This window comes from Rhinolophus ferrumequinum, chromosome 7 (genome assembly GCF_004115265.2).
Source record: "Rhinolophus ferrumequinum isolate MPI-CBG mRhiFer1 chromosome 7, mRhiFer1_v1.p, whole genome shotgun sequence".
Classification (NCBI taxonomy): Eukaryota; Metazoa; Chordata; class Mammalia; order Chiroptera; family Rhinolophidae; genus Rhinolophus; species Rhinolophus ferrumequinum.
The window spans coordinates 93,403,659-93,473,220 of NC_046290.1; the positions used below are offsets into that span (position 1 = coordinate 93,403,659).

Sequence of the window (69,562 nt, forward strand, 5' to 3'; positions counted from 1 at the left end):
TGATCTCTGTCAGGGAATTCTAACATCTCTGTCATCTCAGTGTTGTCATCTATTGATTGTCTTCTTTTATTCAGTTTGAAATCTTCCTGGTTCTTAGTATGATGAATGGTTTTCAGTTGAATCTGGGGCATTTTTGTATTATGCTCCAAGAGTATGGATCTTATTTAAACCTTCTGCTTTATTTTGACACTGCAGGAGAAGGATGAGGGGCTTCCTCATATTGCCAGGTAGAAGCAGAAGTCCAGGTTCTCCATTTGGCCTTGATTGACACCTGGGGCAGGGCAGGAAGGTGGCTCCTTGTTATTACTGGAGTTCCAGCTGCCCAGATGGTTTCTACTGATGGCACGGTGAGAGTAGGCTTCTCTGACCCCAACCCAGTGTGGACTGAGTGTGGTGCCTTTTTAATACCTGGTGGATGTAGAAGGCTAGACTCCCCATGTAGTCTCCAATGGCACTGGGGGACGTGGGGGCTGTGATACCACCTTGGTGGGGGTGTTGAGGTGCTTGGTTACAGTCTCTTGAGGGAAGTGTATGCTCTCCACCTGGCCTTTGCAGTGTGGGTGGGATAGGGCCATAGTTTTTTTCTCTAGTGTTTGGCTAGAGTACACTGGTTATTGTCTAAAAGTTTTCTGTCTTTTTAGGCTGCCCTTTTCCGGGTCCCTTGACTAGAGAAAGCATGTTTTTGTTTGAACTTTTTATGTCTGTGCCTATTAGCGTCTTCCAGTTGCCTGCTTCTTCAGTTTCATGTCTGGGATATATGAGAGAAAAAGAAAACCCAGCGCACTCGCCATGTGCCACAAGGAGCCCAAAGGCGGCCAGCAGGATGGTGACAATTGAGGATGTCACATATCCTTGGGTCCAAAGATCCCTAGCTAATCTGCCTTCTCTCCACCTTTCAATCTTCTCTTGTTTGTTTTTATTGATAAAGTCCTGAGGTTTTCGTTGTACCTGGCAGAAGGAATAGGGAAACACAAGTCTGCTCCTTTTTCTTGGAAGTGGAAGTCCCTCACTTACTGTCTTTCACTTGGCTTTTCATAACCCATTTGGTCCCTGTGACTACTTGAGTTTGAAACCCTTGGCACTTTGGCCCTGTGTCCCCTACTGGTAACCAAAATGAGAAATAGGAAAAGGAAAAGGAAAAAAACCTACGGGAAACTCAGTTGGGATTGGTCGGGGCTGGAGGTGCTGCAGGAGAAAGAGGAATGTGAGACCACAGTCCCCAGCCCCTGTGGGGTCCTGTGTTCTCACCTCACAAACCTCCCTCCCAGAGAATGGAGGGTAACAGACTCTGTTGACTTCTAAGTTTATTTAAACCTTGGGGACCTTATCATATCTTCATCCAAACAGTACACAGTTAAACAAAGCAGCTTTTGAGGCTCAAGGAGAGAGAAGTTGATTTAAGATAGGGCTCTATCAGAGATTACTCAGCTCTTTGTGCCTCTTGCCTTACCACTGATAGAGGCCTTGTTCCCCTGTCATGGCAGCCCTGTGTGCCCGTGGCACTGTGTGCCCTGACTAAGCTCCAGCCCAAAGGAGAGTCTTGCTGCTGGAAAGGCTCAGATAATTTTGTGGGCTGATAGACAGCCTTGTGGGTGCCTTCCTTCCCAGCCCAGTGGCTGCTCAATGCACCATGACCACGGTGGCCACTATGGCAATAAAGGAGGACATGCACAGCTTTCTCTCACCGAGTGCCCACTGGCAGCAAAATAGCACCAATCCTGAATCCAATACAGTACCTTCCTTCCTTAGGGACCAGGTAGGCTGATGTGACCCCATTTCTCCAATTGCTGTGTGGTCATCAGCAATTTGTCCATACCTCGATAGATGTTTATTTGGGGTTTGAATTTACTTTACTTGCATATCATGTTTCTGCCACTACCACTATTCATGAACTTCTTAATGCTTCATATGCTGTTCTGGTGAATCTTGCAATATTGATTTTGATCTAGAAGCTGCCTTACACTAAGTATGGGGTGATGTCCTGGGAGTCTGTTCTTATCATGAACCACACCATCCAGAAGCATCTGGCCTTGCAGGATGATGGAATGGCCTTTTGAAGACAGCCCTGGCTCCACCTGGGAGACAGCAGTGTGGGAGTTTGGACTGCCAGCTTGCAGATGCCCTTACACTTCTTGCTGTTTCCCCTATAGGCAGAACCCATGCATTCACAGACTTTCTCCTTCCCTGGTCTGCTAAAGAGGATTCAATAATTGCCCTGGATTGCCCTCCTACCCCCTTTCACTAATCAGAATGTGGAAGAATTGCTTGCTGCGGAAAAGGCCAGGCAGCTTATATAATGAAGTGTTGAGATGGGCAGGGTAGGAACAGGGCTCTTTAGACTGGGTGTGGGAAATGGGTTTTGGGGGCAGCTTCTAGATGATCTGCTTAGTACCAGTGTGGGGTGTGAAGTGAGAAGAGAGGAGAGGAAAGGAAGTTCTCATCTGTGTTGCAGTAGACCACATATTTCGGTATCTTGGACATCTCTCAAAAGACAAGTGTGGGGTAGGGCGTTCCTATGCACTTCTAGATCATGTTCTGTGAATGTGACTCCAAGCCTGGGCTGCATTAGATCTCCAGGATCTCAGTGTTATTTGTGGATCCAGGAACTAATAAATGTTCTCAGAAGACCACCACCATCCCAGACAGGATCATCAATGGCTGGGAGGCCCAGGAATGACAATAAAGTCACCTGTGTGGGAAGAGAGCATTGGCCCAGCTGAGGGGCTGCAAACACTGAACTGTGGAGTGAAGGAAGGAAGGCAGAAGCTGGGGTCGGCTGCAGAAACCAAGATGGCAGCCCACCATCTTGCTGGTAGACTGTAAAATTGCCCTCTTCCATTTGAACATATTTTTAAAATTATGAGGTATTTCAAACACACAGGAAAGTATAAAGAATAACATAAAGGGCCGACCCAGTGGCTCAGGCGGTTGGAGCTCCATGCTCCTGGCTCCGAGGGCTGCTGGTTCGATTCCCACATGGGCCAGCGGGCTCTCAACCACAAGGTTGCCAGTTTGATTCCTCGAATCCCGCAAGGGATGGTGGGCTCCGCCCCCTGCAACTAAGATTGAACATTGCACCTTGAGCTGAGCTGCTGCTGAGCTCCCGGATGGCTCAGCTGGTTGGAGCGCAGGCTCTCAACCACAAGGTTGCCAGTTTGATTCCTTGACTCCCACAAGGGATGGTGGGCAGCGCCCCCTTCAACAAGCAATGGCAACTGGACCTGGAGCTGAGCTGCGCCCTCCACAACTAAGACTGAAAGGACAACAACTTGACTTGGGAAAAAGTCCTGGAAAGTACACACTGTTCCCCAATAAAGTCCTGTTCCCCTTCCCCAATAAAATCTTTAAAAAAAAAAGAATAACATAAAAATGCCCATAGGCCCTTCCCACTCAGACTTAGCAAGTCTTATTCTGCTGAAGGCCCTTTGTCCCCCTTCCCTTTCCGATTACTTCTCTTCCTCTGGGTACTACTCTGAAGTTGACATATCTTCCTGTTTCAGTTTTTACAATTGTATTAATTAGGTATACATGCGTTCACAATACATAGAACTATCTTGTGCATTAAACACTTTTATGTAGATGGTCTTATGTTGTATACACCATCCTATAATTTGCTTTTTTTATTGGCCTTATTTTTTCAAAATTTACTCAACGTTTATACAAGAAGCTCTAGTTCATTCATTGTAACTGTTGTGTAGTGTCCCTTGAGTGAGTACGCTACAGTTCATATCCAATCTCTAGATGAGCATTTGGATTGTTTCCAATGGTTTTGCTATTACAAAGAAGATGTGACACATATCCTTGTGAATGCCTCCAGGTGCATATGTATGAGAGTTTCTCTAGAAGTGGAGCTGCTGGATCACAGGGTAGACAGACATTCCACCTTACCAGATATTGCCAAATGACTCTATAAAATTCTCGTACTAATTGACACCCCCTCCAACCTGTTGGAGAGTTTGTATTGCTACACATCTCTGCCAACACTTGGAAGCATCATCTTTTTTATTGTTTTTGTCATTCTGTGGGTGTCAAGTGGCATCTTATTGTAGTTTTAATTTACATTTCCGTGATGATTAGCGACATCGAGCATCTTTCCATTTGTTTATTATTTATCTCAATGTTCTTTTCAAGAGCTACTTCTTGATGGCATTTGCCTAGTTTTCCATTGGGATGTCAGTCCTTTTCTTATTGATTTAAAGAATTTCTTTATATGTGCTGAGTACCAATCATTTGTTGGTTATATGGATTGCAAATATCTTCTGCCAGACTATGGCTTATCTTTTACCATTTTTATGGTGTCTGTTGCCAGTTTCTTTTTTTTTGAGGCATGAAATACATTCAGAAAGGTCCTTAAAATGCACAAATCTTAAAGGTACAGCATAATGAAATTTTTACATTTGTATGCACCGTGTGACCATCATCCAAATCAAGATTTAAAGCACTTCCATAACCCCAGAAGGTTTCCTGGTGTCCCTTCCCTGTCCCTCTTCCCAAAGGTGGCTACTATCTAACTCCTCTCGCCATTGATTACTTTTGCTTGTTTTTGACCTTTATACAAATGGAATCACAGTGTATGTTCATCTGTATCTAGCTTCTTAAACTCAATATAATGTGTGTGAGGTATGTTGATGTTGTTGCGTGTGTCAGTAGTTTATTCTTTTTTTATTGTTGCATAGTATTCCCTTGTGTGAATAGGTCACAATTTATATTCATTCTTCTCTTGATGAGCATTTGGATTGTTTCCAATTGTTTTGCTATTACAAATAAGATGTGACACACATCCTTATCCTCCAGGTACACATGCCTGAGAGTTTCTCTAGAAGTGGGAATGCTGGGTCAAAGGATAATGCATCACTCACCTACCAGATATTGCCAAAAGATTCTCTAAAATTGTTGTACCAACGAATCCTCCCTCCAGTATGTCAGAGAGTTTCTGTTGCTACACATCTCTGCCAACACTTGATAGTGTCAGACTTTTACTTTTGTTCTTTTGTGAATGTGAAATGGCAGCTCACTGTAATTTGCATTTCTCTGCTAGTGAGGTTGAACACCTTTCATATATTTATTAGTCATTCCAGTTTCTTCTATAGAAGCCAATTCATAGCCTTTTCTGTTTTTCTATTAAGTTGTCTTTTTCTTACGGATTTGTGAAAGTTCTGTATATATTCTGATTGCTAACAATTTGTTGGCTATGTCGGTTGCAAAATGTTTGATTTTATACTTTTTTCATTGTTTTTTAAATCAAGTCAGCTTTTTAATGTACCCAAATTTATCAATTGTTTTCTTTTTCGTATATCTTTTGTACCTTATTTAAGAAATGCTTCCTTAGCCACAAGAAATAGGGATATCTCCTCTATTTTCTTGTAAAAGTTTTATAGTTCTGTTAGGTAGAAGTTAGAAAATATAGGAGAAGGAGGGTGGGAGGGGGTCCATAGTGCCTACAGAAAAAGCTCCCAAATAGCTTTGATTAACTGCTTCCAGCCACGCATTGGTTTCTACAACAACAGATGATGAGAGGTGGTCGGGAGCAAGATAAGGACATGAGTCAACAGACCTCCACCCATCCTAGGAGGTCACGACCTCCTGTGGAAGAGCAGGCACTGCTTTTCCTGCCAAATCAATAGTAACTCCCTCAACCCCACCCACCCAGCAGACTACGAGGCCTGGAGACAAGGGCGCTCTCTCGCCCCGCCCCCTTTTTTTGCGTCAGCTCTCTCTCTGTCTCTTCCCCCCATTTCCTCCCTCTCCCTCTCTTCCTCTCTCCCCCACCTCAGCTAGGTCCCTTCTCTTCTCTGAGAATGTATCACTAATAAGCCTGCTTGCATATTAATCAGCTTGCTGATCTTTGATTCTTCACTGCATCAGCAAGAAGAACGGAGACTCCCGTAACAGTTCTTTTCATTTAGAGGTTTAATTTTTTTCTAGTATCTATATTAGAATTTATATATATTTCATAGACATGGGATTACACTATGCTCGTCCCCAAGCTGTCTCTGTTTATGCTTTTTCTGGAATGTTATGATTAACTCTTATTGCATCCTATTTACCGCAATTCCCATAACTTTTTTTTGTGGCTTGTTAAACATTGTCAGTTTTTGTTGCTTTCAATAAAAACAATCATATCTAGCACACCCGCTCTCTTCTGGTGTCCTGGTCTGATTGGAGAGATCTGGTCTTGCCTTTGTGTAGACCTTTCTGAGGGGACACAGGCCCTGCCTTGGATAGCCTCAGTCTGGGGCAGAAAAATGTGGAAGATTCACATATACCAGAAGCTGACAAACAAGTCAGCAGATGCCACATCCTGGAAGCCCTGGCTCTGTATGTCGCTGCTGTACGGCACTGACAGCAATGACCAATGTGGTCAGGGGCTATTGGTTCCGGGGACTTCTTGGAGAGGTGATTTTGCAACCAGCTTTTGTTATATAGACACCTGCGCTGGGATGTCAAGCTTTTCCCTACTGAGACCTAGCCTACAGTAGGGAAAATGTTGGCAGTGAAGTAGGCAGTAGGCAGTGAAGGCAGGGGAGGGACACGTCAGGTTCTTGTGGTGATAAAGTAGTGCCTGGCCCTTCCTCACAGCAAGGTCACTAGGGAATGCCCTCACCCACCTTTGCTGCCTGGTCTCCTCCCCTCTCTTTCCCTAAAGAGCCTCTTAAACTGGCCAACTGAGAAGCAGAACTGGTTATGGGGCCAGCTGGGGTGTGGGTGGCTGTGCCTGTAAGCAGGTCTTTGTGTTCATTTGGGTGGTAGGATTTGTGGTGGGCTTCTCGGGGGACTGTCCTCCGGGACCTGAACTGGAGGGACTGTGTCCGAGTGCCTGCAATTGTCTGTGGGTGGTGAGGGTTTATTTCTGGGTGAGGGTGCTGGTGTTTGGATTTAGTGCCTGGATGTGTTTCTGTGTGGATTCCTGCTTATGTGAGAGGGTGTGTGTTTCTCAGCCAGGATGTCCACAGTTCTGGGTGTGGTCTGTCTCTTCCTGTGTGTGACGATGGGAGGTGGAGGTGAGAGTGACCAGGGCAGGGTAGAGCTGTTTTCTCTCCAACTGGCCTGATTGGCTGCTTTAGGGGTAATTCCCAGGCTCTGAGGTGTCACGGAGCCTTGAAGAGAGGAATGAGTCACTCCTCCCTCCCCACCGGTGAAACTTCTTCCCTGTCCCCAGGGCCAGGTTTCACCAGAAGCCATAAAGAGGCCCTGCCAAGCTACTTCCATTTTTCAGCCAGGCGGGCTGAAACTGAGCCTGGGGACTGCCTCGAAGCTGTGCCAAGGGTGCTGCCTAGATGGGACCCAGTCCCCACGGAGGCTAAGTGGCTTGAGACCACCCCTACAGGGCTTTCCCTGGTCTATACTGGTCTGGGTCCTGAGCTCTCCCTGCCCATGCTAAGCACCTGGCTCTCTGAGACTTGCCCCTCCCAGACTCCCTTGTCCTTCCTGAGCCCCCTCCCCTCACTGAACCTCCTCCCTTCACTGAGTCTTCCCCTTTGAGACTCCTTCCACTCTCTGTGCCTTGTCTCTTCACTAAGCTCTGTTTTTTGGGGTGGTGGGAGGAGCATGGGAGAACATGGGTGGGATCAGAAACAGGAACTTGGTGAGAGGGCTGGTGCTGAGAGAGGGCTCAGGGCCAGGTCTGGGAGACAGCCAGCTTGTTTTTGGCCTGGCTGGCTCTCCATTCCATTACAAATGAGTGGGCCAGGGTTTCACCATCTCTCCAGGCCCAGGTGGGCCTGGCTGGGACTGAAGCGGAGGCTGGGGAGGGGAAAGAGTAGGAGGCTGCAACTCTGGAATTGCCACTACCTCAGGGGCTCCTGGACAGCACCTGCTTCTCCTCCCCTTCCTTCTCTCTCCTCACACAAGCACACACTCATCTACCTGCTCTCCTTCCTGCCCTGCCCGTGGGGGCCCAGGAGAAATTCTGTCCCTCATTCCCAGGCACTCAGCCCTCGGATCCCAGTCCTTGGGCTAGGAACCTCTACTCCACCCTTCCCGACAGACCCAAAATTGGGTGCCAGGGTTTTATTCCAGAATTTGCCGAGGACGGCAGAGACGCTCGCCTCCACTCGGGGGCACTCTCCAGCACCTGGGGCCACCCCATCGGGTGTGAGCTACCCGCTTCCGGTGCACCTCACTGTCCTGCCATGGATGGCCCCCTCCTCGGCCTCTGCCTTTGGGGCTCAGCCATGCTTGCTGAGGCCTCAGGCCTGCCCATCCGGACCCTCCCTGGGGAGGTTGGACGTCTGCCACGCACATGGCACTGGGCAGCTTTTATTTTTCATTATGATGAAAAATCTGTAAACCCCACCAATGACTCATCATTTACACTGAACCTTCTCCCTTTACTGAACCCCAGTTGGAGGGTATTTTTGGCGGCCCCATCGCATTTCTCCCTGTCAGGGCTTCTCCACACACCATAGCACAGGAGCAATTTTCAAAATTTCGGTGAGCTGGCGGATTACACCTCCGGGGCTGCAGTTCCCACCAGCCAACAGGAGGGGGCGACTCCTGGGAAGGCTGCCGCGGGCCCGCCTTGGCGGGAAGGTGGACACTTAACATTAGCCGCGCCACTCCAGGGGTTCCGCCTCCTTGCTAGGCGTCTCAGCTAGTTCTGGACAGTTATAGTTGGGAGTGGGAATGAGGGGACCCTGAATTTCCACAATCCTGCTACGTCCCCGCACCCTTCACAGGCAGGTCTAACCGGCTCCTGAGTGTCCACAGAGGGACCAGTAGCCCTTGAACACAGGGCCTGTGGTGTTCTGAGTTTCTCCCCAGCTCCAGCGAGTTTGGGTCTCAGTAACGTCTCGGAAATACACTTGAGTTGACCTGATGCTTATTATGGTGGTTGCACACACAGGTTTTGGTTTCTGATAGTTCTAGGTTCAAATCCTGTCTCTACAAGCTGTGTGATCCTGGGAAGTCACTTAAGTGCTCCACGCATCACTTTCTTCACGGGTAGAATGGGCTTATATTCTCGATCGCCGTGTCCTGGTTAACAGGGGTTAACAGAGGTTGTTTGGGGCCTGCTTGGCACCCGACAAGCCTTTGAAAAGTGCTAATTGTTATTATTTGTAAAGCAGGTTTATTTGTAAAGCCGGTTTATTGACATAAAATTCACATGCCTTATAATTCACCCATTTAAAGTGTGTAATTCAATGGATTTTAGTACATTCACAGAGTTATGCAACCATCATGAGTCAGTTTTAGAATATTTTCATGTTCACCGCCAGCCCTAAGCCGCTAATCTATTTTCTGTCTCTATGGATTTGCCTATACTAGACATTTCATGTAAACAGAATCATACAATGTGTGCCCTTTTATATCTGGCTTTGTCCAATTAGCACAATGTTTTCAAGGTTCATTCATGTTGTAGCATGTATCAGTGCTTCATTTCTTTTATGGCTGACAAATAATTTCAATGTATGGACGCAGCACGTTTGGTTGATCCATTAATCCATTGATGGCTACTTGGTTGCGTTCACTTTTTGGCTATTAGAATAGTGCTTCTATGAACATTCAGGTAGTTATTATTATTAATGTTATGGCCTTATCCTCCAACAGAGGAGGCCTGAGCTCCCCTGCTTGGCCAGAGCACAGAGAAGACATAGAACCCACAGGGTCGTTTTGTACCAAACTCATCCCAAAGGGAGACTTAGGGAGGCAGAGAGGTAGGGTGGGGCAGCCACTTCCCCACCAGCAGGGAAATTCAGGGTACACGGTGCTGGGTCAGGTGCTGGGGAGAGACCAGGGCATCAGTGACCATGGGGTTGGGGACACAGGAGCCAGGAGAGCCCTTGTATGTGTGTTTGTGGGGAGGGGGTGGGCAGTACCCTTGTGATCCCGCCATTGGCTGGCTCTGGAGCCCTGGCAGGGTGGTTGAATGGGCTGGAATGGGGAAGCCAGGCCGGAGGAACTCTCTCCCTGCCCGACAGATGGCGCGTGGGCAGCTGCTGTCCCCACTGAGGCTCTGCTGTACCTCAGCATCTCACCCTGGCCTGACGGGCCGGAGGATTCACGCCTCACCACTCTCTACCTCCCACCTTACCCACCCTCTCCTCACTCCCCTCCCCCACCTTCTAGCCCTCTAATTCCTGCAGCACCTCTTCCAGGCCTCACCCCTTTGCATATGTGGTTCCCCCACCAGGAAAGTGGGCTCCCCTTACCCACTCACCTGACTGGTCCCTTCTTAATTTTTCTCTCAACTTTTTATTTTTAAGAATTTAAAACCTACAGAAAAGTTACAAGAATAGTGCAACGAACATTTATATACCCTTCACCCATTGTTAACATTTTGCCACATTTGCACACTCTCTTTTCCCTCCCTATACACTTTTTTTCTGAACCATTTGAAAGTTACATGAATACGCCACGGCAGCTGATTGCTCAATACTTCAGCATCCATCTCCTAAGAACAGGACATTCCCCATTAGAGGTTCTGGAACATACGCAGGGCTGAGTACTTAGACCTGGCTGCTGGGTGCCCCTTCACTGCCCAAGAGTGAACCAGGAGGGCTCCCTGGGGGCGCTTAGGCTAGCTCGTTTTGTTTTCTTCTCTCTTTTTTTCTCTCCTCTCCTCTCTTCTCTCTCCTCTTCTTCCTTCTTTCCTTCCTTCTTTCCTTCCTTCTTTCCTTCCTTCCTTCCTTCTTTCCTTTCTTTCTTTTACTTCTTTCCTTTTAAAAATAGACTTTATTTTTTAGAACAGTTTTAGATTTACAGGAAAATTAAGAGGATAGTACAGAGTTTTCATATAATCCCCACACCCAGTTTTCCTGTTATTAACATTTCATATTCCCATGGCACATTTGTTTCAATTAATGAGCCAATATTGTACATTATTATTTACATTATTATTAACGAAAGTCCATGCTTTACGCTGATTTCCAGTTTTTATCTAATGACCTTTTTCTGTCCCAGGACCGCATCCAGGATACCATGTTATATTTAGTCATTATGTCTCCTTAGGCTCCTCTTGGCTTCAACAGTTTCTCAGACTTTCCTTGTTTCTGATGACCTTGACAGTTTTGAGAAGTCCTGGTCAGATATATTATAGGATGCTCTTCTACTGGGATTTGTTTGATGTTTTTCTCATGATTAGACTGGAGTTACGGTTTTGGGGATGAAGATCATGGAGGGAAAGTGCCATTTTTTCACACTATATCAAGAATATATATATTATCAGCATGATTTACGGCTATTGATGTTGACCTTGATCACCTGGCTGAGGTAATGTTTGTCAGGTTTCTCCACTGTAAAGTTACTCTTTGTTCCTCCTTTTCATACTGTCCTCTTTGAAAGGAAGTCACTACGTAGCCCACACATAAGGAGGGGGATATACTCCCTTTCCTTGAGGGTGCAGTATCTACCGGTACATACATTCTTTGGAACTTTTCTGCATGGGAGATTTGTCTCTTCTCCTCCATTCATTTATTTAGTCAACCATTTATTTATATTAATATCTGGCTTCCTTTTTTACTCTTGTTCAGTAATAATAATTCAGTAACCTGTCATTGATGCATATTCTGATACACACAGAGAAGAAGTCAGAGAAGAGGAAATCGCTGTCCCTGCCCTCGAGGAACTCCCAGCCTAGCTCCACATCCACACAGTGTAGCAAGTACTCTGATGGGGGTGATCACAAGCATTTGGGGGAGCCCAGAGGCAGTCCCTGAGCAGCCTTGGAGCTGGGGTTTGAAGGATGGGACGGGGTTTGCCACGTGGCAAAATGATGAGTGGGCACCTCAGGCAGAGGCCTGGTGTGTGCAACGTCTAGCGGACCTGAGAGGCACACTGTGCTCAAAGCTGAGGGACCAGAGGCTGGTGGGGATGGTGGCCAGGCAAGATGTCAGGATATCAGGATATGAAGTAGGGAAAAAGGCTGGGCCAGACCATGGCAGGCTTCAGTATCCACACCTAGGGTCAGACTTCATCTCGCTTGCTCAGGGAGCCCTGGAAAGACTTCAGTGGGTGAGTGTGTGGCAAAAGGTCACTGTGGCTTCCAGGTGAAGAGTGAGGCCTCAGGAGGCCAGTGAGGAGGCTGAGGAAACAATGGCTGGTGTGAGTGAAGTTATTGCCGTAGCAATGTGTGTTTGTTCTCTCCCCTTCTCATTTCCAGCAGCAACTGGCCAAGCTTTGGACTGGGGTGGGGTGGAAAGAGAGGCAGGGCGGAGGCAGAAGCTCTACGTGAGCTTGACCGAGAGCCTGGGTTTGGTGTTTCCAGAGTGGGGACAGAGAAGAAGGATGGAGAAGAGGTTCCTCCATTGGCAGACAATGATTAGGGACTGTGAGTCACTTGAGAGTGTGTGTTATGGGGGAACCTCCTACTCTGTGCCAGGCACTATTCATAGGAACAAAAGGTGGGACATTATTATTTACATTATTATGAAGTTGATGGCTTCATGGCTCCTGACCAATGATTTCTGAATCCTCAGTGGGGCTGGGAGGCCAGAGCCCCAGGCCCTGAAGGGCTCTCACTGACGGGAGTCTGGAGGTTTCCATGGTAGCCAGGGCTTGGCAGTGGCTGGACAAAGAGTGACTTCTCAATATCCTGGGACCTGGAATATCCCTCATCAGAACAGGAGCTTCAGAAAGGACCAAGCTGGAAAGTCCAGCCAGCCTGCTGAGATGGCAAAAAACTGGAATGAAGTTGATTAAAATAAAGAAACATGGGTGTGCACCCATGGATGAATGGATAAAGAAGATATGGTACATTTATACAATGTAATAGTACTCAGCAATAAAAAAGAAAAAGAAATCTTGCCATTTGCAACAACGTGAATGGACCTAAAGGGTAGTATCCTAAGTGAAATAAGTCAGACAGAGAAAGACAATGATTTCACTTATATGTGGAATCTACAAAAGCAAACAAACAAACTAAACAGAAACAGCACAATATGTCGATAATATCATAATAACTATGTACGATGACTGATGGTCATTAGACTTATGGTGGTGATCACATTGTAAGGTATACAAATGTTGTATCAGTATGTTGTACACCTGAAACTAATAAAATATTGTATGTCAACTATAATTAAAAATAAAAGAAACACGGGACCCTTGTACACTCAGGTGTGTGGTGGGAACTTCATATGGCCTGGGTGAAGTATGGGGGTGGACAGCTCTAGAGTGATGCTGACGGGTAGTGACACCAAGCCAGTGGCCGCTGGCCAGCCCTTTGGACATCTGCAGCTTCCTCAGACCAGCTGGAGAGAAGCAGGGAGTATGTGGATAGAGGGAGGGAGGGAGAGAGTGAGGGTGTGAGTGAGTGAGTGAGTGAGTGATCGCTGGGAGTAAGCACTCAGGCATACGTCAGAAGTTCAAACATGTACGTTAAGCCCTGCTATAAAAAGAACATTAAAAATAAAAAAATCAAACCTAACCACAAGCGTGGCTGTTCCCGGCTTGGCCCTGCCTCCTGCTCCCCAGCTGATGGGGCAGGGTGTGCCTTTCCTTGGGGCTAGCCTGATCCGGAGCTGGGAGCCAGAAAGGAATGAGGGTTGGTGGGTGCAGTAAGACAAAGATCTGGCAGCTGGACTTCCGGGCCCCGAGAAGGCAAGGGGTGGGTATCTGTGTGTGTCAGGAATGGTCTCGGGTGATGTCCACCCATCCATGCCAGGAGGCATGGAGCAGGAGGGAGGCTGGAGGAGGCCTCTGCCCTGGGAGGAAGGGTGATATAATGTCTGAGTCACCTGGGGCTGGGCATTGATGATGCCTGGATCTCTGGGTTTTGTCCCCGGTCTGTCACCACTGACTCACTGCCTGAGAGTCCTGTCACCACTGGCTGCCTGCCTGAGAGTCCCCTGGTCACCTGCTTGTTTCTCTCTCTCTCTCTCTCTCTCTCTCTTTCTCTGTTTTTCTCTCTCTCTCTGTGTGCCATGGAAGCAGAAACAGCTTCTTTGTCAGCTGTCGTCATCAGGTATATGCCCTGCCCAGGCTTCTTGGAGGAAAAGGTTGCTGAGCTCCAGGATCCTCTGGGGCCATCACCTGTGAGGTGGAGAGGAAGCAGATTGGGATGACTGCCACCTCCACCCCCGGCTCTGCCCACTAGAGACGGCCTGTTCTGGCCCTGACGCCGCGGGCTGCTCTGGGTCACTGGGATGGTCCTGGGTCAAGATGCCCCCTCAGTGAAGCCCCACCTCGTCTGTCCTGAGGCTCCATCGTCCACCCAAAAGCAGGGAAGCTCCCTGTCTCTTCCCCTCCAATCAACCTGCCCCACTGGCCCAGGTACATGCCCACAAGTCACAGCTGGCCAAGCCTGTCCTTGCTCAAAGCCTGTCCATGGCTCTCCTGTGCCCCCAAGCTCCTGGGCTGGGCACTTGAGGTCTTCCTGATGTGTCCAACTTACTTTCCAGTCCAGCTCCACACCCTGCCTCTGCCCCTTGCCACTCCCCTTTTTGGAGAACTCTCTCTTCATAAGCTTCCAAGCTTCTTCTTACCCTTCGGGTATCCTTCCCACCTGCCACCTCCTCCAGGAAGCCTACCCCGGGCCTCAGGTGGAGCTGACAGTTTCCTCTCTGGAGTTTACACAGAGTTGGCTTCTCTGGTGTCAGGAGTTGTCTATCTAGATGGGGTGGGGAGGCTGGAGGACAGACATCAGCCTGATTCTCGGCTGAGCTCTATGCCCAGCCTTGGCCCAGTACAGGTACTCAGTATATCTTTCATGAAAGAATAAAAGAAGAAACAAAAGAAGAGTAATAAATGAGAGGTAGGTGTAGAGGAAATTCCCAGAGTCAGGCAAGGCTGGGTGTGAATCCTGGTCTTGTCATTATTCTGGTGGCCCTAGAATGTCTCATCAGCAATCAGAGCCTTAGTTTTCTCATCTCTAAAATGGGAATGATAATGCCCTGCATTGCTCTGTAGTAAGATAAAATGATTTCTTGTAATATCAAGGCACCTAGCCAAGTGCTTGGCCTATAGCAGGTGCTCAAAAAGTGTTTGCTGACCAACTGACGTAGGGAGGATGGAAGGAGGCTTCCCTAGCTGGGGAGGAATGGGGCTGGGCAGGATTGACAACTCCATCAGATTAGAGGGCCCTCAGGAATCCCCTGGCCTTCAGGGTCTCTCCTTCTACTGTTTCTGGAAAGTTGAAGATACAACCATCAGAGAAAGGGGCTGCCCTGAAGTGAGGTAGGGGGAGCAGGAGGGAGGGGTGGGGTGGGTAGGATGGAGGTCTTATGTCTGGAGCCTGGGATGGACCTCTCTGAGAAGTAGGGAAGTAGCCTAGGAAGGGCTGGCCAGCTGTGTGGGATGGCGAGGAAGACCAAGGTCATGCATGAATATGGGGCTTTTGAAACCACCAGACAGAAAGTGGAAGCGGATGTTCTAATTTAGTGGAAAGTAATTTAAAAACTTACTCAGTCCCATCCTCCAGACAGAAAGTGGAAGCGGATGTTCTAATTTAGTGGAAAGTAATTTAAAAACTTACTCAGTCCCATCCTCCAGACAGAAAGTGGAAGCGGATGTTCTAATTTAGTGGAAAGTAATTTAAAAACTTACTCAGTCCCATCCTCTCTTTAAGCCTCCACCTGTTCCCCCATCTGAGCCCCTCTCTCTAAGGCTATTCACTGAACTCCCACCCCCTCACTCAGCCCCTACCACGCTGTGAACCCATCTCCCACCCTTCTGTCCTGTCTCTAGAAGTGCCCTCTGTGCCTGCCTGGACTGTGGAACTCCAGCCAGCAGGCAGCAGTGTGGCCTTGCTTCCCTTCCTTGGAAACTTCCCAGACAAGGCCACCCCACCCCCACCTTCTCCCTCAGCCCATGTGGGGCCCAGTCTGGGGGCAGCACCGGCTCAGCCAGTCTGGCCAGCCAGGCAGCCAGGCCTGTGCAATCAGGTCTGTCATTACCCTGTCCAGGGCCAAGTAAGAGAATGGCCACTGGTGTCAGCTGCTGGGCTGAGGCCTGGGGGCTACCTGCTCAGCCTGGACTGGACCTCCACTTCCGAGCCCAGAGCCTGTGGCTTTCTGGGGCCTGTGCTGGTCCCCCTGTCAAGGTGGCCAGAAGAATCTCAGTGGGCTGAGTGGGCCCAGCTCCCAGGGCCTTTACTCTGTCTTCACTGAGCCTCCTGGTGCCTGGGAGGGAGGGTTGTCATCCTCTTTACCCAGATGAGGAAATTAGTTGAGAGTTTAATTCTATTGCCCAGTGTCACAAAACTGGTAGTGGTAGCGCTGGGACTCGACCTACGGACGGCTGAGGTCACGTCAGATGAAAGCCACAGAGGGGCCACCACATCTTCCCGAAGATTCTGGAGATCCCAGGCTGGGGGCCCAGCCCTCCCAGCCGGTGCTGGGTCCGCCCTGGGGAAATCCCCTGGCTGCCAGAGCCATGTAGGAGGTGGCCAGTCCACACCCGCCCGGGTCTGGAATTGTCCTCCCGTGTTTGCTGTAAGATTCCAGGAGATCTGCCTTCTGGAACAATACAGGGACATAGCTCTGAAATGATTTGGTGACACAATCTTTACACAATCTTGACTATGATCTCTCACTGTAGATTATTTACTAAAATTAAAAAAATTGATAACTTAATGGCCTTTTCTCTGGTTAAAAAAAGAACAGGATCTTGACTTGTGTCTGTGGGCTGAGAAGTTAGTGAACTCTGACAAATATAGTTTTCAACCAACTCCCAGCTAGACTAATTTTTAAGCTGAGGGTGAGGTTGTTTTCTTTTTTTCTTCAATTCTATAAGGATATTTATTATATCCTTAATATTTATATCCTTTATAGTATATCCTTTAATATTTTTCTTCTGATTTTATAAGGATGAAAATGTATAGTGGGGAGGTATAACTTTAAGTTGGCACCAGCTCCCCTGACTTTAGTCTTCCAATTCGCAGACGATGAGGAATAAAGGTCCCGGGACCTGTGTCCATTGGGCCCTTCTGAGATTCTTCTGGCCGCCCTGGCAGGGGTCTGGCAAGCCAGGCAGTGTGCGTGTGTGTGTGTGTGTGTGTGTGTGTGTGTGTGTGTGATTAAGGACTTGGCTGAGCCCCTGGGGTTCTGGGGACAGAGGGCTGCGAAGTCCTAGCTCCTGCCTGGTGCATCTGGTGTGAGCAGGACCAGACCTGGGCCATGAACTGGGCTCCTTTCTCCCATCACGGTACTTCTTCAGCTCACAAAGTATTTGCATATCTTTATCTCATTTCACAACTGTTCTAGACAGGGGAGGGGTGCTCATGTCCTCCTACAAAGAGGGGAGTACAGAGAGGGGAAGGGATTAAAGAGGGGAAGGGGAAGTTGAGGCTGAGGGGAAGGGGAAGTTGAGGCTCAGAGATGGGAACTCCCTGAAATCACAGGTGGTAAGATGGTTACGGAATGAGGAGGGATGGGAAAAAGGGAAGGGTGCACGGGTGGGTGTGGTAGAGAAGAGGGCTGTCCTTCATGAAATCCAGCATGTAGGATGTAATTCTTTTTTTCCTCCTTTCTTCTGCCTTCCCCTCCCCCCCACTCCAGTTCAAGCCGTTGTTTCTCAGTCTAGTTGTGTAGGACACAGCTCCCTGGCCCATGCTGGTGTTATGAGCCTTGCGCTCCCCCAGCTGAGGCAGCCAGTCGCCAGTAGTCGATCGGCCGCTCACAGTAGCTCTCACAGGCTGCCGGTATGTATTCATACTGCCGGCAGCTCCTGGTAGCACATGGCAGCTCACAGCAGTTCATGCCGAGAGCTCCAGCAGCTCACTGCAGCCCAGCTCCAGGGGGAGCCGTTGTTTACAATCTTAGCTGTAGAGGGCCCATGTGGGAATCGAACCGGTGACCTTGGTGTTAGGAGCATGGTGCTCCAACCACCTGAGCCACGAGGCCGGCCCCTAGGATATAATTCTATTGGCATCAGATTGTACAGTGTATGTCGGCAGAAAGAGGAAGAAATAAGTGCTAACATTGACCTTCCTGCCCCCAAAGCAAAGGTGATGAAAATGAATGCAGACACATTATAAAGTGTCACAGTAAAAGGCCGTCTGAGCTGTTGGGAGGAACAGGCTCAAGGAGGCAGAGTGGGTGCAGGAAAAGTGCCTCGGCTTTGCTGGCATTTTTCCTGCAGCAGGTGGGGGAGACAGCCAGTGGCTGCTGGGATATATCCAGCATCAACAAATATCTGTCCAGCTCCACTCAAGTGCAGAGCTGCTCACTGCTCCCCCAAGACCCACCTCCTGCTCCTCCTTCACACCTGAGCTCCCTGAAGACTTCCCCTGACCTGGGCCTGTCCTTTGCCTGGGCCCCTCCTGTACCTGCCCTCCCTCTAGTTCTTCACCTAGCCCCCACCTCCACTGTGCTTGGCTGGGCTGGGCTGGAAAGGATACCTTCTTAGTCACTTCTGTTGAGCCACAGATGGAAAGTTCTAGGGCTTGCATGCTTCACTTCCCCTACTTCTGCTTCTCCAAGTGCCAGTTGGCTGTGTCTCAGGAGAACAAGGACAGGATGTTGGAGGGGGTGGGAGCAGGGTTGGGGTGGGGGGCTGGCCATCTGGCCAACTCACTGCTGCTTTCGGAAAGCTTGCTGAAGGGCTGGGACAATGGGTAAGGGGCACCTGGGTAAGGAGACTCCAATGATGGAGTGCCCACCTGGTCCTAGGCAAGCCCCCCTGGGCCTCAGTTTACCCATTTGTACAAAGGCAATAAGAGTCTCTGCTCTGTGTACTGACAGGGAGGCTGTGATGAGGTCATCGAAGGAAAGCACTTAGGTTAATCTCAAAGTGTAGTTATCTCTGCTGTTCAGCCCTCAGGCCTCCCTGCCTGCTGTTCCTCAGAGCCTTGTAAGGTAAATCCCAGGGAGGTGTGCTCTAGGCAGAAAGCGTCCCGGTTTGGTTGGTGTGTGTGCCTGTCGGGAGAAAGGTGTGGGAGTGTGGGGGCAGGCTGCTGGGAACCTGGAGAGGGCCTCCTATGTTATTGAGCACCCTGAGCATTAATTGAACACCTACTATGTGTCAACCCTGTGTGGAGTTCTGAGGTTGAATAAGGCATTGCTTCTGTCCTCCAGGAGCCCTAGCCTAGTAGAGGAGACAGGGTGTTTACTATCAACCAAATATAAGAGCTCCACTTCTCCGGGACACTAAATTGTCCCAGCCAGCCCTGTTTCATCAGGCAGCCAACATACCAATCTCAAATGCCTCCCATGCGCTGAGAGCTCACAGGTGGCTTCAACCAAAATCACGAATGCGTGATGGTTTTCCGGCAGGAAGATCGAGGTCCACAAGTCTTGGTTGGAATTGGACGCACAGCCACCCCAGGGTGCCAAATGCAGTGCTAGACAATGCTGAGGCTCAGGGACGTTTTGGAGCCCTGGCTCCTGAGCTCCTCCCTGCCCCCTGCATGGTCGGGAAGAGAGACACTCAGTGACCATATGGAGGGTGAGAGGTTCCCTTGATACAGCTGGGATGAGCCCCGGCCACTTTCTCTCACCCCCATAATGCCCCTTTCCTCTAGGTCCCCTTAGCTCCCTGCCTTAAACCAGATCCTTTTAGATTCTGGACCCCCTGCCCTGTTTTCACCTCCTCTCTGTCATTTCCTGAAACACCTTTATGAAAGGTGTTTGGAGATCTCTCAGCCTGCTCATCCCTGTACCTCTGCATAGCCCCAGGCTTGGGCTCAGTGACACTTGAGACAGAGATTTCTGGCCCTTTCACTGCGGCCCTTCCCCCACTACCCCAGCGTCTCTGGTCAGACTGGATTCCTTTGGTTCTCAGAACAGCTGCATTTCCCCACCTGGTGGTACCTTTGCCCTAGGTGTTCTCTTTCCTCTGATTCTTTCTTCACTCAGTCCTGCATCGAGATTTCTGTCACCAGTGCCTCTGCAGTTTGACCCAACAATTCAGTGCCCCTTCCTGTCAAGCCCCCTCCCCAGCACCCTGGCCTCCAACCCAATCTGAATTCTCTTGCCCCTTTGAAGTCTCATGGGACTTTGCACCCCTCCTGGCTTTTATCTGACCGACCTACTGCTTTGTGTGTCTTCACAGAGTAAACACCCATTTGCTGGGCTGATGTCCCCAGAGTCTGGCCCATGGCTTGCTCTTGGTGACCGCCCCCACCCAGTTCTGGCCAAGCAGGCTCAGCCCTGGCAGAAGCGGAGCCCACCAGCCGAAACTCCGTGAGGACAGGCTGCCTTCCTTCTTTGGCTGAAAGGGCATCACCTCCAAGGCTCCCTTCTCTGGCAGGGCTGGAAGCTAGTAGTGGTAGTGAGGGATGGGGAGGATGGGTGACAGGACTCCTGGCCCCCCCGCGCCTCATTCTTCCAAACTGGACCTCATCAGGCCAATGCTAAGACTGCTGGTGAGGCAAATGGATGGATGATGAGAATCTTAACAGTAGCGACTGGGCAGTGGTGACGGTGCTAAGCACGTAGCAACAGTAAACGAGGCTCTTTGACCTTCCCAGGACTTCATCCTCAGACCATCTTCCTGATGGTTCCCACCCCGTCTGCCCAGCTAAGCCTGGAATAAGGGAGCCCTAGGATGTGGGGACTCTGATCTTCAGGCCCCCAACCTGGCTGGGCCTGGCTGCCTCCCCTGCCCTGGGCATGTCCAGGTGGCGTGGGCTGTGACTCAGTGTCTGTCTCCTGGCTGACCTCAGCATGGGGCTGGGGGCAGAGGCAGAGGACAGTTTCCTCTGAGATTGTGACTCAGGGGCCCAGGGCTGGGGCCTTAAAGTGCCTTTGTTGGCCTGGGCTCAGGAATCCAGAGAAACTGGTCAGGGGGAGGTTCCCAGGAACAGAAACCACTCCCTCGTCCCTCCCCCTGCCGGAGCCATATAACCGCCCTAAGCTCTAGCTTGAGAGCGAGTGGCAGCTGTCGGCAGGAAGGAAGCAGTCTGGTCACGCTCACTGGACTTTGTTGCTGATTATTGGGAGAGATACTTGGTGGCTGCTCCAACTGGCTTTGTCTCTGGACTCGCAGTGAAAAGGCTCCTTGTGGACACTGAGGGTCCATCCTCAGCACTTGGATTTCTACAGCCCCCAGGCCCGGATCTCAGAAGGCTTCCAGATTCTAGACCCCAGCAGACGCCGAGCCATGGCTTCCATGGGGCTACAGGTGATGGGCATTGCGCTGGCCGTGCTGGGCTGGCTGGGCGCCATACTGAGCTGCGCGCTGCCCATGTGGCGCGTGACGGCCTTCATCGGCAGCAACATCGTCACGTCGCAGACCATCTGGGAGGGCCTGTGGATGAATTGCGTGGTGCAGAGCACCGGCCAGATGCAGTGCAAGGTGTACGACTCCATGCTGGCGCTGCCACAGGACCTGCAGGCGGCCCGTGCCCTCATCGTCGTCTGCATCATCCTGGCTGTGCTGGGCGTGCTGCTGTCCGTGGTGGGTGGCAAGTGCACCAACTGCCTGGAGGATGAGAGCGCCAAAGCCAAGACCATGATTGTGGCGGGCGTGGTGTTCCTGCTGGCCGGCCTGCTGGTGATGGTGCCGGTGTCCTGGACGGCCAACACCATCATCCGCGACTTCTACAACCCCCTGGTGGCCGCTGGCCAGAAGCGGGAGATTGGCGCCTCGCTCTATGTGGGCTGGGCGGCCGCAGGCCTGATGATGCTCGGTGGGGCCCTGCTCTGCTGCAACTGCCCACCCCGCACCGAAAAGCCCTACTCCGCCAAGTACTCCGCCGCTCGCTCCGCCCCCGCCAGCAACTACGTGTAAGGTGCAGCTGCTCAACTCTGCAGGTCAGCTTTGTTTCTCCCTGGACTGAGCTCAGCGTGGCCTGCTAGGGACTGGGCAAACAGGAACTGAGCCAGGCCGATGGCCGGCAGCTCTCAGCCCCTCCTGGCCCCCTCGGACACCTTCCCTAGGCCTCCTCTACATTAACAAGAATGAGCTGAGACTACCGAGTCACCCTCCTCCGAATGGCAGGTCGATACAGGGGAGGGGGTGGCGCAACAGCGAGTGGCAGTGGAGCGGGGAGCTGGCTCTTGCTGGCAGGACAGCTCAGCCTTGACTCTTCTTGGGCTCTGCCTCTGAGTGGATGCCCTGACCACGTCCCTGTTGCCACTGTCCCCTTCTTTGATCTTCCCCACTGTCTTTGACTGCATCCTGTAGAAACCTGTGGCACTGAGATTGGTTGGGGACTCTCGCCTACCTGCCTGTGGAGCCCAGAGTTGACAGACAGGTTTAGAGGGGAGGGGTGAAGGTTTTACAAACTGGTTTGGGTAGTGATGGGGGAGGGGGCCATAGAGGTGGCCCTGACTACCTACCTGTACCCCTTCCTGCCTGCCCTGCAGCCTCAGCACAAGTACCCTGGGGCCCTCGAGACTGGCCACCTCTGGATCTGCAGTCCCTGCGAAAGTCATTGGTCAGCCTGGGGCAGGGGGAATGGTCTTTCTCTGGACTTTATCCCAGGAAGTCCTGGAACTTTCCCCTACTATCTCTGTGGTTTCTGTTTTGTAATTTAAGATCTATTTGTCACGGTAATTACTATTATTTTCTACAATAAATGGGACCTGTGCACAGGAACTCGGTATGTTTTTGGTTTCATCTGTGGAGGCGGGCAGGGAAGGGCTGGAGGCCTGGGCAGGGTGTCAGTGAATGGCAGGACCCCTGTACCGTGGCCAGGACGGGAACACTTAAACTGGTTTCGGCAAATTGTGAAAAAATCACACTGGCCCGGACTTTGGAAACACCTTATTCAAGACCTTCATCTGTTAGAGTGTGAAGCCCGCGCACAGGAAACTGTGTGCCCGGAATCCCGAAGTGTTAGCGACTCTAGGAGTGAGGTCATGAGAACACCCAGCCCCGGGGGGTGGGCCACCTGTTGTCTCCCCATCTTTGTTGGGCAGCCAGGCTAGTCTGCTTACCCTCCAGGTCCCCACTTCCTGGCCTTTGCTCAGGCTGTCCCTGCCCTTGGTCTGGAATGTCCTTTTTTCTTTCTCCACCCCTCTGAATCCTGCTTATCCTGAAGGCTCAGCTCTGAACCTCCTCCCCCATGAAGCCTTCCCACGGTCCCATTTGGAGGAATCATCACCGGCCCTGTTTCCGGGGCAGCCTTCAAGCCACACCCTGAGATCCATGTTCTGATCTCTAGAGAAGAGGAAACCGAGTCCTGGATATGTGAAAGTGTTTGGCCAAGGCCCAGATTCGGAAGTGTGGGTTTTCTGGTCCATAAGTTATAGGTGAAAGGACCCACCACCCTGGGAGGGGCCATAAAGTCACATCAATGACCCTATCATGCCTGGATCAGGGACAACCCAGGGTGGGGGCCCTCTCTGTCCTACTTTCCTCACTTCTGTCCTCCACAGGGAGGTCACTCTTTCCTGGGGTGAGAGAACTACAGAGCCAGTCCTGTTGCCCCTTCTGGGACTCATTTAATAGGCAGAGCTCTTCTGAGGGGCAGCATTGGCACAGAGGCGCCCTTTTACAAATGAAGTGCAGAAGGCCCAAGGACAGGCCTGGCTGAGGCCATGTGGAGGGTCAGAGGCCAGCCGGGGGCTGAGCACTGGGCCTCACTCCCTCCACCTCGGCCACCTCCTGCTTTCGGTATAGGTAGACGATGCCGGAGATGAAGCCATCACTGTCAGAAGTGCCAGGCACCACCTCGAGTTTAGAGGTGGCCAGTTCCCACCGGTCCACAGGCCAGGCCACCAGGCGTTCCCACTCCCTGGCCTGCTCCAGCCTGTCCAGGGTGGCCTCCAGTTCCTCCTTGTATCGAAGGTTGGATGGGTTGGTCCTGGTGGTCAGACACACTAGACCACCTGGGGAGGGAAGAAGAGGGGAGGGGAGAGGGAGTTGAGTGGGGGAGGGGCAGGAACCAAAGTTCCAGTTTCAGGCCTGCCCCTGCCTGGGAAGGTAGTCCTCTTTCCTTCAGGCTCATGTCCTCAAGGACACAAGCTCTCCCAGCTTTGTCCCCAGGCCAGCCTTTTCCCATTTCTAAGCCTTTAGTGCTCACTCTTTCTGCCCCCAGGAATACCCTCTGCTTTCTCAGCTTGAGGGTCTCCTATGTACCCTTTAAGGCCCAAGTATCCTTTAAACTTCTTATTTCCCCGGGCAGAGGTGGCTCTCTCCTTACTGCTCACCCAGCCCTTCTACTGGAGGCTATGGTTGTGTCTGGATGCACAGGTAGGAAGGTCCAAGGCTTTGGACCTTGGGCAAGTCCTTTCACCTGTCTGAGTCTGTTTTCCAGCTTGCAGAGTGGGGTTAATTATTTACCCTGTCTCACAGGAAGGCCGGTGCAGTCAGTAAAGCACTGGCTTGAATGACCTCATCCCTTCATATCTTCTCCAGGCACCCATAGTATGCCTAGTATGGACTCAGGTACACTTAGGAGAGACTGTTCTCTGGAAGGCTTCCTGGAGGAAGGGATGAGGAGAAGCAGGGCCCTGCTGGTGGAGGGGGTCTCCATGAGAGGAAAGGCTCTGAAGGCGGGGAGCCTGTGACATGTGGGTAGGCAGGCAGGGCTCTGGCCAGCTGAGGGGCCTGGTAGCACAGGCTGGGCTAGGAGGCCTGGTCCTTACTAAGCGATGGCAGTTTCCTGTCCTGAGCCCAAACATCACCTCTCCCTCTGACCCACCAATATGCCTGCATCTGTCAGCCTCCATGGTTCAGAAGCCTGCTGCCCAGACCTGCCCAGGCTCAGCCGCAGCCCCTACTGGGCCGTGTCAAGGTTAGTGGGGCAGGGAGAAAATGTGATCTTGCAGGGGTAGGGACACCTCTGGGGCTTCCTGATCCTGTCCTCTACCAGGTCAGTGCCTCACGCTCCTCACGCTCCATTACTTTCCTTTCTGCCTGTGACTTCACTTAGGTTGTGTCCCTGTGTGAACTGCTCTCACTCCCATCTCAGCCCTGGGAACTGATTCCCTTCTTTGAAGTCTCAGAGCACTGAACACTCACAGCTCTCGTGGGCCTATCTTGAGCCTGGTCTTTTTCTCCTGGTCCCTTCCTGGGACACAGTGGATTGGTGATCAAGGCCAGAGGGCAGGGTATGTACCTTCTCCCTAGAGTCAAGGCTAGTACAGGGCAAGGCACATAGTAGGAGCTCAATAATCAGTTCCATTTCACCGATGAGTAAACTGAGATCACGAAAAAGAAAGAGACTCACCTAATAGCTGTCCATGAGTTAGTGAGGAAGCTGGAGGATGAGGGGACTGAACTGAGGCCCTACTAGGTGCCAGGACTGAAGCAAAAGCCTTAGAGACCTTAGAGACCTTACCCAGTGTGACCCAAGTAAGGGGCAGGACTCTTGGCCTCAGGAGTTCTGAGGCCTGTGTCTGTGGGGGTGCGGAGGGGAAGGTATGCGTAAAGTTGGACAGGCTGCTTCTCACCTGGCTTGGTAACTCGCAGGAGCTCAGGTATCGCACTGCAGGGCACCTGGCCATCACTGAGGGCACCCACCATTAGCACTGCATCGAAGGTCCCTGTGTGGGGTGTGTGGATGTGATGTGGTAGTTTGTCTTTGGTGTAGCCTCAGAACACCCTGGAGGATGGTACCCATCTGGGGCCTGGGGAGGGACCAGTGTCTGTAGGACCCAGATCCTGTGGGGCACATGGCAGGTATGGCCCAGTCCCGGGCTGAGGTCAGATCATGGGATGGAAGGCTCAGAGTAAGGGGCTCAGTGAGGCACTGAGGGGCTCAGAAGGGAATGGGGGCTCAGTATGGGAAGGGGCTCATGAAAGGATCAGCAAGAGGGATGGAGATTTCATAAGAGAGAGAGGCGCCGTCAAGGTGCGCTTGGTCAGAGGGTGGGCCTTGGGGTGTTGGGCTGGGAGGGGAAGTACCTTCGGGGCTGGGCAGAGGCTCCTGGCCCAGGGTGCAGAGGCTGAGTTGCTGGTAAAGGCCGCGGGCCCGGGCCTGTTCCAACATCCCTGGGCTCCCATCCACCCCATGAAGCTGGAGGAAGCCCCGAGCCTGCAGCTGGGGTAGAAGGATTCAGTCACAGTTCACACCTACCACCGCCCAGCTGTGTCCCTGCACCTCAGGGAGGGCAGTGGGCCCTGCAATGGATGTAGCCTAAGTATTTGGAACCGGTGAGTCTGAGGGGAGAGGCAGAGTTCTTGGGTCAAGGGGTGACAGGGAATTAGAGCAAGTAGGGGACTGAGGAGAGGGCAGGGGATCTGGAAAGGCCTCACCTCGGCAGCCACCAGGCCAGTGCCACAGGCCACATCCAAGATCAGTGCGGCATGGGGCGGGCCTGGTAGGGCTTGGGTAAGGCAGTCCACTGCGAGGCGGGGGGCACGGTACTGCAGGGTGGCCACATCCTGGGAACAGAATGCTGAGTCAACTGCCACCCCATGCCCCAATGTTTGGGGGACCTCTGTGTGGTGTGACCTAGGAGTCAGCCAGGACTAGCTGTGTGTGTGTGTTTGTGTTCATGTGTTTGTGTGTGTTGGCAGCCTGGGGCCTGCTAGGACTACAGTGAGAGGAGACCCAGGCATGAGGTGCTGTCCTCTGCCAAAGGGCCAGGACTGGAGAATCTGCCCACCGCTGGGATTTGCTCTGTTGGCCAAGGCAGTGCTCTCCGCTTAGTCCATAGTGACCCCTCCATGGCACCTCCTCCAGGGAGCCCTTCTGCCTGGACTGCAGTCCCAGAGTGGGTAAGTCTTGGCCCCTGATCTCTAGGGGCTCCCACTGTGGAGCAGTGGGGCTGGTCAGAGGGCAAGGCTGCTGTGGGTAGGCAGAAGAAGGGCCAGTCCAAGAGGGGGACAGGACTGTAAGCCTGTGCCCAGGTTTCATTTCATTCTCACAAGCCATCGTGGGATGCAAGGCTATCTATTCCCACTGTACAGATAGGAAAATTGGGGCTGGGTGAGCGATGGAGGCGGAGGCAAGGACTCCCGCGGGTTTACCTGGTCATAGTCCCGAGCCCAGCGATCATAAAAGTGCAGCTTGTGGGCCAGGTCAGTGATGCCGTGCGAGGCTCCGACCCGCGCCCGCACCTCGGACAGGCTCCCGTCCTCCTCCTGAGCCATCCTGCGGCGACATGGCCTCCGTGTCCTGAGACCCATCTCAACCTCCACCCCACCTCTCCCACCCGCCGTGCCCAGGAGAGGCTGTTAGGAAGCGGCCTCTCCAAGTCACCGGGGCAATCCCATTTCACAGGCGGGGACAGTGAGCACAGAAAGGGAGAGACAGGACACCTGGAGTTCAGGGGTGGCGAAGGGGAGTTCCCGCGGAGGGAGGGAGGACCTGCCCGCACTTCCTCACCCCTGCCGCGGTGAGCGGGCTTCCAGCGCGCAAAGACCTCTACGGCAGTAGACGGGGGCAGACAGAACTCACCCACCGAGGGTAGGGGAGCGCCGGCACTCGGGGTGAGGCCTGCACAGCGAGCCGGGCTCCGCCCCTACCGCCCTCGACGATTGGCTTTCTTCTAAGAAAAACTACCCAATCAAAGGAAATCACTGGCAGCCCGCCCCTCCCCCACCAGCCAATGAGCTCAAAGTTCTTGTCCCTCCACCAGCCTGGAAGATCGAGACTGTTTGGAGACGTTTTATTCCCAGTATCCAGGTGTGTCAAGTGTTTTTGTTCCCTCCCGGCTCCCGACGTCCTTTATGCGTTCGAACACACGAGCTTTTAGGCAGTGGGAGCTTCTGAATTCTTATGGGAAAGAAAGGGAGCTAGGATTAGCCTTCGTTTTTAGAACATTCACCGAGGTCTAGGCAACGCTGTCCAGTAGGACTTTCTGAGGTGATAAAAATGTTCTCCTAATGTACTCTGTTCAGTATGGTAGCCGCTAACCACATGTGGCTGTTAAGCATTTGAAATGTGGCTAGTGGTACTGAGGAACTGAATTTCAGATTTTATTTTGTTTTAACAATTTAAGTAGCCATCTGTGGCCTAGTGGCTTTCGTTTTGGACAGCGTGGGGAGCCTTGCTGCTTAAGTGTGGTCCACAGACTTGCAGCATCTGGTCAGCATGATTAGCTTGCATTGCTCCGGGGGAGGCCCTCAGCGGCGCTTGTTAGAAATGCGAATTATTGAGCCCCACTCCAGACCTACCGAATCAGAATCTGATTTCTTGGGGGCTAGGCGAGGCCCAGAAATTTGTGTTTTAACAAACTCTCCAAGTGATTTCTATGTAGCTAAAGTTTCTGAAGCACTAGCCTTTGATCCCTTGCAGGGGATCAAAGTTTGAGCAGGCAGAATTTGGAAGGCTGTTGCAGTTGTCCAGCAAGAGGTGACGGTAGTGTTATCCTAAAAATAAAAGGCAAAAGTGTTTATTTGAGATCCCAAAGAATAGCTATTTGGGAAGCACTGATTCAGGCGGAAACCCAAATAGTGTTTGGATTAGGAGGTGAAAGCAAAGGGTATTTATGAGAAAGGGAAGGGGAATAATTACATAAACAGTAGGAAGGAATTTCTATGCATGTTAAAGAGCTAAGGAAGGAGTTTCCATAGGTGTAAATCAGCTCATGGAGTGATGTTAATTCTAAAGAATGCCTTTAATATTCAGTCCGGTAGTCACAATGTTTGCTGTGCTGTTAGCTTTGCAGTTGTTTGGAATGCAATGCTGCTTTAGGTCCAATACAAAGTTTATTTTGCCCAGTTTTAACATTCCAAACATTTGAGGAGTAAGACGTGCAAGGTAGTTCCTTTGTGATGGCAGCTCCAACTCCATTTTGAAGTGGTCCCATTTACAGTCATGTAAATGACATTTAAATGCCACATAATGACATTTCCATCACCGATGGACCCTGTATACTACTGTGATATACTATATAGCCTAGGTGTGTAGTAGGCTATACCACCTAGGTTTGTCTAGGTGCCTCTATGATGTTCCCACAATGACAAAATTACCTAAGGACACCTTTCTCAGAACATATCCCCATCATTAAGTGGCACATGACTATATTATTTTTCAAGGTAGCATGAATTTGGGTAAAGGTCTTGGCCATGGAGAAGAGTGGATGAAGTTCAGAGATATTTAGGAAGTAGAAATAGCAGGGCTCTGATGATTGAGAGTGTGTGGCATGGGGAAGCGAGATGTCAGGAGTTGTGCCAGGTTTCTGCTTGAGCCATTGGGTGGCTGGTGGTGCCAATCACAACATGGGAACTCAGGAGGAGGGGCAGGTAGGTGTGGGGCAAAGAAGTTATTAACAGTGTGGGGATGTTGAGTTGGAGGCGTCTATGTGAACATGTCCAGGAGGCTGTTGGATGCCAGAGTCTTGAGCTCAGGAGAGGTCAGACAGATTCAGGGTCATGAGTATAACTGGTGGTGATTGAGGCATCTTGTAAAGGTGAGATTATGCAAGGACAGGAAGAGAGGACTCAGGGTGGAAGAGGAGGGTCTAGGAGTGTTGGAGAAAACCCAGAGAAAGTTGGTAAGGATGCCAACAACAATGAGTTTCAAAAAAGATAGAGGATGGCCAGCATTGCCCAGTGTTGCTGACAGGTGTTATAAAATGAGGCTTATGCTGTTTCACCGAAAATAAGACCTGGCCAGACAGTCAGCTCTAATGCATCTTTTGGAGCAAATATTAATATAAGACCCAGTCTTATTTTAGTAAAATATAAGACCCGGTCTTACATAACATAATATAATTTATAAGACCGGGTCTTATATTAATGTTTGCTCCAAAAGACGCATTAAAGCTGATGGTCTGGCTAGGTCTTATTTTCAGGGAAACATGGTAAGAAGTAAGCACTGGATATAGGGATGTGGAGGTCTTTGGTGGCCTAACATATAGACCCTGCTAGTATATACCAGTTGACCAATTTGCCTCTTCTTCCCAAGTTGGACTATACATCTTGGCCTCATTCGTGTGTAGGTGTGGCCAGGTGGGCAAATTCTGGCTTGTAGAATGTATATGGATGTGTTAAAAAAAGAAGTAAGCCAAAATGGAGTCACTTTTGCTAAGCCTCATCACCAACCCCAAACTAATAACTAATCTGATTGCAGTTCAACCTCTCCTAGGAGTGGAATTTTAAACCAATAGGCTGAAATTTCCTGATCACACTAGTGAGGTCATCTGCCTGATAAGACCTCCAGCTTTCCCCTAAGGGAAGGTGTCCTTGCCTGAAATAACCCACTGTTAACTTCTTAGTCCAACCCTCTTTCTGCCTATAAAAACCTTCTCTTTTGTAAAAGTCATTGAAGTGCCCTTCTAGTTGCTAGATAGGATGTTGACTAATTCATGAATCACTGAATAAAGTGATTAGATTTTCAAATTGGTTGAATTTTGTTATTTAACAGGGGTGAAGTGCTTCGTTTCCAGACCTAGACCATAAACATCTCCTATATGACTCTCAGTAGAGCAGACTGCAAGCACCAGAGGACAGTTGGGCTACCCTGGGACCCTAAATGGTGTGTGGAGCAGTGCCCTCCTCACCAATCTGCATTAGACTGTAACACTGTGACAAATAATAGAAAGGGAGCTACTTTTTGAAGTTGAAGCTGCCATCCCAGAGGAATGGCCTTGCTGTCTTACTCTTCAAACCTTTGGAATGTTAAAACTGGGCAAAATAACCTTTGTGCTGGGCCTAAAGCAGCATTGCATTCCAAACAACTGTTTACAAAGCTAACAGCAAAGCAGACATTTTGACTACTGTATTGAAAATTTCATTGGGGCATATTGGGGGACAGTGTGTTTCTTCAGGGCCCATCAGCTCCAAGTCGTTGTCCTTCAATCTAGGTATGGAGGGCGCAGCTCAGCTTTAAGTCCAGTTGCCGTTTTCAATCTTTAGTTGCAGGGGGCGCAGCCCACCATCCCATGCAGGAATCGAACCAGCAATGTTGTTGAGAGCTCGCGCTCTAACCAACTGAGCCATCCGGCCGCCCCCAAAGATATTCTTTAGAATTAGCATCACTATGTTAGTTTGTCTGCATCTATAGAAATTCCTTTCTTTTGTTCATGTAATTATTCTCCTTCTCTTTCTCATAAATACCACTTGACTTTACCTCCTAATTGGAACACTGGGTTTCTTCCTGAATCACTGTACAATAGCTTGGTGGATGAAAAAAAGGGTTCTATGCAAAGTAACCTCACAGGATGATCTGAGTATAAATTCCTACCGGGGCAGGTCATAGTGGGTAGTCACATCCCAGGCATTTGCATATATAGTGGTACGTATATACAGATGTTCAGTTTTCGAATGTCTCTGTTGACGAACATTTTGGTTTATGAATGCCATAAATTTTATGGATCTATGGTGTCATTAGATAGTAAAATTCATGCTAAATTTTCAGTTTTAGGGGTTGATTCAAATGTCTGGAATGGATTAATTCTATTTTGCGTTACTTTCTATGGGGAAACTGTGCCTCGGTTTTCGAACATTTCAGAACTCCAATGGTCTTCCAGAATGGATTACATTAGAAAACTGAGGCACCACTGTAACTTCTTTAATAAAAGGCTTATCTTTGCCTTAAGCTAGCCCTATCCATGGTTTCTGTGCATCTAGGTTAACACAGTTAACACAGCTTTGAAATGCCCTCTTTCAGACTCCTTCTAAAGTGTGACCACCCTCAAGAGAGCCCTTAATTTTAACTATCTTGTTGTCCAATCCCAACTTTGCTTTCTCCCCCCTCCTTGTACTCTTCCTTAGTTCCCTCCTTAATCTCAAATGCATAAAGGAAACGACAAACGGCCATTCTTGGAAGCATTTGAGATCTTGCCCCCTCCCCCCGGCATATGTCATCGATTTGGCTCAAATAAACTTATATAAAAATCCTCTACAGGTATGGACGTTTCTTACATTGACAGCTGCTTCTTCTTCTTCTTCTTCTTCTTCTTCTTCTTCTTCTTCTTCTTCTTCTTCTTCTTCTTCTTCTTCTTCTCCTTCTCCTTCTCCTTCTCCTTCTCCTCCTCCTCCTCCTCCTCCTCCTCCTCCTCCTCCTCTTCCTCCTCCTCCCCTCCCCCTCCCCTCCCCCTCCCCCTCCCCCTTTTCCTTCTTCTTCTTCATTGGGGAAGGGGAACAGGACTTGATTGGGGAACAATGTGTACTTCCAGGCTTTTTTCCAAGTCAAGTTGTTGTCCTTTCTTTTTTTTTTTTTTAAAGTTTTTTGGGGTGACAATTGTTAGTAAAATTACATGGATTTCAGGTGTACAATTCTGTATCACATCATCTATAAATCCCATTGTGTGTTCACCACCCAGAGTCAGTTTTCCTTCCACCACCATATATTTGATCCCCCTTACCCTCATCTCCCATCCCGCTCCCCCCTTACCCTCTGGTAACCACTAAACTATCGTCTGTGTCTATGAGTTTTTGTTTCTCATTTGTTTGTCTTGTTCTTTTGTTGTTTTTGGTTTATATACCACATGTCAGCGAAATCATATGGTTCTCTGCTTTTTCTGTCTGATTTATTTCGCTTAGAATTATACTCTCAAGATCCATCCATGTTGTCACAAATGTTCCTATATCATCTTTTTTTTCACATAGTATTCCATTGTGTATACATACCACAACTTCTTTATCCATTCATCGATCGAAGGACATTTTGGTTGTTTCCATGTCTTGGCCACCGTAAATAAAGCTGCAATGAACAATGGAGCACACGTGTCTTTTTGTATAAATGTTTTCAGATTTTTTGGGTAGATACCCAGGAGAGGGATTGCTGGGTCATATGGTTATTCTATTCGTAATTTTTTCAGGAACCTCCACACTGCCTTCCATAGCGGCTGCACCAGTCTGCATTCCCACCAACAGTGTATGAGGGTTCCTTTTTCTCCACCGCCTCTCCAACACTTGTTACTATTTGTCTTGTTGATGATAACCATTCTGACTGGGGTGAGGTGATATCTCATTGTGGTTTTTATTTGCATTTCTCTGATGATTAGTGATGTTGAGCATTTTTTCATATGTCTATTTGCCATTTGCATGTCCTCTTTGGAGAAATGTCTCTTCATGTCCTCTGCCCATTTTGCAATTGGATTGGTTGTTTTTTTGTTGTTGAGTTGCTTGAGTTCCTTGTATATTTTGGATATTAGCCCCTTATCGGAGGCACTGTTTGCAAAAATCTTCTCCCATTCAGTTGGTTGCCTCTTTATTTTGTCGATGGTTTCTTTTGCTGTGCAGAAGCTTTTGAGTTTAAGCTTTTAAGTTTCATATAGTCCCATTCATTTATTTTAGCTTTGACTTCCATTGCCTTTGGAGTCAAATTCATAAAATGCCCTTTGAACCCAAGGTCCATAAGTTTAGTACCTATGTTTTCTTCTATGCAGTTTATTGTGTCAGGTCTTATGCTAAAGTCTTTGATCCATTTTGAATTAATTTTGGTACATGGTGACAGATAGCAGTCTAGTTTCATTCTTTTGCACATGGCTTTCCAATTCTCCCAGCACCATTTATTGAAGAGGCTGTCTTTTCTCCATTGTATGTTTTTTGCTTCTTTGTCAAAAATTATCTGTCCATATTTATGTGGTTTTATTTCTGGGTTCTCAATTCTATTCCATTGGTCTATGTATCTGTTTTTCTGCCAATACCATGCTGTTTTGATTATTGTAGCCCTGTAGTACAAGCTAAAGTCAGGGAGTGTGATACCTCCAGTATTGTTCTTTTTTCTTAAGATTACTTTGGATATTCGGGGTCTTTTGTGGTTCCAAACAAATCTGATGATGTTTTGTTCTATTTCTTTAAAAAATGCCATTGGGATTTTGATGGGGATTGCATTAAATCTGTATATTGCTTTGGGTAATATGGCCATTTTAACTATGCTGATTCTTCTAATCCATGAACACGGAATGTCTTTCCATTTCTTTGTGTCTTCTTCAATTTCTTTTAAAAATGTCTTATAGTTTTCAGCATATAGGTCTTTCACATCCTTGGTTAAGTTTATTCCTAGGTATTCTATTCTTTTTGCTGCAATTGCAAAAGGAATTGTTTTTTGTATTTCTTTTTCTGAGATTTCATTGTTAGTATATAGGAATGCAATGGACTTTGTACGTTGATTTTGTAGCCAGCAACTTTACTGTATTCATTGATTGTTTCTAATAGCTTTTTGGTGAAGTCTTTAGGGTTTTCTATATATAGCATCATGTCATCTGCAAAGAGTGACAGTTTAACTTCTTCATTCCCAATTTGGATGCTTTTTATTTCTCTCTCTTGCCTGATTACTCTGGACTTCCAACACTATGTTGAAAAGCAGAGGTGATAGGGGACAGCCCTGTTGTGTTCCTGAACGTAGAGCAAAGGGCTTCAGTTTTTCACCATTAATTATGAGATTAGCTGAGGGCTTGTCATATATGGCCTTTATTATATTAAGGTATTTTCCTTCTATGCCTATTTTATTAAATGTTTTAATCATAAATGGATGTTGTATCTTGTCAAATGCTTTTTCTGCATCAATTGATATAATCATATGATTTTTGTCCTTTATTTTGTTTATGTGATGTGTCACATTGATGGATTTCCATATGTTGAACCATCCTTGTGCCCCAGGGATGAACCCCACTTGGTCATGATGAATAATCTTTTTAATGCATTGTTGTATTCGATTTGCTAGAATTTTGTTTAGGATTTTTGCATCTGTATTCATCAGAGATATTAGTCTGTAGTTTTCTTTTTTTTGTGTTGTCCTTACCAGGTTTTGGTATCAGGGTAATGTTGGCCTCATAAAATGAGTTAGGAGGTACTGTCTCTTCTTCAATTTTTTGGAAGAATTTGAGCAGGATTGGTATTAGATCCTCTTTGAAGGTTTGGTAGAATTCACTAGAGAAGCCATCTGGTCCCAGACTTTTGCTTTTGGGAAGGTTTTGGATGACTGATTCAATTTCGTTACTGGTGATCGGTCTGTTTAGATTTTCCAGTTCTTCATAGTTCAGCCTTGGAAGGCTGTATGTTTCTAAGAACTTGTCCATTTCTTCTAGGTTATTGAATTTGGTGGCATATAGTCCTTCATAGTATTCTTGGATGAACCTTTCTATTTCTGTGGTGTCCGTGATAACTTCCCCTTTTTCATTTCTGATTTTGTTAATTAGTGTCTTCTCTCTTTTTATCTTAGTGAGTCCAGCCAAGGGTTTGTCAATTTTGTTAATCTTTTCAAAGAACCAGCTCTTTGTCACATTAATTTTTTCTATTGTCTTTTTGTTCTCTATTTCATTTAGTTCTGCTCTGATTTTTGTTATTTCCTTTCTTCTGCTGACCTTGGGTTTCATTTGTTTTTCTTTTCCTAGTTCTTTAAGGTGTAACATGAGGTTATTTATTTGGGATTTTTCTTGTTTCTTGAGATAGGCCTGTAATGATAAAAATTTTCCTCTTAAAACTGCTTTCACTGCATCCCAAAAATTTTGGTAGGATGTATTTTCATTGTCATTTGTTTCTATGCATCTTTTGATCTCTCCTCTAATTTCTTCTTTGACCCGGTCGTTCTTTAAAAGTATTGTTTAATCTCCATGTATTTGTGTTTTTTCCTGCTTTCTTTTTGCAGTTGATATCCAATTTCAAAGCCTTGTGATCAAATAATATGCTTGGTATGATTTCCATCTTTTTAAATTTGCTGAGGCTGATTTTATGTCCCAGTATATGGTCTATCCTTGAGAATGTTCCGTGTACAATAGAAAAGAATGTATAGTCTGATGTTTTAGGATGAAGTGCTCTATGTATGTCAATTATGGCCATTTCATCTAATGTGTCATTTAGGGCTGCTATTTCGTTATTTATTTTCTGTTTGGATGATCTGTCCATAGCTGTCAATGATGTTATTTATGACCCCTAGTATAATTGTGTTTTGGTCAATTTCTCCCTTTAGTTCTGTTAGTAGTTGCTTGGTATATTTCGGTGCTCCCTGATTGGGGGCATAAATATTGATGACTGTTATGTCTTCTTGTTGTATAGTCCCCTTTACCATTATGAAATGTCCATCTTTGTCTCTTGTTACCTTTCTCACACCGAAGTCTGTTTCATCTGATATCATTATGGCTACACCTGATTTTCTCTGGGTTCCATTTGCTTGGAGTGTCAATTTTCACCCTTTCACTTTGAGTCTATGCTTGTCCTTGTAGCTGAGACATGTGTCTCTTGGAGACAGCATATGGTTGGGTTTAGTTTTTTGATCCAATCTGCTACTCTGTGCCTTTTTATTGGTGAGTTCAGTCCATTTACATTTAGGATGATTATTGATATGTGAGGATTTCCTGTCATTCTATCTTTAGTTTTCTGGTATGGCTGTGTCTCCATTGTTTTTTTGCCTTTTTGTTGTTGTCTATTATTTCTGTGTGGTGGTATTCTATGATGTTTCCCTCTGTTTCTTCTTTTATTACAGTATATATTTCAGTTCTGGGTTTTTTTTTTTTTTTTGAGTGGTTACCCTTAAGTTTATGTAAAAGACAGTTTGATATTTAGAGTATTCCGTTTTCTTCAGCACGCTTACTTTCTCAATTCCCATATTCCAGTTCAGGCCTTTACTCTCCCCCTTTTTATGTTTCGGTTGCCACAAATTGTTCCTGTTGATGGTGGTCGAATAGCCTCCTTTAATATTTCTTGTAGTGTAGGTCATGTATTAGAAAATTCCCTCCGCTTCTGTATGTTTGGAAAAGTCTTTATTCTCCCTTCATATCTAAAGGATATCTTTGCTGGATACATTATTCTTGGCTCACAATGTCTCTCTTTCAGTAGTTTGAATATGTGGTTTCACTCCCTCCTGGCTTGTAGAGTTTCTGCTGAAAAATCTGATGATAATCTAATGGGCTTTCCTTTGTAGGTTACCATCTTCTTTTCCCTGGCTGCCTTGAGGATTCTTTCTTTGTCGTTGATTTTTGACAGCTTCAATACAATGTGCCTTGGAGAAGGCCTGTTGGGATTGAGGTAATTAAGTGTTCTATTTGCTTCTTGGATTCGAGGATCCAGTTCTGTCCACAAGTTTGGGAAGTTCTCATCGACAATTTGTTTGAATATATTCTCTGTTCCCTTCTCTCTTTCTTCTCCTTCTGGTATGCCCATTATTCTTATATTGCTCTTTCTGATGGAGTCAGAAAGTTCTTGTAGAGTTCTTTCATTTCTTTTAAGTCTCAAGTCTCTTCTTCCATCTGTGTAATTTCCAGGTTTCTATCTTCAATGTCACTGATTCTTTCCTCCATCTAGTCAACTCTACTACCTAAGCTGGTTATTTCATTCTTAATTTCTTCTATTGAGTTCTTAATCTCAGAAATTCTATTTGGTTCTTTTTTAAAATTTCAATCTCTTTCGTAAAATGCTCATGTTGTTTGATTATGTTTCTGAGTTCATTAAACTGCCTTTCTGTGTTTTCTTGCATCTCGTTGAGTTTTTTCAGAACTGCAATCTTGAATTCTCTGTCATTCAAGTCACATGTTTCCATATCTTTAAGTTCCTTTTCTGGAGACTTTTCACTTTCTTTCTGAGCTGTCTTGTTGCCTTGGTTATTCATGGCAATTACTGATTTATTATTTCTCTTTCTCGGCATCTACAGGAGTGGCTTTTGCAACAGGTTGATAGGAAGAGGTCTTTCTTTTGTTTTCCAGTACTTGTTGGTAGACTGTTTTATTTTCTCTCCGACTGCAGCCTTTTATTTTTCTCAAACGGTAGTGCTATGTTTTCTCTGCACTATTCCAGCTTCTCACACAATGGGGGGATTCCCTGGGAGACGGGCTTCTCCTCTGTTAATAGTTCGCCTGGGTCACAGGGCGCAGTGTCCGTGTGGGTATGCGGAGAGCTTTTGAAGTTCCAAAGCTCTTCCTGCACCAGATTCAGAGCCTGTATGTTTCAGCAGTTCTGTTTACTCCTGCAGGGATCCGCCCAGATAGGTGGGGCCAGGGGTGGGGTGAGTTGTGAGAGGTGGCCCAGAGCAATGGCGGCAACCACCACCACAGCTGGTCCTGCTTCCACAGCTCCCTCCCCTTTGCCGGAACTAGTTGGGCTGCAAATCTGTGTCTGCAGTCCACAGTTCTCAGAACAGCAAATATTCTGTTCTTTTGATCTGACACTGCTACTGTTCCACTTCTAGCATCGGGCAGGTGGGGGTGGGGCGAGCTCTGGGAGGGTAGGGAGGGGGCGTCTAGTCTCAGTGCCTAAGGCTTCCGTTCTCTGCTTGGCAGTGAGGGCTTAAACCACGATTTTCAGCCTTCTTCTCTCAGTCTTTTCTCCGAGGTCTCTGCCGTGAGCGCTGGGCTCAGTCGTGTTATATGCTGCCCCCTCAGCCCTGTGGGCCACAAATGGAGCCCTAGCAGTCCGAGTTCTTCCCTCTCCAGCAGCTGTGGCAGTTCCGCGATGCAGCGAGCTCGGAGCAATGAGCCAGGTCTGCATCCTGCATCTGCGTGGCTCCATCTCAGCACTTCTCCCTTCCCTCCTCCCCCGCTCTCGCGATTCGCCCACCTTTAGGTGAATTCAGTAGTGGGCCTCTTCATCTTGCCTGTCTGCTGTGCAGGGAGTCCTCCATGGAGTCACAGCTGCTCGACCAGCTGCCAATTCCAGGGGAGATCCACAGAGGCTCACCCCACGCCGTCATTTTGATGATGTCTCTGTCCTTTCAATCGTAGTTGTGCAGGGTGCAGTTCACCTCCAGGTTCAGTTGCCATTGTTAGTTGCAGGGGGTGCAGCCCACCATCCCTTGCGGGACTCGAGGAATCGAACTGGCAACCTTGTGGTTGAGAGCCCACTGGCCCATGTGGGAATCAAACCGGCAGCCTTCGGAGTTAGGAGCACGGAGCTCCAACTGCCTGAGCCACTGGGCCGGCCCCCACATTGACAGCTTCTTGAATAGCTATTCTTTTGGATCTCAAATAAATGCTTGTTACCTCTTACTTTGGCCTTTTATTTTTAGGTTAACAACATGAACAAGAAATATACTTTCATTATGTTAAGCCACTGATATTTCAGGATTTGTCTATGACAAAAACTATTGTCACTCTCCTTAATACAGTCACCTTGGCAAGATCAGTTTTGAGGGAGTGGAGAGAGCAGAGGAAACTTAGATTTCAGCTGTCTTAGTCCAAAATCTAAACCCAAATCTGTCTTAGTCCAAAGGTGTGTGGTGAATATGTGGTGCAGCTGTTCTGTTCAGCTGCAAATACCAGAACACCTGCATAGCAGTGACTTAGAGAGAGATTGACTGGTCTAATAAAGGAAGCTGACACTGGGCAGTATGGCTTGGGGCTCAGTTGTACTGTCAGATACCCAGGCTCTTGTCATATTCCCTGTCTGCCACCTTTTGCATGGAGGCCTTTGTCCTCATGGCTGTCACCTGGTCATGGCTGCTACATCTCTGGACATGACTAAGGGGAAAGGGCAAAAATCGAGGCCGGCGTAGTGTATTCATCATCATAAAAGCTTTATTGGAAGCCCTACCTCATGACTTCTGTTTCATCCAATTGGCCAGGCTGGATCACATGGCCAATCCTGAGTCCTCAGTGGAAGATGAGAGCCTGCGCAGAGGCTGGGGACGGAGGCTAGCTCAGCCAGCTGACTGTGTGAGTCCCATCTCTGTAGCCTCATATCCTGTTTAGGCCAATAAATATTTATTGTGCATCTTCTATTTGCTAGGCCCAGGGCTGGGCACTGGAGTCACAAAGATGAGTAAGAAACAGGCCCCACTCCAACCCAGTCTAGAGGGAGAGGAGCAGAAGGGGTGTGTTCTCCTGTTCAGGCTCTGTTCACTATCTCCTCAGTATCTGTGCAGGCTTTTCCTTCTCAGCCACCGCCCTCACTCAGTGTCTAGGACCATTCCTTTGTTTGGGGTGGGGGTGGGTGGGTGCGATGGAGAGGTCGTAGTGAGGAATAACCCTTCAGGTAAGGCAGATGCCCCAGTAAAGGTAGTCCTGTTGGACCATCAGAGGATGGCTTGGGTTGCTCCAGGAGAGATCCATGGGGGTGAGTGGTATCCCGCTCACTGATGAGGGCTGCACAGTTTGTGGGCACCAACATGGCTCCTACAGTGACGGCTCCAGGGCCCTGGTGGAGGATGAGACTTGCCCTGGGGGATACTAGTGGGGGCTGGTGGTCTCTGGGTGCTGCTCTGCTCCTTCCAGCTATGGACCTCAGGCCCCACCGACTTCTCCCTCCACTCAGGATCCTGCGCTAGCCTTGGGACAGGAAGCTTTACTCTGACTCATCAAGTGTTTTTGTTTCCTCTAATCCTTAGTCCCCTCAAATCCTAAACTTTTGGAACCCTAAATCCTTTTCTGTGTCATTTGCTGAAAATGATCATCCCAAGTGAGGGAATATCACCTTGTTAAGCTGCTGCCAAAATGGGGGAAGGGTTGGGTAACAAAATAGTTTGGGGCTGAGGAGGGGTAGTAAAAGCAGCAGTTTGTGTTTCAAAACTACTCTAGTCTTACAGATATACAAGCGGCAGGCCAAGGGCTGTGGGTAGCTGAGGAGAGGTGAGAGTCATCCTGTGCCAGAGTGAGTGGGCGAGAATGGGGGCCTGTCAGGACAAGACACGGTGATGCCAGTGAGCATGAGTTCTGGGGGATGGCACACTTTCAGGGGGCCAGGCTGTAGGGGGGAAGGAGTGTGTGCATGTGTGTGTGTGTGTGTGGAGGTGGGGGGGTCAGTTGGGATGCTTCTGAATGCAAGTGACAAAAACCCACCCCAGCGTCATTTAAATAGTAGGGGTTTGCTATTTCTCCTCACAAGAAGTCCAGTGGTCAGCAGTACCAAGGCTGGCTTAGTGGCCCACAGATTTCACCAAGGACCCAAGCCCCATTCTCTCATTTGCCGCACTGTTTACTCTCACGATGGTGACAGCAGCTCAGGCATTTGTGTGTCCTCACATACAAAGCCCCAAGGCAGGCTCAGGATGGGCCTTGTCTCCTGGTCTCTGTCTTTTTCTTTGAGGGGAGGATATTTCCCAGAAGCTCCAGCTGGGAAAGCGTGATCTGGCACTTCCAGGCTGGGGTGTGAGAAAGGAAGTCTGCCTTCGCGAAGGAGGGAGAGGGGACTTGGTGTTGGTGCAAGCTACAGCGCTGCTCCTCGGGGTGTGTGAATGTGTGCACCCACATGTGTGTCCGTGTCTGACATACAGGTGTCGCTGCTGATGTGCAGGACCCAGGCCACGGGGAGCGTGGTCACCAGGCTGGCACTTGGTTTCCAACCCTGAATGAACTACAGGGAGTTAAAGCGTCCAGTCTACATTTTACTAAGATGGCTCCTGAAAGCATTGTGGAGAGTGGATAGCCTGCCAGTTGCGAGGTCGTTGCAGTTATTTAGGTGAGAGCTGGAATTTTGATCAGTGTCAGGGGCTGCCATGGGGGGGCTGCCTTGGCGTTGATAGATTGTGAGGTTTGGGGTGACAAGAGAGCAACTTCCTTTCCTTCTGGTTTCCTCCTGTCCCAGAAGCTGCTCCTTCTCTCTCCTTTGCAGGCTCTTCTCCTCTCCCACCCTGCCCTCCCTTCTTTTCCCCTTCCCCTCCCCTCCTCTCTTCTCCCCTCTTCTCCTCTCCTGTCCACCTCAAGAAAGGAGATCTAGGCTCAGTTCTGGGACTTCTTTTCTTCTCTATGTACACCCACTTCCTATGTGATCTCATCTAGCTAGCCCTGTGGGTTTTAATACTATTCATATATTAGTCATCCCCAAAGAGGTGGCACCTAGCCCTGACTCTTCCCTGAACTCTGGACTTGTGTACTTGCCATCTCCCCTTGGAGGCCACAGGTCTCTTGCTGGCAACGTGCCCAAACCCAGCTTCCTTTTTGCACACTCCCAAATCCACCCCTTCTTGGCCTCCTGTGTTGGCAGATGCGTCTGAACCACTATGCACCTAAGAGCTCAGCCCAAGCTGTCGTTCTCCTGTCCTACATTCTGTCCATCAGCAAATCCTGTGGCCTCTTTCCTCTACTTCTGTCACTTTGGTCCCATCCACCCTTTCTTCTCGCCCCGACCCCTGCCGCAACCTTCTCGTTGGCCTCCCTGCCTCCCCTTTTGTCCCCACCCACAGTCCATTTTCCTCACTATAGCCAAAGGTAGTATTGATTATTATTTTAAACTTTTCCTGGAAAATTTCAAACACACACAAAAGATTAGTACAATACCCCGCCCCCGCCCCCCCATGTATTTGTTCATCACTCAGTTTCAGTAGTTAAAATGTGCCCAACTGGAATGATGTTTTTACTGTATAAATTTGATGTCCAAACAACATCTAATATTGCTTAATGGGTTTGAAAAAAATTATATAAATGTGATCATTTTACAGCTGTTACTCTGTAACTTTCCATTTTCACTTAACATTATGTTTTTGAGATCTTTCCACTTTGATGCATATCTCATTCATTCTAACCACTGCTTACTCTCATCCCTTAGACAATTATGCCCAGTTCATTTTGTCATTTCCCTATTGATGGAAAAAAATGCTACCATAAATAGCCTTGCACATGTTTCTTTGTTCACATATAGATATTTCTCGAAGGAGTGCCTTTTAGACTGGGGTTTGGAATGCATTAGAGAGTAGTGAAAACAATTCAGTTGGTTGTGAAATAGAATGAATAGAAAATAAAATAGCTCATCGCAAGTAGCAAGAGTAATTATTGTTTTGTTAACTTCTTGCTTCAGTTTCACGTGTGTGTAATGGGTGGCTTTGTACAACAGATTTCTCTCTCTGGGTGGCTCTTGGGATCTGAAAACTCCGCATGGAACTGCTGGCTCAGGGCACAGTTCTGTCTGATGGTCTGGTTCCCCCATGGACTCACTCTCATCAATGCACAGGTATTGTCAGACTTCTTTGTTTTCCCAAATGAGTATGAGATGGAATCTCATTGTGGTTTTCATTTGCATTTCCCTCGATTACTAATGAAGTTGAACAACTTTTCATAAGTTTATTGGCTCTTTGGGTTTCCTCTTCTGTGAATTGCCATTACCTATGTGTTCTTTTGAGTCACTTGATTTTATCTTAGTGTTTATTATTATGTTTACAGGAGTTCCTTAGATGTTCTGGATATTCTAGATATTGGTCCTTGGACTGTTTCATGGGTTTCAAACATTTTCCCCGGGCTCTCACTGTCTTTTGGCTTTGCTCCTGGTGTCTTTACACCAGATTCAGCAGCAAGGAATTTATTGGTGACTTAGGCAGGGCAGTGGCAGTGGGGAATGGGGACAGAAGTTGGATGGCCGGTGGCTGCCGGGGGTGATAAGGTGGCTGTAGAACTCCTTTCAACAACATTGTTAAAACGGTTAGGTAAGGGGGTGCTGAGAAACATTTCCTTTTTTTTCTTTTAATAAAAAATGTATAGATTTAAGGTATACAACTTAATGTTTTGATAGACATATACATTGTGAAATGATCACCACGATCCAGCTAATTAACACATCTATCACCTCTACAGAGTAACCATTTGTGTGTGTGTTGAGAAGATTTAATAAGATCTATCCTCTTGGCTATCATCACCATAGTGACAGTAGTATACATTAATTCTCTAGATCTATTCATCTTGTAGAACTGAAACTTTGTACGCTTTGACCAGCAACACCCCATTCCCTATAACCCCACCTCTGGCAACCACCATTCTACTTTCTGTTTCTAACAGGTCAGCCTTTTTGGATTCCACATATATGAGATCATGCAGTAGTTCTCTTTCCGCGTCGTGCTTATTTCACTTAGCATAGTGTCCTCCAGCTCCATCCATGTCGTCACAATGGCAGGATCTCACATGTGTGAATGTTAGTACAGCTATTATAGCAAACAGCATGAAGGTTCCTCAAAATGTTAAAAATAGAATTACCTTATGATTCAGCAATCCCACTTTTGGGTATTTATCCAAAGGAATTGAAATCAGGATCATGAAGAGATATCCGTATCTCCATGTTCATTTCAACGTTATTCACAATAGCCAATGTATGAAAACAACCTAACCATCCTTTAATGGATGGAGGAACATTTTCTTTAGGACTCAAGAGGCCTGCCTGTAAAGAGCAAGCAGGGAAAAAGAGAGTGGTTGTGGTTGAAGATGTGGGCTGGTGGGTGGGAGAGCACCCGGGTAAGAGGTCTAAATGAGCTGGAAGAAAACAAGTGCACTAAACACAGTGGTTCACAACAAACTGATCAATAAATGAATTGGTGAAAGTTTTATTTCTCATTGCTGTTTTTTTCATATGTTGATTTTTGTACCTCACAGGTGTGACTTTGCAATCTGTTGCTGGTGTTTATGTGTTTTGTCCATTGATCAGAATTTTTATTTTGGGGGTGAATGTTTTTTGAACAATGGGATGGTATGGCAACTTTATATGCTTTTAAAGAACACTTTCAAAGCATTTCATTTATTTGTGTTAAAAATTTTGACTTAATTTGACAGTAGCAATGAACTTTGTTTATATTTGGCAGTGCTTTCTTTGGAATTTCAAATATCCAGTTCTGGGCTCCAAGTGAATTGCCTGAAAGTGATTTGGTTGAAATGAATATTTCCTCATATTGGTTTATGAAGTAATAAAATTTATACATTCTTGAGGTGATTCCTTTTTACAAATTTGCACATATTTTAAAGTAATTTTGTACAATTTATAGCTTATTTTGCTTTAAAAAAATTCTTGAGTTCCTTTTCAGCCACAGGTGCTGAGGGCCAGCCAGGTACTGCTCAAAGCACTTCACAGATCCAATTTCCTCCACTCCTCCCCACGACGTCACCTGGTAGGTTCTGCAAAGTATATCCTAGTTTTACAAATTAAAAAGAAAAACTAAGGCAGGGAGCATAGACTTGTAATTAAGCCACAGAGGTCAGTTCAAACCTGTCTGTCCCTAGCTCCCTCATGCTTTCTTTCATAGGTTTAAAATCATTAATTCTTCCATTTAAAGTGGCTTCGCTAAAGCCATCTTCAGAAAGAAAAAAATACAAATTCCAGTAAGTACAAAGGTATGTTTATCATTTTTGTGTCCTTCGGGGGAAAAAATGATTTGAAATAAAGTGAAGTTGTAACATTACAACATGAAAGAAGGGAGAACATATATCCTGATCATTTCTCGGTGGTTTCGTTCCTAGCAACCCAGGAAAGAAGGGACTTGCACCAGATGACCTCCTGGAGATGACACAGTGTTGTCACGGAAACTGGCCTTCAGTCTGGGAAGGGACAAAATGAACAATCGAAAACTTTCCACCCATTTTTTTATTCGCTCTGCACGCCCCTGTGCGCCGGGTCCCGAGTCCCTGGTGTTTGCTGCCCCCGTGCGACCGCGCTGCGGTTCTGCATCCGCAGGGGCGAGCATCTGAGAGCCGTTGGGCCAAGGGGCTCGGAGGAGTGGGAGGTGGACTTCTTGCCTCTCCTTTCGCGCTTGGTCCTGCAAAGGGGAGGGGAATCTCCGCGGTGCGGTGCGAGGCAGGGACAAGGGAATGGCGCCTCCCGGCGTTGGGTGAGGCAGCGGCAATTGATAACTGGGTTATCCCACCGATCCTTCCTGTTACCCAGCAAGGCGAGGACAGGGCCAGGAGGGGAGGTTCTGTCCAAAGCCGCACAGCACAATATGTCTTTGAACCTAGGTATTGAGTAGGAAAGAGAAGGGGTGGAGGACTCCTTGCCGAAGGATTCAAGGTGTGGAGAGGGCTCTTCTGCCGCAGCTCCTGCTGGAGCTGAAACTGAGAACTGGCTCTGGCATCCTAATGGGACTTGGGAAGCACCCTGAGGGGCCACCCTGGGCGCAAGGGGGCAGAGTGAGGTCTCTTCAACTCCAGCTTCTGCTTGCGCCACGTGGTCCAGGGAGTTCGATCAATATGAGGTTGAGGACCATCAACTCAGCCTTAGTGACAAATTCTGGGTGCAGTGATGCCGGGTGCTGGTGGGTGACCAGCCAAAGAGGGGAGGAAGGAGAAGGGGAAACACATTTCAAATTCTAGTTTCAGCCCTCACCATGTGACGCTCAGCAATCTCTGAGACTCTTCCCCAAACTCAGTGTCATGCAGGAGACCCTGCTCGCTGCGCCATGTGTCGTGTGGGGTCTCTGGTCCCGCTCCCCACATAAGAATGCAGGACATGGTGAGGCCAAACAGGAACACCCACGGAGCCATAGGTAGGGGAGTCACACCACTGTACTCTCGCTGGCGGCTGGGCTGGAGACACAGGAAGCAGGAGCCACACAATTCTCAACCCTCACTGTGCCGCTTGCAGGCTCAGCCACCACCTTCTTGCTAGCCCCCATTTTTCTTGCTAGTGTAGCCACAGCAGTTATATTAGTGGCCAATGGCTCACTGGTTACAGCTGACGGCCAACTAGCCACAGCTGATGGCCATTTGATTACAGTCAATGGCCATTTATTACCTGAGCCAGCACCTTTCTATGTGAGGCCGAGAGCCTGGAAACTGCTTTATGGAGCTCTGTCCCCACACTCACTCCTCCCCTCGGCATCACCACCTACCCTTTTGAGGTGGATCCTGACCCCTGCCTCGATTTGCCACTCTTCCTATTCAATCCTCTGTTGGGCGACAAGTTTTCCATAGGTTTCTTGTGTTTCTGCAAAGGAATTGATTGTTCTTTGTTCTGAATGATTTTTCCCAGGATGCCCATGTATCGGCCTTGGAGTATATAATGTCTCCTTCTGGAACAAAGCACAGGCATTCTCCACCATAAGAAAGATAAGGTCTCTCTTGGGAGCAAGGTGCAAGCTTGCTTTCTGCCCGTTATAAAAGGCGTGGGTTCCCTAAGCTCACGGTTTCTTTCATAACACCAGGGTGTTCAGGTATCATCTGGCCCTGTTCACGTCACCCTGTGGGATTTGGGACTCAAAGCTGACGCAAAATACATGTACTCTAGTTTACTGCTAGTGCCGTGAGTAATAAATTGTCCCTACCTAGGAGTCTTGTGTCTTCTACCAGCACAACTCTGGCCAGTTGGCTGCTTAGCTTGCAAGTAGGGTGCAATCTTTGACTCTTCGCCATTCTTGCAGCTTCCAACCCTGCCAGTTCCACCTGCTGCACATATTTGGCATCTGTCTACTTCTCTCCATTCCCAGCGCCACAGCCCCCCTCTAGGCTCTTCCCATCGTCTTGTGCCTGGAGGGCTTATTGTCGTGGGTTCCTATCTGACCCCCCTACTCCATGCCCCCCCCCCAGGCTAGCCTCCTCATGCAGCTGGAGGGACTGTTCTAAAGACCACAGTGATTGCCAGTTGCCTTGCAGCTTCAGCTCTTCGATGGATCCTATCATTTAATAGACAATTCCAGGACCCATGTGGCCCTTCCTGACCTTATCGCCTGCATTGTGCTCCTCCTACGTCCCACTTTATACTCTAGTAATGCTGACTTGGTTGAATCATGCTATTTATTCCCTCTGCCTTGACCATCCTTAACACTCTCTCCTCTGGAAAAGTCCTACTCATCCTTCAAAACTTAGCTCAATGTGTACTTTCTGAAGCTCCAGTGATCTCTCAGTGCCATAGTGTTGGAGACACAGAAGGTGGGTGGGAGAGGGGCAAGGGCAGAGGACAGAGTGGAAGGACTTTGGACGCTCCACCCTCGACCCCAGCTCTTACCCTAGGGGAGGAAATGAGTTGGTGAACAGAACTGCTCAGGGCAAAGGTGATCATTGACATTCCAAGGACTCCATGGCAGGCTGCCATGTACAGTTGGGCAGGTTGTGTCCTGCACAATGGTGTCTGGCTGAGAGAGTGAGTAAGGACCGAAGCCACTCTGTGTGCAAGGGCCGGGCGGCACCCACCCTTCCAATCTGCACAGATGGGCCCTCTTCTCGCAGAGCCCTGCACTCACAGTGGCATGTGCACCAGAGTGCATGCTGTAAAACTTTTCCTAAAGGTCTGAGAGCCTTGTCCTGCAGCCTCTTGGGGCCATTTTCTGGGACCCAGACACGAGAAACGCTGTGATCAAGGTTCTGGATTCTCCCAGAATTCTAAGCCTTTGATCCCAATTCACGGCTCTGGCAATTTTTCCAAGATGCTCCAGGCAGCCTGTGGCTTCCTGTCACCTCTTATGGCCCTGAGGGGGCTCTCTCAGCCTTGGGGCTTGGGAGAAGAACCTGACCTGGGTTCAAATCCTGCAGGGCCGAGGGGGCTGGTCACTCTTTATATAATAATAATAATAATAAACTAAACTCCTTTAGTCTGGAGTATTAGAAATAATAATTTAAATCCAAAGAAAAGGAAACCTCTTTCCCCAGGACCTGCCCTCTCCAGGACACTCTGAGGTCCATTTCCTCTTCCCTGCTCTCCTCCAACCTTGTTTCTGAGCCCACTGAGGTGTCACTAAGATCTGAGAATGAAGGTTATAACCTCATCCCTCTGCTTTGTGACTGGGAATCAACCTTTAGTAAAATGCAAGAAGAATAAATTGGGGTGGGGGTGCTTAGGTAGGGTGCCTAAAGGTTTGGGCAGGTGAAGCTTCCCTCTGCCTCCAAACATTTTGTCACCTGTGGCCCTGGGGTAAAGATTTCTATTTCCCAGGCCTTGGATACTTGGGGAGTTGGAAGGATATGAGGAGGTGCAGCTTGTTTCCATCCACACTGACCGCTGGAGGACCTTCCTGGTGCCGGTGCTGGGCAGGCCACGGGTTCGTGGAGATGATGTCCCTAGGGGCAGTCTCCAACCAGGAAGTGGACAGGACGTGGAAGACAAATACCCCAGTCTTTGTGCAGTGAAGGGTGGGAGACAGGTAAAGGGAAGTCTCTTGTGGCAATTGGGTCCCCACGGTAACTCAGCCCCCACCCTGCAGTATCTGTGAGGTCACTCTGCTCCTCCCAGCCCCCAGGATAGGAGGCCAGACATGGAGGCGCTCCCTTCAGTCAGATCCAGCCTCTTGGGGATCCTGCTGCAGGTGGTAAAGTTCTCAGTGCTGGTGAGTGGGGCTGGGGACAGAGGGACAGGGGCCACACATCTGGCCCTTCACAGCTACCTCAGAGCTGCTGGCCCTGGCTTCCTGTCCTGACCTGTGGAGCTAGGTGACTGCCTGCTTCCTGGAGTGATCTGTCAGCTCCCAGAAGCCCCACCCCAAAGCCACAGTGCCAGAATTTTCTCTATAGCGGGTCACTCCTGTGGGTTAAGCATTGCCCTGCCCATCCATGTTTTTAAAACATGCAAATGCTGATGACTGGGGCCACATCTCCAAATCACAACTCCTCAGTGGGCTGAGTTATCAGAAAAGGCTTCCTTGGCTCTGCTGGTGTGGCAATAAAAAGGGGGGATTACAGGGTGCAGTAGAAAGAGATCAACAATTGGATTTGAATCTTGGCTGCTCCACTCTTTAGCTGTGTGACTTTGGGAAAATTAATCCACTTCTCTGAGCCTCTGTTTCTTCACTTATACTGAGCTTATCGGATTGTGTAGGATATAATAGGCTGCTGTCCTCCGTGGTCTCAACATTATGAGTTGGCGAGGCGGAGGCGGCTGCCATTTCCTGTCTGAATCTCAATTCCTCCTCAAGCTGTGCTCTGGGGTTCCCTTCCTTTCCCAGCATAGCTCCACCCCCTTGGCTCCACTGATCCTACCTATGATGGGCTACACGGCCAACCCCAGAGGGCGGCCTCCCACACCATCCCTTAGGGCTCCAGATAGTCCTGTAGACAGGGACACATGGCGTCCAGACTGGTGGGTTGGTGTTACTCAGGGGCTGGGGATTTCAGGGCTCTGAGTGCAACTGTCTCATTTGCAGACTCTTTCCCCACCCAAGTCCACTCTTCCTCCCAGTGGATGGGAAACAGCATCTCCACCCTCACACAAGTCAGAAATCTGGACATCTTCTTGGGTCCCTCCCTCTCCTTCACCCGTCTCAGTAGGTCGGTGATTAATTCTGTCATGCCCCTCACGCCTCCTGTCTCTCTAACCTTAATGACCCTGCCCTTTGCTCCCAGCTGGCCTCGTGACACCGAGCCAGCCAAGGCGCGAGAAAGCCCAGGTGCTTGGAAGAAGAAACTGACCTGGGTTCATCCTGCAGGGCTGACGGGGATGGTCACTCCTTATATAATAATAATAATAATCAGCCAAACTCCTTCCGTCAGGAGTATTATAAATAATCACCTACATCTAAAGGAAAGAAAACCAAATATAATATGAAACACCTTCTAAAGGTCCCTCCTGAGAATGGAGTCCTTAGAAATAGACAGATAAAGATCATCCTTATGTATGGGGAAACTGAGGCGTTGCGAGGAAGAGGGCTTGGGCCAAGGTGACCTGGCAGCCCCACCCCTACAATAAAACTTGCTGCAGGGAAGGTTCCTTCCCTGAGTGAGTAAAGGTGGGTGATTGTTTCTCCGTCTCTCTTCTTGCAGCTTATCCGGAACCAGGTCCATCTCTACGAGGTTCTTCTCCTCAAGGTCATGCTCTTCAACCACTGGCTGTCAGGGCTGGTCCAGGAGGCCCAGGGGTCCTGCGGCCAGCCGGCCCACTCACCTCCCGGTCTTGCAGCCTGCCCCGTGGGCTGGGTTCTACGGGCTGGGCTGGCGCTGATAGAGGTCCCTGTATGGTTGGTACTGAGGGTGCCCAGGCTAGTGTGGGCTGGCATGCTGGGCTGTGCCCGGGCCACGGGCCTGGCCCCGACGCTGCTAGGTGCCTGGAAGCGGCTGGGCCTGTCTGTAGCCACCTGGATGGACCTGCTTCTGTCATGTCTGCACAGCTTGATGCTGGCAGCCTTGCTGCTGCTGCTGCTCACCTGGAAGCTGTGCTGGAAGGCCCACCGTTACAGCCTGGGCTGGCTGCCCAGCAAGGTGGGTGGGCAGGGTGCCGGCCAGGCTGCTGAGGGCAGGCCTGGGGCACTGGGCAGGCCCAGGGCTGGGCTGGGTGACGAGCAGCCAGGCAGTGCAGCCATGTAAGCTCATGATGGCCACCTGCCCATCCTCTTGCCACCTCCAGGCTCTACTGGAGAACTGTGTGGTGCTGGAGCTACTGGCACTGCTGAAGCATCTGTACTGGTGGGCGGAGAGCACGACAGCACTCACCGCTTGGCGCCTGGCCTATCTTGTCACTTGGACCACCTGCCTTGCCTCACACCTGCTGCAGGCTGCCTTTGAGCACACAGCCCAGCTGGCCCAGGCCAAGGAGGCTGAGCTGCAGGAGGCCTCAGGTCCTTTGTCTGAGTCCCTGCTGCTTGAGTCCTTGGTCCCCAAGGCTGGGCCAGTCCCGCCAGAGCATGGAACCCCTGGGGAATAAATGTGTCCCCATCTGTCTCTCCTGGTCTGCTCTGGTCTAGGGTCTCACTCTCCATTCCTCTTTCCCACTGTCTTGAAGGGATATATGTATATGTGTGTGCGCCCGTATGTATGTGTGCATATATGTGTGTGCATATATGTGCATGCACGTGCATGTGTACACATGCATGTGTGCCCTAGGGCTGCCTCTGGAAAGGAAATCACATTCTGTGAGCACATGATACATGCCAGATAACCATCTCAGATACCTTACACATGCAATTTTGTTTAAATCTCATAGCAACACAGGCATCAGGTTTGATTAGCCCCATTTTCCACAAGAGAAATTGAGCCTCAGAAGATTAAACAATCCCAAGAGTAGTTAGGGGAAGAGCCAGCACTGGACCCTCGATATTTTTATTTCCCAGAACCCTTAACTTTCTTCAGGTCCATGTCCCTGGCTCTCAGGATTGTTGGTTTACAGCGCTTTACAGAAGATGGGTAGTTAGAGATTCTGGCCTCTGGGGGGTGCCAGGGTTTCACATTTAAGAAACAGAAAATTCCTTTGAGAAGCAGTTATACCAGAGCCAGTCTGTAGCTGGCCTATCCATTCATTGACACACTTAGCCATTCACTTTCCCACTCATCCATCCATCCACTCATCTATCCATCCATCCCTCAGCCTGTCTACCCACGCACCTACCCACTCACGCACAGATCCATCCACAGATCCATCCGACTCCTCCAGGGAGGGAGAAATATCCACTCCTTAGCACTCCCCCCTAGTTGCCTAGTCTTACTGAGGGGTGGCTGATGTTGCTTTGAGAGTTCAGGCTACAGTGGGTCAGATCCCCCAGATACTGCCCCTAGGTAGGTGATGCTGGGAGGGGTACGGGGTGGTTTCTTGCAATCACCCCCCACTCACTTCCAAGCCTGAGGGTGGTGGGAGAAGGTATTCCAGAGAGCTCTGCCCTGCTTTCTCCTTCCCCATTCTGATTCCCAGGGAATTTAGGGCCCCATTCCTGCCCTGCCTTCCATATGGACCTGCAGATGGCTCAGGGTGGGTGTGGCGTGAACTTCTAGACCATTCCGCCAAGTCTGAGGAGCAGTCCTGGCCTGTCCCTGGGGGAAGGCTTGTGAAGGGCTCCCATCTGGCCAATGAGGCACAATACCTGCTGGAGAAGGCCCTACAAGTCACTGGTGATTTCAGAACATGCCCAACTTTCAGGGAACGCTGAGTGCAGAAGAATGTGAAGTTGGCCCACTGCTGAGGGTGGGGCCTGGGGGGACGGGGAGGAAGCCCCAGAGCAGCATGTGGAGCTGGATGGGTCTTGAGTTGCCAGGGACCAAGCTGGTGCTTCACAAGCATGGGGTCTGCTGGGCCGGGTCCAGGGTACTGGGAGGGAAAGAGGCAGGGAGGTAAGGAGGGGCACGTGGAAAGGGACCTCAATGGCCAAGAGGGGAGAGGACGGGTGGTGGCAAATGCCTGCCCATGGGGAGAGAAGACCAGAGCCAGGATGGAGCTGGGGGACGGGCTGGAGGCAGCCCTGTGGGGAGGCTCTGGGCAGCGGGGTTAGAGGCCAGGCCGTGTATGTGATACTCGTATCTTTTCCTTCCACTACGGTTTTAAACATTGCCAACTATACAGAGATGTTAAGGGGAAAATGTTTACTTCTCTAGTTCTAAACTTAAGAGAAACAGGGTCTGCATGCTGCTTACGCCTTTCCAGCCACGATTCTTTGCATGTGTGCAAACCTGCATGCCTGCTCACTGTAATACACCCATAGATTGTGTTGTGAGATCCTAGCACACCGTGCATCTCTTTAGGCAAATTGCTTTTTTGCATTTGAAAATATACCACCCACTTCCAAGACAATCCACAGGGATCCCTTATCCTCGGTAAGGGCTGTATCTGGGGCCTTCAGGTCAGCTCCCTGTTTGCTTTTTCCCACAGTGCTGCTCTGAAGCATGGGAGGGGATGGGCCTCAGGGGAACTCCCTGGTGAGCGGGTGGAGGGTTGTATGTTGGGAGGTAGCCCTTGCCCTGGAAGCTTCTCTCCGACCAGCCACATGCTATGCTCCCACCTCTCCTGTGGCATCCCTGGGGGCCTGGGGCTGAGACCTCCCACAGCTGGAGTGAGCCTGGGAAGAAGGCACCAGGGCTGGGGAAGGGGCTGGGGGCAAAGAGGACACAGCCCCAGTCTGCCAGAGGGAGAGGACCTAGCCTGGGCCCTGGACCTGGGGGTGGGGTGGAGCCAAGAGACCAGCTGGGGCTTAGGACCCTGCTGCCCTGAGCATGCCCGCTTGCTCATCTCGTCCTCTCCAATAGTTGGCTCCCAAATCGGGCTCCCAAATTGTCTGCTGCTGGTGGCGATAAGACTGCAACTTGGAAAGGCCTAGGCCCTACCTTCCACAGGGGGCTTGCAGGGGACACTCTAGTGTGGCCATGCCTTGGGCTAAGTACCCACTTCAGCAAACACCTGTGAGACAAGACTTCAAAAGCTTGAAGTCAGAGTAGAGCTGGGAGCAGATAGGAAGCCATTTTTTTGGGCTGGGGTGGCTGGAAAGGCTTCCTGAAGAAGGGGGCATTTGAACTGGGCCTGCAAGAGAGAAACGTACTGCAGTCAGAGGGCAAGACCCTGGTTGCTGGCCCTAGGTCTGCCCCTTGCTGTGTGAGCTTTGTCAGGCTTGACCCGCTCTGACCTTGGTTTCCTTAGGTGCTGTTGCTGATCTGTGCCCAGGGCCACAGGCTGGGTTCTGGTACACAGACTGACACCTGAGTCTGCCCTAGGAAGTGTGCAGGCTGGGGAGCGAGCGGGTGCAGCACTGAGAGGGAGAGGCTAGTGAGAGGATGTGGCCCTTCCCACTGTGAGCCCCAGGCCTGAGGAGAAGGCCCAGGGCTGGGGGCAGATGCTGGGTCTCCATGGGTCTGCCCTGCCTCTCTCTGTGACCTTAGATGAGGCTCTGCCCTCTCTGGGATTGTTTCCATGTCTGTGCAATGTGGGGAGACTGGGTGATCCCTGATGAGACAGTCAACATTCAACGTCCTGGACCCCCAGCTGGGAGGTGGTCTCGGGCTGGCGAGGAGCCGGGCCAGCATGTGCAGATCTGTGGGACAGGGCCCTTACACAAGCTGAGATCTGCTTCCATGAAACTTAGGCTTCCAGGCCCTGAATGCAAGTCCTCCCCGTCTTCCCAAGGGCTCTGGTACCCTGGGGCTGGGGCTCGGGAGAAAGGGAAGAGGTTGAGAACAGGCCCTTGGCCGCCCCTCGCACACAGTGGGCAGATCAGAGGCCACGGGGTTAGAAAGCCACCGGGTTTGAATCCTGGACCTCCTGGCTTTCTGATCTTGCATCAGTGCCTTAACCCGGGAAGCCCCAGTTTCCCACCTGTGAACAGGCACAGTTGTAGTACCTTGACCCTCACAGGGCTGTTGCCGGGTCTGGGCATGAGCAGTACCTGTTTGAGGCCTGCTGCAGGATGTGCTGGGAACCCCAGCTTCCTCTCGGGTCCTGCCACCTTCCCAGAGGATACGGGGACCCCATTCTGAGGTCAAGGGTGAGGGCAGTCAATCTGTCTGTCTCAGGCCTGTGAGTATGGAGGGGCCCTGGCCTGCTGGGGGAAAACAGGACAGGGGGTGGTGGTGGGGCTTGGGCAGGGTGGGGGGAACTGGCTGAAGGGCTGGCCAGCAGCTCCACGCAATCTGTCTGCTATGCAGTCCCGGGCCTGGACTGTATTTATTTATGCTGAGCGTGTATTTATATCAGCCCCTTTCTCATTAATAGGGCAGGAAATGGCTGGAATTGTTACATACCTGGCGGCCCAGGGGTCCCGCTGGGCCAAGACACACAGGGCCCTGGCCACCCTGTCATGACTGTGAGGGGCCCCCTCCTGAGTCCCAAGCCTAAGTCCCTGGCCTTTCACTGACCCCTCCTTGCGTTGAGTCCCCCTCTACTTCCTTGAGCTCCGCTCATCCCGAGTCCACAGCCCTGAGAGAGGGGCTCCTTCTCAGGCATCTCCCTGTCTTCTAGCTCCTGATCCCATCCCAACCCCAGGAGAGACAGCTGTGTTAGGGGATGTCACTGAGCAGCTTGCAGGATAGGGGGGTGGTGGGGAGACCGTGGGCAGAGCAGTGAGAGTACAGGGCTGAGAAATCAGAGTCCCCTGACTTGGGGATGGGATCCGGAGCCTGGGGTGGGGGCCTGGACAGAGGGGGAAGTAAGGGGATGTGAGAGGGCCCTCCTGAAGATTAGGGGTGGTCCCTGGGGCTCTGCTTCCCACCAAGCCGAGCTACATGTAGGCTTGGACAGAACCTGCAGCTTCCTCCTCATGGGGTACCCCCAACCATGAAGGGGGTCTCTGTGTTTACCACCTAACAGGGGCCCGACGGGGGTGGGGGTTCATCCCTGTCCTGCCTTCCTGGCCACTGTGGCTAAATGAGGCTTCTCTGCTCGGGGCCCAGCAGCCCCCTCCCCGGACCCCGTGCTGCACTCAGAACCAAGCCAGCATCTCTCTCCAGGCCCCAACTCTTGGGCACGGGCCCCAGGTGGGGCTGCCAGAGCTGAGAGGCGCGGCCCCCTCCCCAGAGAACTTCAGCCCCCTCCCCCAGCCAGCCAGCCTCCCTGTCTAGGCCAGACTGTGCTGGTCCTGCTGTCACTCTCCTGGGCTGCTTTCCTAGGACAGGGTTAGAAGGAGGCTGCAGGCACCCAACCACCCCAGGGGGGAGCTGTGCTCGTTCACCCCTCCCCTCAGTTGGGGCCCAGGGGTTGTTATCCACCCAGAGGCTTCTTCTAGGCTGAGCCCTCTGGCCGCTGCCCCGTGGTCAGGTGGGCCTGACCTCTGCCCTCTGCCCACCGCAGCCACTATGCCCTCCTGGCTCAGAGTCCAGAGCTGAGGCCACTTGCAGACATGACTGCACAGAGGAGGAGGGGCTTTCCGTTTGCCCTCCTCCCTGACCTCCCAGCTGTACTTCCAGGGTGTGGTGGAAGGGGTGGGGAGGAGGGCACCTCTGACAGTGAGCAGGGGCCTGCTGCCAGATTTCCAGTTCTCTGCGCTGGAGGCCCCCTGGTTGGTGGGAGGGGCTGCTGCAGAATCTCAGGACTCTGCTGGGGGCTAACGCAGGGGTCTCTGGGCTTCTCTCATCTGTCCCACCATATGGGACAGATGTGCTCAATGGGGAGAGAAGAGCCAGGCCCCCAGGAGGGCACCTTTTCAGGCTTCAGAGAGGCCAGTGCCTCCTCTACTGTTCCTGCGAGGATGTCCAAGTCAGCTCATTGTGTGGGGCTGAGAGGGTAGGTGTGGGGGTGGGGAGAGGCAGGCATCTGGCCCAAAGCACTGCCTTCTGCCAAGCTGCCTGTTGTTTGAAGGACCTTGGACCCTTTGCTCCTGTTGGGGGTCCTGCCTGTCCCTGGCTGTGTGACCCTGGGCAGAACCCTGGGCTCGGTTCCTGCTTAGGAAGTGAAGCATAAGCCTTTGGACTTTGTGGTTCCTCAGTCAGAGTCTTTGTCAGCCCTGAACCCGTCTTGGTCCTGGGGACCATGGACTAGGGTTGGGGTGCTGGAAAGGACATGAGTGGGGAGATCTCTTGGCCCAGCCCCCAAACCCCAAGCCCCTGGGCCCGGGTGCTACAGCTAAGCCCTGCAGTCATTCCTGCTCAGACGGTACACATCTGGAGCTGTGTCCCGCCCCCACTCCCAGCCCACATCTGGAGCCCAAAGCCTGCTAGCCGACTAAACACAGAGCATCTGGGCCCCAAAGAGCCTGCTCTCAGGTTAATGCGGCCCATCTGGGCCCCTGGCTGCTGCTCTGCCTGTCTCCACAGCGGAATGCTGGCTGCACATCTGGATGGCTGGAGCTCTTTGGCCACCCTGCCTCACCCTGTGCCCAGCTGGGTCCGGGGCTGGTGCTGCCCGGGGTTCCCTGCCCTGAGGCGGGAGTCCTGTGCCCACTCTTCCTTTCCGATGACTCAGCTCATAGGGCTTCTCCTGGGGACTGCCTTGGGAATAGCTTAGTTTTGACATAATGTAGACACATGTCCCCTGCTAGGAGTGGTGACAGCTGCCACTCTGCACGAACGCACCGGGCAGCCCCTTGGCATTGCTTGAAAGAGCCCCTGGGGGCTCTCAGCCTCGTCTGCCTTCCTACCCCCTCCTGAGGTGCCTCGGGCGCTGCAGGGTTTGCCACCAGCTGTGGGGGGACTGCACCGGGTTGGTGCCTGTCACTGAGCCCACTTCACATGATGTACCGGGCTGTCACTTCCCTTCTCTGCCAATAGTCGTGCTTGGTAGGATGGGGGCTGACTGTCTCCTCTGAAGCCCAGACTAAGAGAAGAGAGCCTGAGAAAGCAGGATATCCAAGGGGACCGGGGCTGGCCTGTGGGAAAGACCACCTTGGGGTGAGGGGTTGCTGGGGGCAGAGACACATCATGGGGCAGCCAGGGGAGGAGGCAGGTCTGGGTTGGAGGAAACTTTTGAGCTGAGGGAACTGCCCAGGGTGGCCTGGACTGATTCCTCTTCAGGAGGGCTATAGACCCTGCCCTGCTGACCTCACTGGGGACATGGGACCCTGATGAGTGAAAGCACGTGGGTGTCCTAAGTCACTGTCTTTGTGGTATTGATCTCCCTGTTGCAGGGGGATGCAAGCTTGCAGGGCTGCTTTCTGTCAGGAAGATGGCAGAGGCTATTCTCACGAGGAGTCCAGAGCTGTGTTAGACAACCTCCTAGCATTACGCGCATGCCCTATAATTCTAAGATTCGAGGATTCTGAGATGCTGCCTTCTCAGACCCTGAGCTTCCTATGACAGGAGGTACAAACAGCTAAGGTGTGGAGGCCAGATATTTGGAATGCAGGGCAGTGAAGGGTGCAGGGGTGAGAAGGGCACGGGGAACACAGAGAGGTGTCACCAGCCTGTGGCCTGGGGCTGAGGGCCTCGCTGCCTCCCTGCCCAGAATAGCCTCAGCTCTGGTGCGGGCCCAGACTCCAAGTCCTGGGGTGTGGGCACTGAGCTCGCTGTTCTGCATCCTGTAGTCAAGCTTTATCAGAGCATCACTGGCCCTGATTGAAAGGAATTCTTTGTTGCTCTAGCCTCCAGGCCAGAGGCCCTGGAGCAACAGGCAATTTAAACCATAGAGCTTCACGCCTCCTTCTGCACCTCCTTACCCACTGAAAGTCTGAGTCAACAAACATGCAAGATGGAGACACAAATAAAAAATAATCATTTTACAGATGGGGGGAACCTGAAGCTGAAGGTCCACTCAGCCATTGGGTGGCAGAGCTGCGATTCACACAGGCAGTCTGTCTCCAAAGTCTGTGCCCTTAACCACTGGTCCTCATTGCCTCTCTGTAAGCAGCGTGAGTGGAGGAGACAGAACAGAGAGACAGATGCACAGAGCGTGGCAGAGAGAGGAATGGGTCTTAGGCCCTGACAAGCTGCTGTCCCAAGGCCAGGAGGAGAAGCAGAACCAGCTGAGTTACAGGGGCCACCCTGTCGTATTCCCCCAGGTCTTCAAATGAGGTGTCCAGGCATTGAAAGGCAGTCTTCTGCCTTGCCGAGGGTCTCAAAGCAAACAGAGACGGACTTTGCGTTATCTGAGTCCACTGGCCAGAGACAGAGCTGGTTCCCCTGGCTCTCCTGGAAGGCAGGAGTTGGGCTGCTGGGGGCCATGAGGCACAAGTACTCTGTGCCCAGTGTCCTGGGGAACACCTGGCCTTGAGGTGGGGGTGCTGTCTGGAGGGTCACTCAGAGCTTCCAGGGCTGGGGCTGGGGAACTGTGTGTGTGTGTGTGTGTGTGTCTTAACCTCTGTCGGCTTCTGCCGCCATCTGACCTGAGGAACTAGGCAGAAGAAGAAGGAGAGGGCATTCCGGGGCTACTGGCATCATTTTTGGACATTTTGACTGAACTTCCTTGTCCCACAGGCACCTTCTGACAACTTCTCCCACCACCCAAAGCCCCTGCCCTCTTAGCACGAACATGGCAGCCCCTGTCACTGGGTACGTCCTTCATCCCCGGCCCCACGGTGAGTACTTCACTAGGATGTAATTTCTCACTCAGTCCCCACAGCTGCAGCAGGAAGCTGTCATTGTCATCTGCATTTTACAAAGAAACTGAGGCTCAAAGAGGGTAAATCACTTGTTCACACAGCTGACAAATGATTCAAATTCAGGTCTGTCTGATCTCCCTCACTGAGCCCCTAATTCCCACCTCTGTCAAGAGGGCTGGGAAGAACTCCCCCAATCCCCAAACTCCTGGGGTAGGGCCAGGCTTCCCAGAGCTCCAGCCTGACACCCCCACTCCCTAGCTGGCTGGCTTCAACTAAGCTCAGCCTGGGCTTTGGGGGCTGGCCCAGGGCCAAGGGGGAGAACAATGGGAGTGAAAGGAACGGAAACCCTCTCTGAAGTAAGGGGGGGAGGGAGGCCAGGACAGCAGGGGTTTCTAATCAGGCTGGGTCCCAAGGTCCACCGGGCAGGGGGCAGGGGCTGTCTAGGCTACACTTCCTGTGTGCTTTTGAGGTGCTCTGGCCTGGCCCTGCATGGGGAGACTGAGGCAGAAAGGACTGACATAGGTTCTGACCTGTGGCTCTAGGGGTCTTGGCTCTCTCTGGGGGGCCCCAGTCTGAGGAGAAAGTGGAGGACAATTCTGGTAAGACTCAGACTAACTCGACTCTACACTGCTGAGTTTGGCAAGAAGAGAAAGCTGCTGGTTCAGCCCTGACAGCACCTCCTTGGCCGCCCACCCCATCCCACCCGCAGCAGGCTGGGAGAGCTAAGGGGCTCAGTGCCCCTGCCTCAAGCTGCACAGAATGCCCTGTCTTGCCGCTCAGCAGGCCTTCCTACCCCAACGGTCTCCCCAGGTAGACTTACTGTGGCCCTTCCTGATCCCCCACACCCCCTCCCCACACCCCGGTACTGTCCTTTGATTTCTATTGTTATTTAGGTTGCACAAAATGCCTGAGTTACAGATGGGGCAGCTATGGCTCAGCTAGTAGCTGTGGGGAGAGCCCAGAGCCCTCTGCTGCCGCAAGGTCCCAATGCCCAGATCACCAGCTCTGTGTTTATTCTGGTCCCCACGGCCTCAGTGCTCTGGTTGGTAACCTAAGAGGATGTGTCCAGATGAGTTCCTGGGATAGGGGACTGGTTTTCAAAGTGGCTTCTGAACACCTGTGGCCCTGCAGCCGTGCTCACTGCAGCCATCACTCATTACCCCAACCCCCAGGATGGCAGGGTCCAGCCTTGGTCTAGGTATTTGGGTTGGGCTGAGGTTTCCAAATGTGACTCTGGACTGTCAGTCAGATCAGTGGCTCCATCGGCTGTGACAAGCAGGCTGGCTGCCTTGAGGGACTCCATGGCTGCGAGCTCTGCCTTGAGCTCCTCACCTGGGGTGCCCCCATCTCACTCCTCTTGCCAATAGCTCCTGGCCTCACTGCTGGCACACTTTATTCCCTCTGGGAGCCGCTGTCCTGTGGGCCCTGCTGCTGGGCCTGTGAGGGCACCATTAGCGCCCCCTCCCTCTGTCCCAACCGTGGGAGGGCCCTCAGGAGCAGCTCTCACCATTCACATCTGGAGGAAGATTATTACTAATAGGTGCGGGGGGGGCGGGGGGGCGCTGCCCACCTTCTATGTCTATCCAGGGGCCCAGCTAGCCCCTCTGTTTCTTTCCTCTGAGTGGAGGATTGGCGGTGAAGGGCTTTGATCGTTCTCTCAATCCACAAGCACTCGGATGCCTTCTTGGCGGGAAGCAGAAGTCCTTGCTTGCCATGACTTCTGATTGTGCTGGTAACCAGGTGCCCTAGATCCCGACTTCCTGCCTCTGGCCTCAGTTTCCCCCTCTAAACTTGCGTTGAGGAGACCTTCAGATCTTGCTTGGGTGAAGCCCCCCTCTCGCCCTGGTGTCCAGTGCCCATCACCCACCCACACCCCCAAGGCCACAGGGCTTCCCGACCGGCCCCAGGCTGTGACTGTGGCATTCCTCCTGGGTAGGGCCCAGCCAGCCCATCCCTGGCCTCTCACCCAGGCCCCTTGGACTCGTTACCAACAGTGAGAGAGGGTCTTTCTGCCTCACCCTCTTGCCCAGCAGCGGGGAGCTTGTCAGGGAGCAAATTCTCACAGACAAACTAGGCCAGTCAACAAACAGGCGACCAAAACAACAAGGAAAGATTACGAAACCCAGATTCAGGGAAAGAGGCCACTCTGAGCCTCTCCAGGACGGGGCGGCAAAACTGGGCCAGGCCTGTGGGTCAGAGCCTGCCTGGCCCGGACTATTTTTGTACCGTCTGGGGGGTGGGGACTGATGAAATCCCAGCTGCATTTCACCAAAACACTTTCCCCTTAAGCCCAGGCTCCATGTGGTTCAAATTCATTGTCACTTAACTCATCACTCAAAGCCCTGAGCCGCACCCCTCCCCCCTAAGAAAGACAAAAACACAGAGTCTCTGGCACGTGTGTGAGGGGCTGTGACAAGCAGGCTGGCTGCCTTGACCTGAGTTACCCCCGGCAGCCTGCCCCTCCATCTTCCCTCAGCCTCGGTTTCCTCAAAGGTAGTAAGAAGGGGCGGGCCGCTGCGCAAGTGGGGTTGAGTTCAGAGTCTGGGTCATTAACTTTCTCCCCTCCACCCCCACTGCTGGAGATAGGAAGGTGATGTACCCTGAAGGTCTGTGTGTAGGAATGCCTGGAGGTCACCCCATGGCAGTGTCACATGTGGACTTGTCGGTGCCAACAATGAAGGGAAAGCCAGTCTGCTTTTTCTTCTTGTTGCTTTTCACAGCATTTGTTGGATGGTCCCTGGTATTCTTCACCTCAGGGCTGTGTTGGGATTGGCGAGGGCAGAATCGGAGCGGATGGGAAGGGCTGCTGGCAGGGAAGCCACCAGAGGGCATTTCAGTCTTTATCAAACGTGAGGACGGGACCTCTGCTTTTACAAACTGCACTGACCCTGTGGTTTCCTGAACCCCGTGGCCACGGCTGCGGGTGCATTTGGTGATGGGCCCCTAGCCCATCCTATCCACGTGTGCACTCAACCCACGAGCACTTCCTTTAGCCAACACCAGGCTGGCATTTCTCAGGAGGAACTTCAGCTGGGGCAGAGGAGGTCCTCCCTTCCTGCCCTCCTGTTCCATTCTGGGTGTCCATCTCTCATGTAAACTGGGGGCCTCTCCAGGATGGGGTGAGGGCCGGTCCACCCCTGGATCCCCAGTGCCCAACACAGGGCTTGGCCCAAAACCCAAGAGTAGCAAGTGCTTGTTGAATGAATTAACACATTTCTCAAATCATATCAAAGTGCTATTTTCATTATCTTCAGGCCAGATTAATCCAGAGTAATGCTCTCCAGATAAATATTGCCAATCTGGCTTTTGCATATCTCACAGGCGGGGATAGCGCTCCCTTCTGACTTAGGCAGGAAGGACAGCCCCTGTTCCTAGAGAGGGGTGACCCCTGCGTTCCCCTCTCGTCACGTCGGGGAGGCCTAAGACCGCTTTTGCTCTCGTGACCTCTCCCCTAGGCTGCCCCTCTAGCTTTGGTCTCTGGTCCCAGACTGAGAGGGTTGCAGGGTGGAGCCGTAGGAGTTTGCTTTCCTGGGCAGGGTCAGTCAGTTCCTGAAGCAGCGGAGTTGTTTGGGTGCAAACATTTCCCTGTATTGTCCGGCTTCAGAAGGCAGCCAAGAGTCTAGGCAGGAGGGTGGGAGGTGTAGCAGGATTTTTCTCCCCTCCACCCCAAAGAGGACAGGAGCCTCAAAACAGACAGGTGGGGGTTGGGAAGTCATCCCTGGCCCTGGGGATGCAGAGGAACTGGGAGAAGACAGAAAGGGGAGTCAGGCGGAGACATGCACAGGTCTTTGGTTCAAGTCCAGCCCAAAGGACAAGGCTCCACCTGCCCCAGGGGATGCTGGGAAATGCCCATCATTCCCTTGCTGGCCAGGTAGTACTCCAGCCTGTCTCTTTCATGACACCTGACCGCCCCTCTCAGCTAAGCTTGCTCCTCCTCCGAGGCATTTGCTGGATGACATCTCTTCTGGGACAGTGGCTCCGGAGATGGGGTGTCCTGGAGGTTGAGAGAGGGATGTCGTGCTGAGCCCATGTGGGTCTCCAGAGTTCTTGCTCTCTCTGTCTCAGGGCCTTTCAACAAGACATTCCCCTGATTTCTACTTTCCTCCCTGGAACACCAGAAAGAAGCTACTCTGTGTCAAGATGGCAGTGGGCAATGCTGCGTCGCATTTGGGAAGTGTTTCCCAAGTGATATTCCGTGGAATATTGTTTTGGGAGAGGATTCAATAAGCTGAGGAAATACTGGATTTGACAAAGTCCGATAGGCTCCCCTCTTGCAGGACTTCTCAGAGCCTTTAATTGTTAATAGGGACCTTGATCTTTTAAGAATGGGGTCCTGGTGTACAGTATTTTCCCTATGGAATTTTTCAAGACATGTGGGACATACTCTGGGCCACTCAGGTTTAGAAGACACCTCGAGAGATGGCAGAGAGATGGATGAACATGCTTCTTTTTTTATGTTGAGTGGAAAATGACCCTTTCAACATTGGGTGAACTTGGCCACGGGAGGTTCCCTGGTGTCAAACTAGTGTGGAGATCTGGTCATATGGTTTGTCCTCTCTTCCTTGGCCCCGAAGGGACATGAACTGGCAGGTGGACAAAACAAGTAAGTCAGGACAGAACTTGTCTATCTCTTTAACTTATTGAAAATATGAACCATGGTTTAGTCAACCATGGGCAAGGTTGGGCAAGACCCAGACAGCTAGGAAGGTTGGAGGGCTTCATTCATGAAGCTGGTGTGAAGTTCTGGAAAGGGCAATCCCAGCTTCAAGAGATCTGACTCCAATACCAGATTTTGGGATGAGTTACCAGGACTCAGGACATGCTGGGTTCTCACCCTGAATCTCTCTGTCACCTTCCCATAGCTGGAGTTCCTGGACCCCACTGGTAGGCTCACCTCTGCCCCAGACTCTGGGGCCCAACTTGACCTTAGGGGATTTCTGAAGGAGCCAAGTTCAATGTTCAAGGGATTGGCACCCAATCTTGCACTGCAGTTCTAATAATGGAGACTCAGCTTTGCCTCCAAGGCCCCTCTTGTCAGTTCCTTCCCGGCATGTGTACTAGACCCCAACCATGTGCTGGGAACCCTCTTACCTGCCTCTGGACTCCCCTCAGTCTGCCCTCCTGCCTGGTTCCCGGGTCCCAGACTCCTGTCGCTGCATTCCATGGACCTGCGGGACCCCCTCCTCCTGCTAACTCTGGCTGGTCCTCTTTGAGCCTGCCTGGGCCCCAGGCCCAACCCACTGGATGGGCTCCTTGTAGATGACATTGTCTGAGAGCCTGCTCCGTCTCAGTGAGCCCAGTTGGACAGTCCTTCCATAGTCCAGTCCGTAGCTTGCGACTGTCCTTGGGGATTGGGCACCAGACAGCAAGAAGGACCCATTCTACGGAAGCCTGGGGATAAGACCAGGCCTCTTAAAACTCCTTCACTCACTTATTCATTTATTCAATTACTTATTATTTCTATCAACATTCGTGGAGTGGACCTTGGTCACATTCTAAGCCAGTGGTTCTCAAACTTAAATGATTCTCCAACTTAAATGGTCCAGCAGAGCTTTTTAAAACATACATTGCTGATTTAGTAGGTCCGGGGTGGGGCCCAATAATTTGCATTTCTAACAGTTTCCAGGTGTTGTTGATGCTACACTTTGAGAGTGCAGATCAAAACCATTATCAGCTATTAACACCCACAAATGGACAAGCTTATCAGACCATTGAAACCAGAAGCTTCCTCCCACAGGGAGGTCTGGACCTGGATCTCAGCGGGTGGGGTGGCGGGTGGGGGAGGGCAGGTATGCCAAGAGACAGACAGAAGCCCATAAAGCAGGTTGGGGGCATGGAGGACAAGGTTTGTCTTCTTCCTAGGCTTGGCTGGGCCTCAGAGCTCAGGGTCTGGGACAGGAGGGAGGCAGACAGGCCTAGGGAAGTCTGGGGCCACGCTGAGCAGAGACTGGGATTAGGCTGAGGGCCCAGTGCACCTGATCTGTGTGGCCGGGAACGACGGCTGGGCTGGTGCTACCTGGCCGGCTGCCCAGGCACATCTCTGTTTCCCTTCCCAGCCCCGATCTTTCCGATCTTTCTGAACTCTCCTTGCTCACTCCCTCTCCAGCAGGCCCGTCCTGTCCGCTGGCCCCTGGACAGCACATTCCTTCGTGCTGATCTCTTCCCGGTGGCTGCAAGTGCATGTTCTCACAGTGAGGCGGGAAACAAGGCCAGGGATTGGGGCGATGTGGAACGGGGCTCAGGCGGGCCTCCTGAGGCCCTGGCCCTGCATTCAGAGCTCAAAGGGCACCTAGGGGGAGGGAGAGCACCCCTCAGGCCAGGGCTTCCCCAGTACCCAGCCCTGAGAATTGGACCGCTTTCTCCCCATCCTACATCTCCTGCTATTAGGTGAGGGTCCTGCACTGCTGCTCCCCTGGCCCCGTGCACAACCACTCCAGCTGTACCTTCTGCAGACTGTGGCCCTGGTCCAGCTGGTCCCAGGCATGGTCAGCATCTCATGGAGGAAAGCTCAATGCTAGACCTCGGTCCCTCCCGGAGTAGGACCTCCCCTTGGGTCAGGCCTCCATTCCTGAAAGACCTGTATGCAGGGGCCTGTATGGGTCCAGTGCCCCGTCTAGGACAGCACTGTCCAGCCCTTCTTTCATCCCACCAGGGTCACCTTGCAGAGGCAGGCAGGCTGTGACACCCTCCTGCCACAATGATGTGATAAACCTGAGGCAGGGGAGGAGGTGCTGGCCAGGGTGACACAGCATGTCAGTGTCCTACACTATGTTTCCCTTCTCCATGCCAGGGTGGCCCCAACATTCGGCGGGACCTGCTGCCCTGCCTGGCAGCAGAGGGGCTGGGGCTCACGTCCTGGTGTCCTAGGCGTCTTTCCCAGGCTATTTATGCTGGGCCAGGACTCTGCCTTGGAGTCAGGTTCAAGTTCAATCTGAGGTCAGGGTCAGGATCAGGGTTTAATCTGGGATTGGGATTAGGGTCAAAGCTCAGTCTGATCTGGGCTCCAGGGTAGGCCTGTCTGGGGGTGGAGTCAGGATTCAATTTGGTGTAGAGCACTTCGGTCAAGTCCCCTTATTAGCAGGGTCCGCAAACGACACTGACTAGGCATCTTTGCACAGGGGAGCACAGTTCAGAAGGATAGGGGCATGCTTGGCCTATGGGCCTTCTTTTGCCTCTCAGCTCACTCCCCTAATCTGGCCTCCTCCTGTCAAAGCCGCAGACACAAAAGAGAAGCCCCGATTGACGTCAGGCTAAGCGCCCACAGGGCCTCTGTCTCTCCCAGAAATTTGGCTCCAGTGCACAGCATCAGATGTCTGTGGTTTGAAAAGGTGAAAATGGCCCATAGCCCTGCTTCTGTGTCTCCACCAAAACCTGGCAAGACGGGTAGTTTGGAGAAAGGTGGGCTCTGGGGTCCTATCCCAGTCCAGAGTTGGACTGTACTGCTGAGTCCCCTCCCCTCCCTGAGCTCTCTCCCTTGGCCCCTGCCTCCCGCTCACTTGAAGACTCCAGAATCCATGCTCTCCTGCTGTCCCCAGAAGCTCCTGACCCCAGCCCTCCTGCCCCTTCTCCTCCCGTCTCCTCTCCACAGGCCAAAGCCATGATCTTCCGGGTCCTTCCCCAGGCCTGTGCCTACTGCCCAGTCCCCCTGGGGCTTCATGGCTCATGGATCTCTGGGCACGCTTCTCCCTCCCCCCAATTTCTCAGGCCTTATCTTCCTAATCTCTGCCCCTCACGCCAGCCCCAAGCCTGGCACATAGTAGGTGCTCAGTGAGCCTTTCCTGGGTCAGGATGGATGATTCCTCCTTGCAGCTCCATCTTCATTCATGTGACATTTGAACCATGATTTCTGAGAACAACTCTGTACCGCCAGATGTGGCCACTGGGAGGAGCCTGGGGAGCCAGATGTCAGTTGTGTCTTCGGTCAGCCTGACCTGGTCCAGCCCAGGGGTGGCCCCTCTGCGCAGAAGGCTGTGATGGCCAGGCTCCCTCAGGGTCAGCATTTGGTCATCAGGTCCACGCTGCCTCCCGATGCCTGTCCTGGGGACCAGACCCCTCTCTTGTCTTCAAGAGGCCCACAGTCTAGGATGGACGAGGAGAGAAAGACTCCACCTCCGAGTCTCACCCTGAGACGTCTCGACTTCTGCTGCAGCCTCATGGCTATTGTCAGACTATGTGGATGAAGTCCTTCCCTGGGCCAGTGCCCCCGATGCTATGACCAATCTGACCATGACCCTGCCTTAGTTCTTTCTGTTTCTTATCTCTTATGGAATATGGTCCAAGCTGCTGACGTTGGCCACCCACACCATGCTTTCTATCCTCTGTTCATTCATTGCTGCTCCAGCTCCTGCCAGCACCACTCACATCTCTGAGCCTTTACCCAGTTCCTTTTCAGGCCTTACATCCCAACTAAGTTGGGGGCAACCTGCACCCTGCCCTCCCCAGATACCACACCAGAACTTGAGGTCTCCTAAATGATGCTCAGTATGTGGGCATCCCTGGGCTGGTCCTCAGAGCACTGCGCCACAAGTGTCAAAGCAGGCAAGTCACTGCATCATCTGTGGGAGCCATCATCCTTTGCCACCGTTGTACTGATGAGATCTGGAGAGGAGGAGGGACAGTCCCAAGGTCACATGGGCAGTTACAGCTCACCCCAATGGTCTCTGATTCTTCTTTGCAATTTTCCTTTTGTTGATCTATCACTGTCTCTACCTAGGGTCATTGGAGTGGGCTTCACAAAGGACTGGACTGTTGGGGAGAACACCTCTTCCAGGAAGCCCTCGTGATTCCCCCCATTCCTCAATCCTCTGAGCCATGCACACTGCGTGCTGTTCAGCTGTCTTGGCATTAGCTTCCTGGAACAGTACCACCATCAGAATTTCACCTTCATCTCTAGTGCCTTCTGAACGTTGGCAAGCCCAGTCTTTTCATTTGCCCCACTTACCTATTTATAGAACAAAGGCATTGAACTTGCTGATTTTTGAGGATCCGCTATGGAATTAGGACTTGGTGAGGGAGGCTGAGCCCAGGGTCTCAGTGGCCTCCTGCTGCCTGTACAAAGGAGAGTTGAAAGAGCTTGGGAGTGGGAGGCAGCAGTCCTGGGTGAGAATCTGAATTGGCCTCTCAATAACTGTGTAGCCTCAAGCAAGTTCCACTTTGGGCCCCAGTTTCCTACAAAACGGGGGAAACCTGCCAGGCCTGGCTTTCCTCCAGGGGTTATTAAATGCGACCGTGGATTTGAAGGTATTTGCTAAGTGGAATTGCACCGTGCAGGTGGAAATGCCGGCTCAGGTGTCCACAGCGCTCCACACAGGGCCCAGCTCAGAGGAGATCGGGCAGATGACCACACGTGGCGCCCAGCTGAGGGAACGTGGCAGGTGTCTGGACGCTGCGTCCCCAGGCGACTTGTGTGGGCAGCCTTCCCGGCAGCTCATGATACGTTCCCAGCCAGTCCCACTGCTGGGCAGGCCCCCCTGCTGATGGGAAGGGTGGGGGGCCACCTGGCACTTGTCCAGCCTGGCTGGCCTCCCACCCCATGTTTTGTTCGCAGAGTTTGGAATGTCCTGGGACGCGGAGCTCAGCTCCCTGGGGAGACACTGGTGCCATCTCCTTGATCTCATTGCTGGACAGGTTTCTCCTTCATTCCAGCTTGGGTCTCGGCAGGCTCCCAGCCCCAGCTGCTGCCAGTCCCAGCCAGTCTGTATCTGTCCCTGCGCTGGCAGCTAGGAGCCATGCAGCTGGGAGCCTGGGAGGTGTCCCCGGGAAGGGGGGAGTCTCCCAGCCAGTCTGCAGTTGTCCCTGGGCATGCCTCTGAACCTGTTCTCTGTGAACTCTTTCCCAAGCTGCCTTTCTTTACAAACTCCTTTGCTCATGACCTCTGGGGCCATGAGGTCTGTTTGGGGTGATGGTCTCAGGACCTAAGGGTCTTAGCAGGGGGCAGAGTGTGCCAACTGCCCTGATTTCTGTTCCCCTTAGTGGGATGAGCTATACACAGAGTGGGCCCTGCTAAGTGTGTGGGGGAGTGGGGATCAGAGATGTAGAAAGACGTGTGTGTGTGTGTGTGTGTGTGTGTGTGTGTGTGTGTGTATACAAATGGGGTTTTCTTGAGCTCCCAATTTTAAGTATCCCTAGAATCTATTAATTGCAGGACAAGGTTGCGGGGAAGGGCTAGGGGCCTTGTTCATTAAGGAGCCCATTGGTCTCCACTTGGTCTCACCCCAACTTGGTCTCACATGCCCAGGTTGGGCCCACCTGGCTGGAGACAGAGGAGGTACAGCTAGTCCTATTGTAAGAAATGTACACAGGTGTGTGTGTGTGTGTGTGTGTGTGTGTGTGTGTTCATGTGCACACACACGCGAGGCATCTCTGAGCCCTCTATGCAAAAGGAGAGCCATACTCACTTAGCCACGGCACTCACCTGGTGTACCTGCCATGCCTGGCGGGGTTGTGGGGCTATGAGCACACTGGTAATACAAAGAAGAATCCTCTCTGGGGGAAACAGCCCCAGACGGACCCCTGCAGTCTGTCCTCAGCTTGGGCAATCCCTGCCCTGATGTAGGTCAGCACCCACCCCAGGCTTGGGTAAACTCTCCTCTTTCCACATCATTAATGAGGAGACTAAATAAGTCAGTCCCTCTGGCAGGCCCCCCCAGCCCCCCAGGCAGCCTGGCTAGAGCTATTAATATTCCCCGTGTTTATGACCCC

The 69,562-nt window shown here is 50.8% G+C and overlaps 3 protein-coding genes and 1 long non-coding RNA gene across 4 annotated transcripts; 3 read left to right on the plus strand and 1 right to left on the minus strand.

The window, feature by feature from the left end:
* Window positions 1-20,718: 20,718 nt before the first annotated feature.
* On the plus strand, window positions 20,719-22,426 carry CLDN4 (claudin 4). The gene has a single exon (XM_033111236.1). It carries the CDS (start codon window positions 20,980-20,982, stop codon window positions 21,607-21,609), a length of 630 nt encoding a protein of 209 aa, XP_032967127.1. The 5' UTR covers window positions 20,719-20,979; the 3' UTR covers window positions 21,610-22,426.
* A 793-nt stretch (window positions 22,427-23,219) lies between these two features.
* Window positions 23,220-27,232, minus strand: METTL27 (methyltransferase like 27). The gene is given in 7 exon segments (XM_033109849.1): window positions 23,220-23,532; window positions 23,534-23,654; window positions 25,221-25,313; window positions 25,675-25,810; window positions 26,026-26,154; window positions 26,743-26,866; window positions 27,101-27,232. Coding segments are annotated over 6 exon segments (729 nt in total). The 5' UTR covers window position 26,866; window positions 27,101-27,232; the 3' UTR covers window positions 23,220-23,405.
* Window positions 27,233-27,356: 124 nt separating this feature from the next.
* LOC117025079 (uncharacterized) lies at window positions 27,357-42,480 on the plus strand. Its single transcript, XR_004423548.1, has 3 exons — window positions 27,357-27,400; window positions 40,808-40,992; window positions 42,364-42,480. It is a non-coding gene; the product is annotated as an uncharacterized LOC117025079 (long non-coding RNA).
* A 5,976-nt stretch (window positions 42,481-48,456) lies between these two features.
* TMEM270 (transmembrane protein 270) lies at window positions 48,457-50,844 on the plus strand. Its single transcript, XM_033110036.1, has 3 exons — window positions 48,457-48,538; window positions 49,968-50,402; window positions 50,548-50,844. The coding sequence occupies exons 1-3, from the start codon at window positions 48,467-48,469 to the stop codon at window positions 50,842-50,844; spliced, it is 804 nt and encodes a 267-aa protein (XP_032965927.1). The 5' UTR covers window positions 48,457-48,466.
* The last annotated feature ends 18,718 nt before the right edge of the window (window positions 50,845-69,562 follow it).

What these genes read in the sequence shown, in the direction of transcription:
- CLDN4 (XM_033111236.1), top strand. Translation starts at nt 20,980, where the DNA reads ATGGCTTCCATGGGGCTACAGGTGATGGGCATTGCGCTGGCCGTGCTG.
- TMEM270 (XM_033110036.1), top strand. Translation starts at nt 48,467, where the DNA reads ATGGAGGCGCTCCCTTCAGTCAGATCCAGCCTCTTGGGGATCCTGCTG. An exon ending in TGGTAAAGTTCTCAGTGCTG is followed by an intron (nt 48,539 to 49,967) that starts GTGAGTGGGGCT and finishes CTCTTCTTGCAG; the next exon opens with CTTATCCGGAACCAGGTCCA. An exon ending in TGGGCTGGCTGCCCAGCAAG is followed by an intron (nt 50,403 to 50,547) that starts GTGGGTGGGCAG and finishes TGCCACCTCCAG; the next exon opens with GCTCTACTGGAGAACTGTGT.